This window comes from Phocoena phocoena, chromosome 20, assembly GCF_963924675.1.
Source record: "Phocoena phocoena chromosome 20, mPhoPho1.1, whole genome shotgun sequence".
Lineage (NCBI taxonomy): Eukaryota > Metazoa > Chordata > Mammalia > Artiodactyla > Phocoenidae > Phocoena > Phocoena phocoena.
The window spans coordinates 15,820,710-15,889,331 of NC_089238.1; the positions used below are offsets into that span (position 1 = coordinate 15,820,710).

The 68,622-nt window shown below is 47.9% G+C and overlaps 5 protein-coding genes across 8 annotated transcripts; all 5 read right to left on the minus strand.

Annotated features, from left to right (window-relative positions):
* Positions 1–726: 726 nt before the first annotated feature.
* On the minus strand, positions 727–8,670 carry COX6B1 (cytochrome c oxidase subunit 6B1). The gene is made up of 4 exons (XM_065899465.1): positions 8,605–8,670; positions 6,729–6,845; positions 5,512–5,612; positions 727–918 (listed from the first exon to the last, which is right to left on the minus strand). The coding sequence occupies exons 2-4, from the start codon at positions 6,832–6,834 to the stop codon at positions 865–867; spliced, it is 261 nt and encodes an 86-aa protein (XP_065755537.1). The 5' UTR covers positions 6,835–6,845; positions 8,605–8,670; the 3' UTR covers positions 727–864.
* A 2,070-nt stretch (positions 8,671–10,740) lies between these two features.
* On the minus strand, positions 10,741–13,064 carry ETV2 (ETS variant transcription factor 2). Of its 3 annotated transcripts, none has more exons than XM_065899429.1 (6): positions 12,995–13,064; positions 12,821–12,900; positions 12,457–12,565; positions 11,743–12,201; positions 11,184–11,296; positions 10,741–10,941 (listed from the first exon to the last, which is right to left on the minus strand). In XM_065899429.1, exons 1-6 carry the CDS (start codon positions 13,062–13,064, stop codon positions 10,741–10,743), a joined length of 1,032 nt encoding a protein of 343 aa, XP_065755501.1. The 3 variants fall into 3 exon arrangements, with proteins under 3 accessions (XP_065755501.1, XP_065755502.1, XP_065755503.1); XM_065899430.1 differs by having other exon boundaries at positions 12,457–12,526; positions 12,815–12,900; XM_065899431.1 differs by lacking the exons at positions 11,743–12,201; positions 12,457–12,565 and having other exon boundaries at positions 12,823–12,900.
* Positions 13,065–16,957: 3,893 nt separating this feature from the next.
* On the minus strand, positions 16,958–24,408 carry RBM42 (RNA binding motif protein 42). Of its 2 annotated transcripts, XM_065899418.1 has the most exons (10): positions 24,245–24,375; positions 23,865–24,009; positions 22,497–22,581; positions 22,327–22,401; positions 20,761–20,826; positions 20,508–20,683; positions 19,681–20,013; positions 19,245–19,362; positions 17,293–17,487; positions 17,089–17,201 (listed from the first exon to the last, which is right to left on the minus strand). In XM_065899418.1, exons 1-10 carry the CDS (start codon positions 24,370–24,372, stop codon positions 17,089–17,091), a joined length of 1,434 nt encoding a protein of 477 aa, XP_065755490.1. In that variant the 5' UTR covers positions 24,373–24,375. The 2 variants fall into 2 exon arrangements, with proteins under 2 accessions (XP_065755489.1, XP_065755490.1); XM_065899417.1 differs by lacking the exon at positions 20,761–20,826 and having other exon boundaries at positions 16,958–17,201; positions 20,508–20,662; positions 24,245–24,408.
* Positions 24,409–34,092: 9,684 nt separating this feature from the next.
* HAUS5 (HAUS augmin like complex subunit 5) lies at positions 34,093–42,041 on the minus strand. The gene is made up of 19 exons (XM_065898343.1): positions 41,944–42,041; positions 41,137–41,199; positions 41,012–41,044; positions 40,855–40,879; positions 40,159–40,264; positions 39,920–40,079; positions 38,777–38,846; positions 38,603–38,685; positions 38,044–38,101; positions 37,771–37,895; positions 37,503–37,566; positions 37,271–37,401; positions 36,879–37,041; positions 36,581–36,661; positions 36,334–36,479; positions 35,962–36,073; positions 35,752–35,884; positions 34,379–34,511; positions 34,093–34,210 (listed from the first exon to the last, which is right to left on the minus strand). The coding sequence occupies exons 1-19, from the start codon at positions 42,039–42,041 to the stop codon at positions 34,093–34,095; spliced, it is 1,902 nt and encodes a 633-aa protein (XP_065754415.1).
* Positions 42,042–66,065: 24,024 nt separating this feature from the next.
* PMIS2 (PMIS2 transmembrane protein) lies at positions 66,066–66,577 on the minus strand. Its single transcript, XM_065898344.1, has 2 exons — positions 66,371–66,577; positions 66,066–66,194 (listed from the first exon to the last, which is right to left on the minus strand). Exons 1-2 carry the CDS (start codon positions 66,575–66,577, stop codon positions 66,066–66,068), a joined length of 336 nt encoding a protein of 111 aa, XP_065754416.1.
* Positions 66,578–68,622: the final 2,045 nt, after the last annotated feature.

The window sequence follows — 68,622 nt, forward strand, 5'->3', positions numbered from 1 at the left end:
ATGACTTCCAATTGTCACCATGATCAACATGATTAAGAGGAGGCCTAGAAAATAGGGAGAAATTGCACAGAAGACTGCTTATTAGATATTAAGAATGTATTAACTTTTAGATGTAATTATATGATTATGTTTAAAAGTAAACCTGTATCTTGAAGAGATACATATACTTACTTATTTCTGGATAAAATATGATCTCCAGTATTTGCTTTAAAATTACCTCGAGGGGTAATTCCTTGGTGGTCCAGTGGTTAGGACTCAGCACTTTCACTGCCAAGGGCTCGGGTTCAATCCCTGGTTGGGGAACTAAGATCCCACAAGCCACGTGGTGTGGCCAAATAAATAAATAAGTAAAAATAAAATAAAATAAAATAACCTAGAGGGAGAGGGGTGTTCACTTGTTGATACTTGTTGAAGCTAGGTGATGAGTACATATGAGTTTTTATTATACTATTTTCATGTGGTTCAAAACATAAGTTTTTAAAAATTATACAGATAATAAAGGAGAACATACAGATAAATTTTAGCACATACAGGAACATGAGGCTCTTTTGTATAATCACTCACTCTACTGTCTGGTAAAGAAGAGGTGGTCAAAGTTTATTAAAAGAAAAATTTAAAAAAAGGAAAAAAAAAACTACCCTGAATTCAGTCTCTCTTACTGGTCAAGGTACTAATTCCGCCCCAGCTTCTGGCCCCATCATCCAGCTCTTTTACACATACACAGCCTTACACTCTTCCAACGAGTATTTATTATTAGTTAAGCCATGATTCAGGACCCCAGGGTGGGGATCACTATGTACCCAGGTCCCCCTTCACCACCCTGGGGAGAAGGACGGAGGACAGAGAAGGTGGGGTAGAGCCAGTTCAGATCTTCCCAGGAAACGTGCCTTCTGCCCGGCGGTCGTCCCAGGCTGACACCTGTGGAAAGACAGCCAGTGTTACTCCCTTCCTCCACAGGGAAACCAGATGGGTGAACGTCTTTGTCTTCCCCACTTTGCCTACCTGTTCAGTCAACAAGTAACCCCAGGACCTGCTATGTGCCAGGAGCCGGGGAACCAGTAGTGACCCAGAAGGACAAGAATCACTGTGCTGAACGAGCTAACATGAACTGACCCACTGAGGGGACAAGGGGTGGGGCGAGGGGTGGGGCGGTGGTAGAGGAATAATAACAGGCAGGCTCACTGCAGAGCTGTCTGTGGGGAGATGTGTGTAAAGACCTTCAAAAGTATGACCAGGCCCTGCTTCAGGAACCCCAGAGTCAACCCTCAATGATGTCTGTCAGAACAGAAGAAAGAAGGAATACTGGGCAGCTGTGAATAAAAATGAGGCTATCTATGCTCCAGCAGGAAGGCATCTCTAACGATCAAATGCACAATCGAGTGCAAAAAGGTCCAAACCGGCTACAGAGTGTGATCCTACTGTTGCTCACAGAGGTATGCGTACATATACAAAACGATGGACAGGCCCATATCGAACTGCTAACACTCTCCCGAAGTAACACTCTGCAACTTGTGGACCCTCTTACAGGCAGTCAGAGCACATTTATTTTTATATATACACACACATTCACATTTACATGCTATACATTAGAGGCAATGGATAAACGCACGGATAAGGAAGACAAACTGAATCCCTGCTCCATCGCTTCCTAGCTGTAATTTCCTCATGCAAATTACTCAACCTTTCAGGGCCTCAGTTTCCAATTTTGTAAAATGCGGATACTGATAATAGTACCTATCTTTTTTTTTTTTAAGCACGTTTGCCCTTATATGATATAAAGCACTTACAAAGTAGCCGGCCCATAGCAAGTGCCTATTTTATTTACACACATACACCACACATCACAAATACTCTTTACTTAAATTGGGCCATACTATACAGATTTTTTCCCCCCATACTATACAGATTGTCCTGCAACTTGCTTTTTCCATGAGTCTTAGAGCTCTTTCTGTATTCTGTCACATAGATCAAGATGAATATACCTTCATATATAACTTGTTTCTGAACGTTCCCCATTACAAACAACTCTGCAATGGTTGTCCTTGTACACAAACATTTTTATAGGATGTGTAGATGTGAAACTGCCACATCTAGAGTATGATTTTTTTCATTTTGAAAGATCCTGTCTCAGGATTGACCTTAACAGTGATTGGACCTGGGCTTCCCTGGTGGCGCAGTGGTTAAGAACCCGCCTGCCAATGCAGGGGATACAGGTTCGAGCCCTGGTCCAGGAAGATCCCACATGCCGCAGAGCAGCAAAGCCCGTGCGCCACAACTACTGAGCCTGTGCTCTGGAGTGCGCCAGCCACAACTACTGAGCCCACATGCCACAACTACTGAAGCCCACGCACCTAGAGCCCGTGCTCCACAATAAGAGAAGCCACCACAATGAGAAGCCCACGTGCTGCAACGAAGAGTAGCTCCCGCTTGCCACAACTAGAGAAAGCCCGCGCACAGCAACAAAGACCCAATGCAACCAAAAATAAATAAATTTTTAAAAAAGTGATTGGACCAATCTATAGAACCACCAACACTTAGTACTACCTTCCACTCCCCATCCCTCTTAAGTTAAAGGATCAGGCTGGTCTGATCCTCTGGCAAATTAGTCTTTGTCCAATAATCCCACTTCATGGAAAGGAAACTAAGGAAACCATTCAAATAGAAGGCAAAACATTTCCTGCAGTGGAATTGTACACTGCAGTATCATTTAAAATAGTGAAAAAAGACTGAGTCCAGCTAAAGGGGAAGGGACTATTTTTTAACTATTAAAGACAATGGCTACCCAATAATTGAGCAGGTTGTACTGACATGAAAATAGGCAAACAATGCAAGTAAAAAAGCCAAGGATAAACAGTATCTACAGTATGATCCATATCTATATTTAAAAAGTACATAGGGACTTCCCTGGTGGCGCAGTGGTTAAGAATCCGCCTGCCAATGCAGGGGACATGGGTTTGATCCCTGGTCCGGGAAGATCCCACATGCCGCGGAGCAACTAAGCCCATGCGCCACAACAACTGAGCCTGTGCTCTAGAGCCCGTGAGCCACAACTACTGAGTCCGTGTGCCTAGAGCTCATGCTCCGCAACAAGGGAAACCACCGCAATGAGAAGCCCGTGCACCACAACGAAGAGCAGCCCTGCTCGCTGCAACTAGAGAAAGCCCACCTGCAGCAACGAAGACCCAACGCAGCCAAAGATAAATAAAACAAAATAAATTAAAAAGAAAAAAGTATATAAACATACACCAACACCTACTCACACATTAGAAAAGGAAGTGGAAGATTTATACCAAATTTCTAAGGGAAGTTAACTTTGGACTCAGAAGGGGGTGACTTAGGAGTTTTTCACTTTTTACATTATAATAGTTTCACTTTGAAGGTTTACTGTATTTTTTATGAAGAAACTAAAGATTTTTTAAAATGGGAAAATAAAAGGGAGTTCCTTGGTGGCCTACGGGTTAGGATTCAGAGCTTTCACTGCTGTGGCCTGGGTTCAATCCCTGGTCAGGGAACTGAGATCCTGAGAGCCTCGCGATGTGGGGGGGAAAAAAAAGAAAGAAAAAGAAAAGAAAAAATGATTGGAAAAAATGTTTTAAATGCTCATATAGGATAAGTGCTGGACTCCTAGCCCCACTCCTCCCCAAATACACATACTGGGATTAGAGACTAATTTTTAAAAATACACAGGAAACACCTGGAAGATGTTACAGTATTATCAGCCAGGTCAGGAGGATGAGAAACAATTTTTTGCCCCTTCCTCTATTTCTTAAGTTTCTGTGAAGTGGTTATATTGCTTATAAAAAAACAAAAACGAGCAATAGCAATAACAAAACACTTATTTTTACTTCACCAAATTTCTGGAATAAAGAAGCCAGGGCTGCTGGGTATAAAGGGTGTGTTCACATCCAGCCCTCAGAAGGCAGAGACAGCAGGCACCCGAGGGGAGGAACCACAGACTCTAACGCTCCCCAGGTAAGGGCGGGCCCGGGTCCCAAAGGCTGGGGTGTGAGGCAGCACCGGGACTGGAAGCATGTTTCCTAGCACCCTGTCCAGCACTCACCTAATGCAGGCCCTGAGGCTGGAGGGCGGGTATTATGGGATCATGATGTCATGGTACCCAAGATCACGCAGGGACAAGGAGAAATCCTGGGAGGGGAGAGGGTACTCAGACACTTGAGAGTGTGGCCACAGAGGTGGGAGGCAAACCAAGCAAGCTGAGGAAGAGTGCATTAAGGCAATCTGTACTCAAGAAACAAGCCCCAAAGATGTACATCAAAATTAGAACACAATCTCCATCAAAGGGGACCAGTTAAATAAAAGCATTTGTAAGGTAAGGACCTCCCTGGCGGGCCGGTGGTTGAGACTCCGCGCTTCCACTGCAGGGAGCGCAGGTTCGATCCCTGGTTGGGGAACTAAGATCTCACATGCTGGGCAGCACAGCCAAAAAATTTTAAAAAAGAAAAGAAAAAAACAAAAATGAATGAGGTAGATCTATACGCACTGTCATAAAAAAGGCTCAAGACACACTGATAAGTCACAGAACAGACTATATAGTATGACCCATGCATACCCAGAAAGTTCCACAGGCTTATGTATGATAAATGTATATAGAGAAAGATGAATCGGTTAACAGTAGTTACCTCAGGGGAGGGGGACTGGGGAGCGAAAGTTGACGTCTACTTTTCATTTTACTGTACTGCTCTGTACTGTACTGTTTTATTTTTTAAAATGAGCACTATTAGTTTTGTAATAATATCATATTTTGATTTTAAGACATACGATTGTTTTCATTTTAACATCTCTGAAAATAGCATGCTTGTTACATCCATTTCTGGCATTAAAAAAAAAAGATTTAAACATCTCTCAGTGTTTCTTGTAGTCGATGGGGTCTTGATGCAATAAATCATTTATTTAAAAAAAGAGGGTATGGCAGAATATTAAATAGTAACGACGGGTCTGGTCAGATCAGGCCTAAAAGGACTGCCTTATTGCATCCCTGTTTTTTAGAAATGCATGCGGAAGTAGGTAGGGGTGAAATGACATGTCTGGGATTTGCTTCAAAATACTTCAGCAAAGGAAAGAGGAAAAAGAAAAGGAACTGGAGGAAATGTGGAGAAATCTTGAAACTATTCAGTTTGGGTGATGGGTATATTTGGGGGGGTCACTGAATTATTCTCTCTACTTTTATGTATATTTGGAAATGCTCATATGAAAAAAGGACAGGATTCCAAAAGATGGTGAGCTCCACAGGGACAGGGCATTTACTTACAGAGTGTCTGGGTGAGACAGATCTGGTTGCCTTGGCTGAGAGCCTGGCTGGTTGAGAGAACCGGCAAAAGGAGGAAAGGGAGGTGATTCTAGGAAGAAGAAAAGGCCACATCCATGGCCAGTGTGGTGCCTTGTCCTCCCTTTGCCTCTCACAGATAAGCTCCCATGAAGTCATCACACGCCCCTCTGCTAGGACCCCACCCCCACCCTAGCACCCCAAGGGCCCCAGGAGGAGGCACATACCCAGGATATGGGGCAGAGGGACTTGTACACACGCCGGTACCATTCGCACACGGAGACGTCACCCCCTTTAGCAGTCATTGCCTTCTCACAGCGGTGGAAGTCTGTGAAGAATGGGGATCAGGGTCAGCCCACACCAAGGGCTGGAACACATTTTTGATCAACATTCACAGAAATCGTTTTTACTTCACAACCAGTTACACAAATCCCCCCTACTCCCAAGTTTCACAAAGAAAGCACACCCTTACGAGTGTAGTACTCATAAGGGCTAGACACACCTCGCTAAGCTGATTCTGCAACCCCTAAAGAACGACAGTTCTACTTGAAAACTCTGGGGTCAGGAATGATAAGGCAACCTGAGAGGTGTGTGTGGGGATTATGGAAGTCCAGAACCAGGGCAGGGGAAGGGGACGGTGGTCTCGATGCTAAGATGCTGGCATCCTGGAGAAGAAGACGGGAGGGGGATAATCTGGTTTTTAATAGTAGGAAATTAATTCAAAAATTACTCCAAGTATTACACGCCTGGGCACACTCCCTAGAGAGAAAAGCATTCACGTGGACATCAAATTACATTTATAAGCATGTTTATAGCAGCACCATTCATAAGAGCCCCAAACTGGAAACCATGCAAGTGTCCACGAATAAAATGTGGAAAACTGTACAGCAATAAAAATGAGCAAAACACACGCCACAGCATGGACGAATCTTCAAAACTGTTGAATGAAGACATCCAAACGTAAGACAACACATACAGTATTTATAAAGATCGCAAAGAGGCAAACCTCACAGCGGTGATAAAACCAAAGTGTGACTGCCCTGAGTCTGTGGGGTTACATCTCTCCTGGGGAGAGTAGAGTGTTGTTTTCAAGACAGGGCGTGCAGTAGGCATGGGAGCCCAGACGGCTGGCAGTATCTAGTTTTCTATCCAGATTATAGTTACATGGCGGATGCACTTTAGAATTATTCATTTAGCTGTACATTATGTTTTATGTACTTCCTGTACGTATGTCACAGTCCATAAATACACACACACACATCTCGGGGGGAAAAAAACCACTGTGGGAACCAAAGTTTGTGACCCTGGGCCAGATCTCAAGCACAGGTGGTGATGAGGGGCACAGGCCCTGCGAGGAGCCAAGAGGCAAGCGACTTGAGGTGTGCGACCAGGGGAAGGTCAACACTGCGCCCCCCGCCCCCTGCCCCCTCCATGTCCTGCTCACCCAGGTAGTTCTGCCAGCAGTTCCTCGTCTGGTTCTGGTTGGGGAAGCGGCTGTCAAAAGGAGCAGTCTGGTAGTTCTTGATTTTGGTCTTGATATCCTCTGCCATAGTGCTGACTCCTGGAGGCAGAGAATGGGTGCTGGCACAGGTTCTGGGGCTGGCAAGGGGCTGTCGGTCCACCCAGGCCCGGTGAGCAACAAGCCAACGCCCCTCCCTCTCAGTACACACAGAGGCGAAGGCAGGGCAAGAACACATTAAGGGTGGAAGTCACAGCAGGGTGTCTGGGGGAGTCAACTCCTTGGTAAAATCAGGCTTTATTTGTCCCAACATAACACCAGCTGACATTCACTGAGTGCTTACTATAAGCAAGGAAGCTTTATTCCTACAGTCACTCTAAAAGGCAGAAACTATTACTATCACTGCTTCACAGACAAGAGACAGGGAGTTTAAGGGACTTCCCAAGGTCATTCAGCACACATGTGGTGGAGCGGCACTCCTAACTTAACCTACACTGCAGAGGTTCTTAATGTCTACTGATGCCATGAACTCCTCAGGGGTCTAATGAGCCCTTTCTCAGAATATGTTTAAATGCATTTAAAGGGGACTTCCCTGGTGGTCCAGGGCTTAAGAATCCGCCTTCCAATGCAGGGGACGGGGGTTCGATCCCTGGTCGGGGAACTAAGATCCCACCTGCCCCGGGGGCAACTAAGCCAGCACGCCACAACTAGAGAGAGAAGCCTGCGCACCTCAACGAAGATCCCGTGTGCCGCAACTAAGACCCGACGCAGCCAAAAAGAAAATAAATAAAAACTTAAGAATGCATTTAAAAATTGCATAGGATCACAAAGAAAACCAGTTACTTGTAGCTGAGGATTTATTAACTACCACAATTTCAAAACAATCAGGCCTGAAAATGATATGTTGTGAAATCTGCAACCATAATGGTCTGTAAGATGACCTATGATTTTGATTGCTGACAAAGTCACAGATGATGCCAATACTACTAGGGCTATTGCCTCCATTCTTAACTGAAGGAAATGCTACATTTTAACTAGAAACTAGCAGAAGTACAGATGTAAATTTCCCCCCATTCAAGTACTAGCACCCCTTGAATTCTACAGATTCTGTGGACCCAGGGTTAAAAACCTGTGCTGTAATCTCTCTTATGTGGTGACACACTGTTTTCATCAGGGAATCCGACAGAAACTGCCTATCAGATTATTCGAGGAGTCGTGGGATTACACAGAAGTAAGCAGACCAGTAATAAATTCAAGCGACCCAGGGTAGCGGTAAGGATCTGGGGCACCGGAGGAGAGTCTTTCCGGGAGCGGGGTGATGTGAACACCAGCCGCTGGGACACAGACGCGGTCGGAAGAGTTGTTTTGGAAGCCATCTCCACCCGCTTTCGGGAGGGAGGGTGGACTGCGGATGACGCTGCAGCCCCTCCAACGTCCAAGGGAGAGGAGGGGCCAGACACCAGGAAGCCAGGCCGCGGCCTAGGCAAGCCTGGGGGGTCGGGGGTCGTGGGGGGAGGGACGCCTGCGGCCTGGTGACTAAGAGCACTGCAGTCCTGGTCGCTGGCTAAACTGCATAATATCTGATCCTCAGTTGCCTGCCAGTCAAAAAGGGATAATCGCAGGCCCTATCTCATAGGGCTGGAGGGAGGATTACATGAAGCAATATAAATCGCTTGGAATGTTCCTGGCATCGAAGAACTAAATAATCGTCAGCTACGATTACTAACTGAACAGGACCCCAGGGCTCCTGGAGGTCGGCCGCCGCCGGCCGGAAACCTTATCTCGTTGTCCGGGAAGCAAGGGTCGGGCTCCACAGTTCCCCAGGCTGAGGTTCCAGGGCCCCCGAAGCCCCGACACTCACCGAAAGATGCTCCTGAAGCCACTGGAAGCTCAATGTGACCCTTAGCAATGACGCCAGCGTCGGACCGGAAGCGGAACGAAGACCGGCCGGAAGCGGGACGAGGCAGCGCACCGGGCAGCCTTCCGCACGGCTAGAGCGCCGTCCCTGGAGCGGTTCAGGCCACGCCCATGCGAGCGAAGTCCAACCTTTCTATTGGGCTGAATGCCTGTTCATCCTCAATCCCGGCCCAATCGTAAGCTTGCGTGGCACTTGGAACCGCACGGGGCTATGGCTGTGCAACCTTTGGGCGCAGCATGGTCATCTCTCTGTGTTTACCAGGAGAAAGGAGTCTGGGTCTTGGGGCTGGCTGGAGAGTGGGCATGGGAAAAATATCCTAGCGGAAATGCTCTTATTCGTGCAAGAATTATTTATTGAATGCTTACCCTGACAAAATCCTTGCGAATGACGTACACGGTTTGGCCCCCTTTTATACTCTTATCTCCTTCTCTTAACTGCTGCGGTTCCAGGCACACTGGCCTCCTTAGCAGTTCCATAAACGTGCAGGCTGGCTTCCCCGTAAGGGCCTTGGCACTTGCTGTCCCCTTGGCCTGGAATGCTCTTCTTGCAGTTGGCTCCCTCCATCATGTCCTGCAGGTCTTTGTTAAAATGTCACCTTATCAATGAGTCCTTCTCAGTTCAAGTATTTAAAATTGCTGTCTTGTCAGTTTCTTCCCTACTTTATTTCTCCAAAGCACTTATCTTCTGACATACTGTATCCTTCCTTTTATTGTTTATCTTTTTTTGTCTCCCTCAATATATAATAGAAGCATCATAAAGGAGCAAGTTTTGTCTCATTCACCATTGTTTCTCTAGCACTTAAAACTGTTTCTGGCACATAGTATAGGTACTCTATAAATATTTGTGGAATGAGTGAATTTCTTGTGTGAATAAAGGGGGCTTCCGGGGACTGGAAGAGGAAGCTGTGAAAGAGACCTGCTTTTGCCCCTCCCCTCAGCCTGGCCTCCAGAGCTTCTCACATACTGTGCTGGGTGCAGTGTCCAGGCCTAACTGGGTTGGGGGCCTCTTATGCATTCTGTGTTCATCAGCGTTGTAATTATTTGTGGAACTGCCTGTTTACATGCCTGCATCCACCCCCTTCAATGAGATCTTCCTAAAGCCCAAAGCCCTTCCCTGCTTAACCCCCTCCCTGGCTCCCCTGTGCCCTCAGGACAAAGTCCAGGCCCCTTACCATGGTCCACATAGGCAGTTCCAACTGGAGCTTTGTGAACTGAGCCGTGGTCCCCTCTCCAGCCATGCTGATATTTTAGTTCATTGAACAGTGCTGTGAGATCTACCTCCAGGCCTTCGATTACTCTATTTCTCTGACTGGGACATTCTTTGCCTACCCGACTTTTCAAATCAGCTATTCTCTTCTCCAGGAAATTTTCCCTGACCACCCCCCTGCCCCCACCTCAGGCTAGGGCAGGATCCCTCTTTTTAGTCCCCCTCTACCCCCTAGGGTTTCCCCATCCCAGCCCTGACCACTCTGGGCTGTCCCTGGCTGGTGATGGGTCTGTCTCCCCACTGGACTGTGAGCTTCCTATGGGCAAGGTCCAGGGTTGTCTTGGTCACTGCTGAGTTCCCAGCATGGCCCATAAGGGGACCACTCAGTAGGCTCTCTTTAGAGGCTCAGTAGTTCCTGGAACAGGGTAGGCTCTCCTTGGGGTCTCAGTTCTATGGCCCCCAGCTTGGAGTGGGGAAACAGAGTAGATGGCTTTGGGGCGTAAGCACTAGGTCTAATTCCTTGATGGTTCCTAGCACTGGGAGGTCACACAGTAAGCCCTTTTTGGAGTCTGAGTCCTCTCTTCAAGGTGGGGACAGTAAATAAACTCGAAAGTTAGTGATTGGGTCTGATTCTTGTGCAAGTCCCAGTACAGGACAGGCACACGGGAGGCAGGCCCAGTGGGGACTCTCTGATTCCTCTGCGTGTCCCACGACACAGTGAGCACACGGTAGGTCCCCCGGTGTGTTTCGGGATCACACGGGGCTGTGGAGGCGATGTGGGTGTGCTGGTGCACACAGGCTCCCTAACAGACGTAGTTAGTATCAGTGGGAAGGATGCAAACAGCACGCACAACAATGCTTGACCGTGTATTTTTATTGAGTCGTTGCTCCCTGTCCGCTCTCCACGCAGTCGGGATAGACTAGGCCAGGCACGCGGCCCCCGAAGCGGTACGTGTACTTGCGCCCCCCGCTCTTGCGCACGATGTCGCGGCGGTAGTAGTAGCGCAGACCTCGGCTCAGCTTCTCGTAATTCATGCCGGGCTTCCTCTTGCGCTCGCCCCACAGCCGCGCCACCTAGGGCGGAGGCCGGGCTTAGTCTGAGGGGGCGGGAGAGGTGGGGAGTAGGAGGGGCTTGACAATAGATGGGTGGGGCGGGGTTGGGGTTCTGGTCTGTCAGCGTGGGGGTTAGGCCCGGCGGAGCGGGGCGGAGTTGAGGGCGAGGCTGAGGGCGGGGCCTAGCACTAGGCGAAGTGCTGGTGGGGCTAAACTGAACACAGGGAGACCCAGGCGGGACTGGGTCTGGGAGGCTGCCCCACCTCTTTGGGGTCGCAGAGTTGGAACTCGCGGCTATTGCCCGTCCAGCGGATGCAGCTGCTACGCGCCCCGTCGTGGAGTAGCTCCAGGAGGAACTGCCACAGCTGAATGGGACCTGCGGGGTGGAGGCAAGTGAATACTCAGGTTTCCTGGCCCCAGATCATGTCGCTTCGATGACCCAGGAATCCGGATCCCCTCCTCCTCGGGGACCGAGTCCGGATTCCTCCGTCTAAGGGACCTAAGAGTTGGCCTTGGGGACCCAGGCATGGGGGCCCCCATCTTGGAGATTTAGGAGTTTGGCTGCCCCATCTTGGAGACCCAGGGATCCATATCCTCATCTCTTTCCTCTTGCCTAATGCAGGAGCCTAGGTCCTCCTCCCTTGCTCTCGGGAAGACTACCCGTGTCTTAGTCCTCTCCTCCCTGGGGACCCAACAGGAGGGCCACCGCCCCCTCCTCTCTCGAGCCCCGCCAGTTTCCCGGTCCCGCCCCCTTTGGCGCCTAGGCCCCGCCTCACTAGACTCCGGCTTCGCTCCTTTAGGACAAAGTGTCTCGGACCTCACCTCGGTGGTTAGCTTTGGGGTAACAAGCCAAGGTTGCGCGGTCCGACTGCTGGCTCGGTTCGGAAGAAGTGGTGAGATCTGAAGTCTGGTACTCCTTCGAAGAGGTGGTGCAGTCCGTATGCAGCCCCGAGTCCCAGGAGATGGTATAGTCCGATTCCGCAGGCCCGCCCCACGAAATGGTAGAGTCGGCGGGCGGCTCCCCGCCGAGGTTCTTGCCCCAATAGGTGGCGCCGTCCGGGCCAACAGAATAGTCCCAGCTGGTGGAGCTGGCGGCGACCTGGGCGCCCGACCATGAGTTGGCACTTCCCGCCGAGGTGGCGCAGTTCTGGGCGGCTGCCCCTTCAGAGCCAGCCCAGAGGGCGGGACCCAGGGCCTGGGAGACGGGGCTCCAAGGGACCGAGCCGGTGCACGGCAAGTCTGTCCAGTCTCCCGACCACGGAAGAGCCTGAGGGGCGGGTTCTGTGAGGACGAACGGACCCCAAGTGAGAGGAGCCCAGGTGTCCCGATCCCTGGCCCCCTCGGGGGTTCTAGGGGTCGAAGCTCGCAGCCCTGGCGCCTGGGGCCCCACGCTCCAGGATCTCGGTCATGCCACCTTAAGGGCACAGGCGTCCCCCGTCCTATCCCCGTTCCCCCTCAAAGATCCGGGAGTCTAAACCTAAGTCACAATGGAGGACCCCAGTCCCCTCCTCCCCCCACCTCTCCGCACACACTCACCCGCCCCCCATGGAGCTTCTGGGTACGGTAATGCGGAGCCCCAGTCCGGCTGTGGGAGCCCTGAGAGGGATAGGACGTAGCAGAGTTTAGGGGATGGTGTGCACAATGACTAGAGACTCCCCTCAGCCACTCAACCCAATGGTCTTTATTTGTCAGGGACTGAGAGTTATTACCCCCGGCCCCTACTCACTCAGACCTGGGACTCAGGAGGCTGTCTGGGCCCCTCCTCCTTCAACCTCTGGAGTTCAAGCCCACACCCCTCTCCCCGTTCAACCCCAGGAGTCCAGGCACGCCCCCTTCCTCCCTTAGACTTAGAAGCCAGCGTCTCACCTTCCCCAGCCCTCAGGGGTCCCAGCCCGCAGACACTTTTCCAACCTGTCTCCGCTGTCAGCGCGTCCCCTTGGAGTGCCAGTTCAGGGAAATAGAAGTCAAGTTCAGCTCCTTCTGCAGGCAAGAAGGTTAGAGCCCCGTCAGGGTCAGTGGAGGCGCCCACCTGAGCACCCTCCCCACACACATTGTCTCAGCCCCAGCAGCCTACCCAGACCTGACAGCCTGCTCCCCAGGGGCACTTCCTGTGCTGATGCTCCATCCCAGTTCCACAAATCCATGGCTGCTCGCTGTGAATATTCTGGGTCAGAAAAAAAAAAAGGGCCCAGGGTGAGCTGGTGACACTTAGGGACCCTGGAGTCTGAGCCCCATCCCTTGCTTCGCTCAGACAGAGGAGTCCGGGCCTCTGCTCCCTCCTTCCCCAGGACCCTGGATTGTTGGCCTCCAGTGTCCTTTTCTCTCAGACCAGGAGTTAAGGGCCCCCAGACACCCAGACCCAGGAATCCAGGCCCCCAGACACCCAGACTTCCAGTCCCCAGTTCACAGCTCACCTCTGGCAGGTCCCTCTGCCCTCAGCCGGGGGTCTCAGCCCCATTTCATACCATGCACCCCCTCCCCCCGGGGGCCTGGGCAGGAGGGAATTTTCCAAGACGTCAGAGCTGGGGGTCGCAGCGGGGGTCGAGTTGCAGGGGCTGAGGCGGGGCCGAGCTGTGTCACCCCTGCCCCACTCCCCTCTGCCCCCAGAGATGGCCATCCGCCTTCATGGTAGCTTTGGCTGTCCTGCCGCAGGGGTGGCTTGGACTTGAACAGGAGCTTGGGAAACAGCGGGCTGGGGGAGACCCGGGTGAGGAAAGGTGTTTCCGGGGTGACTGGGGCGGGGGGTGGGGGGGCTTGGGGACTTGATCCTGTGACAGGGGAGGTGGTGGGGGAGGAGAGCCTGGGGTCAGCTGGGCTGCGCCAGGCTTATCTGCAACAGGAAGGGGGATTTCCGGCCAGACCCCTGGTGGGCAGACGTCACAATCCACAGGGGGCCTGCGGGGGTAGGTTGACCTGGGATCCTCCACCAGGCCCACTTCTCCCCTTCTGAGGGCTTTGAGGGGAAGTCCTGGGGCTGCTTCCGAGGACAGTAGCAACAACAGTATGAACAATAACAAGTGATAATAATAGCTAACATTTATTGGGGGCTCATTACATGCCACCGGCTGTGCCTTGGGCCTTTGTTTAATCCGCTTACCAGGTAGGTACTAGTCTTCTCCTGATTTTATGAAACGGGAAATTGAGGAGGAACTCCTTCCACTTTTCTTCATCTCCAGAATCCATGCCCTTCCCTGATAATAACAGTTCAGGACAAATGGGGAAATTTGAATATGAACTGAATATGAGATATAGAATTAGTCATTTTCTTAGATGTGATGATGGTATTATGATATGAAAGCTATCTCTATAAGGAACACTGAGATATTTAGGGGTAAAGTGTTGTGTCTGTAACTTGTTTCCAATGATTCAGCAAAAAAACAAACCATGTATACTTGCGACATGTACATGCACACGTGCAATATTTGGGACACACTTTTACTAAAAAATTATTTGTTGTTTGTCTTAAGTTCAAATTTAACTAGGTGCCCTGTATTTTTATTTCCTAAATCTGGCAACCCTAAACCCTGGTAGCTTGGCTTCAGAGCCTGTGCTTGTACCCATCCTGCAATATTGATAAGTAAATATTTAGCATTAAAAATAACCTCTTTAGGCCTTCCCTGGTGGTGCAGTGGTTGAGAGTCCTCCTGCCGATGCAGGGGACACGGGTTCGTGCCCTGGACCGGGAAGGTCCCGCATGCTGCGGAGCGGCTAGGCCTGTGAGCCATGGCCACTGAGCCTGCACGTCCGGAGCCTGTGCTCCACAACGGGAGAGGCCACAACAGTGAGAGGCCCGCGTACCACAAAAACAAAAACAAAAACAAAAATAACCTCTTTAATATGGGCCATTTCCAATATTCACCCAGTTCAATCACTAACCACTTGCCATTCTGGGGGTGGGAGGAGTGGGGCGTGTGGGCACTGCCCTTCATTGTTACACGAGGGAAACTGGGCCTCAAGGGGAAGAGCAACTTACTAGGTCACACAGTGGGTGGTCCTGGGGCTCCTGGGATTGGACCCAGCGCTGGTTGAACCACAGAGCCCTCGGGCATCACCAGTCCCTCCATCCATCTAACCCAGGGGTCTGAAAGGAGTCTCCACTTGCTGTGCCCCACCAGGCCTGGAGCCTCCTCTCCCTGAAGCTGGCCTCTCTCCTGTCTGTATGTATCTGTCTCTCCATGTCTCTCTGCCCTGGGTTGACGTCCCTGGCCCTGGGTCTCTGTTGTACCAGGCCTGACTGCAGTAACTTTTTTTTTTGGCCACATCTCACAGCTTGTGGGATCTTAGTTCTCTGACCAGGGGTTGAACCTGCGCCCTCAGAGGTGAAAGCAAGGAGTCCTAACCACTGGACCCCAGGGAATTCCCCCAAGTCTCTTCTGATGTCTTAGTCCCTCCCCACCTAAGTGTTTCTATCTCTCTCCCTATCTCCTTATCTGTTTCCATCTCTTTCGCTCCCTGGGTTTTTTCCCCATCTGCCTTCCCATTGTACTGCCTCAGACCCACAATTCTCATCTCTTCCTGTCTCCCTCCCCACCTCTCTGTCTCTGCTCACTACATCCCTTCCATTTCGGTCCCTCTGTCTCTCAACCCCATTGATCTTTTTCTGTCTCCCCTCGGGACTTAAACGCACACATTTAAAATCCGCCTTTCTGGAATCATTCTTCTTTCCATCTCCTCCTTTGCCTGCAGTGAATAGAAGAGGGTCAGGAGTAGGGAGGGCTAGTGATGTGGGGATGGGGTTTGAGGGTTCTGGAGCTGGGTGGTCCAGCCCAGGTGGCAGGGGGCTGAAGGGTACTTCCTGCCATTGATGGGAGGCCCTCACCCCTCTAACCAGACTGGAAAATGTGACGTCAGAGGGGGCAGTAAGGGAGGAAGACAGGAACTGAGGAAATTTGACACCTTTCCTGGGTAACTGGCTTCCCTGAGAAGCCTTGGCATTGTTTCTCCCCTCCCTCCCAAGCCCTCTCCCAATCAGGGGTTCTGATGGCTATGTCCCAGGGAGGCCCTCATCCCCTCCCCATGCCATCTCCCTCCTTCGCCTGGTCACTGCTCCAGCCTCCTTCCAGAACCCCAGATTTTTCTGAAGTGCAAATCTGTGATGCTAGTCCCCTGCTTGAACTTTGTCTCAGCTTCTCAAGGCTGGCTGCTTTCAGGGTAAAGTCTAAGCTCCCAGTTTGGCATTCAAGTTCCTGCATGGACACTTCTTCAGACAGGCAGAGACAAGCGTGGAGCTGGGAAACAGGAGTTGGGGAGAGACTTACAGGTGCAGAGAGAGAAGAGAGACTCAGAGAGATATAGACACTTAGAAAGAGACAAGAAACAGAGGGGCACTCATAGAGAAACAGAGAAGGAGGCACAGAGAAACACTCAAAGAGATAGAGCAGAAGTTGGCTGGCTTTTGGCAGAGTGAAGAAACTGGAAAACAGTCTCAGAGACCTAGAGGGTGACAACTGCAGAGACTAGGAGAGAGAAAAACAGGAAGAGAATGAGAGTCTCAGAAGTGGCCAGTGCCTTGAGGAAGCCCCTTCCTGACTCCCAGGATGGCTCCCATCCCAACCCTGATCACTCTGGGCTGTGACTGTCTGGCTACAGCCCTATCTTCTGCCACTGGACCATGAACTTGGAGGGAACAGGGCCTGTGGCTGCTTAAGTCACCATTGTGTCCCCAGCACTGTCCAGGCCCTTGATGAGAGTCTGCTGAATGGATGAAAGCCTGGAAGGCTGTGAGCTCCAGAAGGGCAGGGCCCAGAAGACCCCCTTATCTTGGTGCTGAGAACACAGGGTGGAGTCAGAAGACCACAGGTTTGAGCCTCTGCTTGGCTTCGGCCTTGCCCTAAGCCTCTACTTCCTCCTCTGTGGAATAGGCTGCACTGGACGTGCACTTAAGAGGTTTCAAGAAGATGTAAGGGGCATGCAGCAGGGACCAAAAAATGCCCATCTGCATGTTTGTCTGAGTAAACTTTCAAGGCTCCCCACTATTCCCATAGTGGGGGATGCTAAGCCCTGCCCCCCAAAGAGTGCTTCCAAGCCTAGCCAAGGATGGAAATGAACGTAAATTTATTGAAACTGGTTTTGGGGAGGATGGGTGGGTGGATAGTTGAGGATTTCCCAAAGAACTGTGGGGAGGAGCCAGCGCCCGGCCGGGTGGGAGCGGGTGCCCAGCCACAGACCCTATCTCAGGCCCAATTTCTTCTTCTCCTTTTGCTTCTTGCGCACCACGTCCAGGTTCCGGTCCTTCCACATGCTCTTGCGCAGCTTGATGGGGCGTGAGCCCACATACTTCCCTGCGGGAGGGAGGGCTCATGGTCAGGCTTGGGGTCAGGCTCAGGCCAGATGCCTGCCATGCCCACTGACCCTAGGGAAGGCTGCACCCACCATTCATCTCACGCATGGCGCGCACATAGTCGCTGGGGTCCTTAAAGCTGACGAAGCCATAGCCCTTGGTTTTGCCCGTGCGCTTGTCGCGGATCACCTTAGCCTTAAGGAAGGATGGGAAGCGGCTGAAGGCTCGTGCCAAGATGTCATCATTCACCTCATTGCCCAGATCCCCACAGAAGATTCGGAAGTCATCTGGGGTTGGGAGAGAGGAGGTCAGAGGATACAGATGTCTGGCTCAGTCTTATTTAAATGACCCCACCTTCTCTGGAAACATCACCAAGCCCTCTTCCTCTGTATGCCCAGCAGTCTCTGCCTGGGGCCCTCTTGGTCATAACAGCCAATGCCTGTATAGTATTTACCCTGTGCTAGGCTCTCTGCTAAGCACCCATGAGGTTTTAGCACATCTGGCACTCTCAACAACCCTTTACACCAAGGCACAGAGAGGTCAAGTCACCCGCCCCAAGTTAATCAGGAAGCGGCAGAGCTGGGACAAGAACTCAGGCATCTGGCTCCAGAGTCCTCACTTTTAACTAACTGCCCTGCCCTGCCCCACCCCAGGGCCAGCTCTCCCATTCCCTCGATGAAGCCCCTACCTTCGTCATCCCAGCCCTGGCCTGTCCCCCAAGCCCACAGCATCCTTTGGTCTCCTGAACACCTCCCCATGGACATTCCCTGGGCCCCTGACACCCACTGGCTCCCATAATGGCACCCCGGTACCACAGAATTCATCGTTCCTCAGCTCTGCTTCCTCTGCAAAGCCCACTCGAATCCCCCTTGAGTCCCTTAAACCTGAACATACTGCCTGATTCTTCTCCAAGGCCAACTTCAGCTGCCATTCCTGGACATATCCCCTGGGCTGGGCCTGAGCCTCGACCAAATGTGCTCAAGCCCAAAGAATCCCTTCCCCCATGAGCATATACTATTACCATCCCCTTGCTGGAGATGAGGAAAATGAAGCTTGAAGGGCTAAGTGACTTGCCCAAGGTCACAGAACTAGGGCCTACAGCCTGCACTGGCCACATCTGGGCCGGCGCTGCCATGGCTCTGGCCTGGGGTGGGTAGACGGTCCCAGGGAAAGAGGCAGAAGTCAAACACTAGGATGGGAGGCAGGCCCCTCTCCTTGGCTACCGCTGTGGCTGCCCCATAGCTCTGGTGGTGACTGAGGACACTCTCTGAGAACAAGTTAGTTTACCCCAGGCAGAAATAATCTGACAAAGGGTAGGACCTTCTACAAACCAACCAGTCTGAACACATCAAAAAACTATTATACATAAGACAAAGCAGTGGGAGGGAGACAATTCTCATTAAAAAATAATCTAGTGACACAAAACCGCATGTATTCTCATTCGGGGGAAAAACAGCTATAATATAGTTTGGGGACAACTGGGAAAATATGAATATAAACAGAATATGAGATGCCACAGAATTATTGTTAATTTTCTTAGATGTGTTAATCGTGTAATGATATGAAAGAAAATATCACTTTTCTTAGGAGATGAATACTGAGGTATTTAGTAGTGAAGTGATAACTTCATTTATAATTTACTTCAAATGACTGAGCAAAAACCAAAAAAAGATACAAACACGTGGAGAGTTAAAGTGAACACAGCAAAGTGTTAATCTCTGAATCTAGGTGGTAGATATATAGTTGTTAACTGTGCACTTCAGTATTTAAAATGTTTCATAAAAAGTTAGGAGACAAAAGAATGCTCTTTCACTTTTAGCAAGCCAGGCCCCTCATGAATGAAACAGAGGCCAGAGGTCCTAGGTGCCAATCCCCTCCACCAAGTTCTGTTCAGTGGCCGGGCAAGGGCCTGCCCCCCCAGTGTCCTAGTCTGGCTCTCCCCGGGGTGGGCTAACAACAATGCTGCCCTTCAGAGAGGTGTGCAGTTACCTGGGTCGCCTTCCCTTGGTGGAGCAGCACAGATCCTGCACTCGAGCCCACTTACCTGCATCCCACTCCAGCAGGCTGGGGTCCTCCCAGCTGCTCCCAGCTGCTGTGCGAATGCAGCGTTTCAATTTCTCTGGCTTTCCTTTCTTCTTGTCCTCACCTAGAGGCTCTGGGACCTGCAGAGGAAAGGGATGGGGTGCAAAGGGCTTGATGCTGGAGTCTGCTGGACCCGTATGCCCTCTTCATGTTCCCCCACTTTCCTCTGCCCACCCAGTCCTCCCGCCTCCATAGCTGGGGCACTGGATGTGCTGCTGGCTGTCAGGTGTGTGTGTCTGCCTCCCTCTTCCCCATGTCCTCCCAACCCCTCCAATTTCCTGGGTCCCTCCTACCTCCACAGATAGAAGATGCCATGTGTTTCTGCGTGAAGAAGCCCCTGGGCTCCTGTCTGCCCAATCAGCCCTTTCTGTGCCCCCACTGCTCTGCTCCCTGCCTACCTCAAGAGCCATGAGGCCAGGGGGTGGTTCAGGCCGAGGGGGCCGGGGTCTCGGACGCAGGGACAGGAGCTCAGGAATGCGCAGCGGGGGCAGTAGGCCTCGCACAACTTCCAGCGGCAGGGGCAGGGGCTCAGGCTCGGGCAGAGGCATGGCCAGGGCCAGTGGCAGGCTGGGCCCAATGACTGCAGGGCCAGCTGGGGTGCCCCCTGCCCCCACAGCCACCGCTGCGCCAGCCTCCTCCAGCCCGGCCGCTGCTGCCACCACAGCCTCCTCCTTCTCTTTCAGGCCCAACCCCAGGCCGAGGCCCAGCTCTCGGGGTGCTGCTGGCTCTTCCTGTAGGAAAAAGGAGGGCATGAGGGGGGCCAGATCACAGGCTCAGACCTCACTACCACCTCCATCCTGTACAACAGAGCAAGGGCCTGGGCACCAGAGAGCAGGCAAGAGACACCTAGACAGGGAAAGGAGTCTCTAGTTAGAGACAAACACAGGGATAGAGAAACACAGGCAGAGAGACAGACAGACATAGGGACAAAAAAAGACATGAAGACAGAAATACAGAGACAATCAAAGGAAAAATAGAGATACAGAGAGAGAAGTACACCTGTAACTTGTGTTTTCTCTCTATACTTTCCTTATAAAAAGAAAAAAACAGAAAAATATGGCCACAGAAGGAAAGAGGGAAAGACAGAGACAAAATCAGAGAGTGAGAAGGCAGAGACATGAAAAGCCACAGGAAAGGCGGACTTGGAGGACACAGCCCACCGGGCCAAGATGAGGGCCTCCCAGCCCACTGCACCTCTGACCCTCAGTTCCCTGTCCACACTCACCAGAGGAGGCCTCAGAGCAGTCATGGAGCCAAGAGGGGGCCCTGGGGCCCGAGCCATCGGTGGCAGCATCATAGGTGGTCCAGGGGGGCCAGGCAGAGGGGGGCCCACGAGGGCCTGGTGAGGGGGCCGCAGAGCCATAGGGCGGGGGCCACCTGCTGTGGAAGAAAGAGCAGAATCTGTCAGGGTGTTAGTGGGGAAATCGGAGGGCTTGGGGAGGAGTTACGTGGCAGGATGATGACCCTGGCCCCCTCACCTGCTCTCTGTAGCACGTGAGGGATGAAGGCTGGATGCAGAATAGGGGCCCTCTGGGGGGCCGCAGCTGTGGGAGAGATGGGGGTGTGTGTCAAGGGGGACTGGGGCACTTGGGGCAAGGTGTGTGCTTGTGGGTACTCTCAGAACCAAGAAATCTGGAGAAGAGCATGGGGAGCCTTCTGGGAGATGCAGGGTTCTTTTCATTTGTTCATTCAGCAAAAACTTACCACTGATGATTTCCTCTGGGCCTGGCCCTGTCCTGTGCAATGCTAGGGACACACCAAAGACCAAGGGCTCTAAGGGAGCTCCTGGTCCAGAGCAGGAGAGAGCAGACCTATCACCAGAGTGACAGCCAGAGAGATCAGGGCTGGGATGGGGGAAAGCCCAGGCAGAGTGATGGAGGCTGGGAGTGGGGAGCCCAGGAAGCAGTGGGAGCTCAGAAGACCTATGCCGGGGGGACTAGAGAAGGCTTCCTGGAGAAAGGGACCTGTGAGCTGAGACCCAAAGGATAATGAAGAGTTGGTCAGGCAAAGGGTGAGTTTGGAAATATTACTAGCAAGGAGAACATTTATAAACAAAAATTTTTCCCTTTTCAGTTTAGTGTAATCGTAATAGAGGATGTTAGAGTTGGACAGCATCATAGGAGAATGGTCAAGAGGTCAGTAGGCATCCAAGCAGTCTTGTTGGCTGAACTGTGTACGTCCTCTGGAGGGCACTGGGGAGCCACAGCAGGGTTGGAAGCTGGGCAGGGGACTATGTCAGATATGCACTTTGATCAAAACCATACTGAAGGGTAGGAGGTGTTAAACCTCCTCAGATATCAGATAAAAAAGTGTAACAGGATTTAAGTAGCACAATTAACAAGTACAATCTAACAGAGATCACACCAGAACTTTACAGAACACATAAGGAAATACGAATGTCACAAAAATTGTGTGTATAAAGGTCATCTCAACAACACAAAGTAGGAGTGAGTGACCTGTGGAGAGGAGAGATTTTAGTTGATTTGGGTTATAGCTGGATTTGGGTTTAGTTGATAGGTTTTGGAAGAATAAAGTTGGGCAACAATGAGCAGGGGAGAGAAGGGACCTCAGCAAGAGCCCTGCTGGTATATCCCAGCAATGTGTGGGGCTCCTGAGGAGGAAATGCGGCTCTCTCTCTGCAAGGGGCTGGGTGATGTAGGGTCTTGACTGGCAGGTGAGGAGCACAGGTGCTTGTTTGATGGTTTGTTCATCCCATCAACAGAGAGCACGTAATACTTACTAGCTGGCATGGACCTTATTTTTAGAGAAAGCAAAAGATGATAACCATAATAAATAAGTTGTACAACTGTTCTAAAGCATGAAGTGCTATGAAGAAACATAGCAAAGCGTAAGGATTAGGAGTGACAGTAAGGGGGTTGGTCTGCAGTGATCAAGTGAAGCCTTACTAATGCCAAACTGACAAAGTACACGATCAGGTTTATGCTTTAGAAAGACAATGACATCATGGGGATGAAATGGAGAGGGCGAAGTAGTTGAAACAAGAGTGCTTGGTGAAATGTGGGATTTCCTGGCCCCACACCTACCTGCTCGCCGCAGGAACATGGCTTCTCGAGCCTCTGGACTGTCCAGGTGACTCCGATCACCAGGACCAAAGCCAACTGTTGGGAGGGGAGAAATGAGGATGGTTGGAGGAAAGTCCCAGGCATCCCTTTTTCACCACCTTGCCTCCCTCACTCCACCACTCCTTACTTACCTGGGCCCACAAAAGGTGGGCCACCCACCATGGGAGACACCACTGTGGCTGCAGCGGCTGCTCGGGCCTCCAGAGTCTGTTGGACCTGTTGGAGAGGAAGCTTGGGTGAGAGGCCTGATTCAGTGTCCCCAAGCTGCCCTGGCAGGCTCACCTGGGAGGCCAAGGGTTTCATTCTTTGCACTCTGTGGCTATCTATCAAACTTTAGGTCTCGGCTAAAACATCACTTTTCAGAGAGGCATTTGGGACCACACTAGCCGAAGGTGTCCTTAGCCCCTCCCAGTTGCAACTTCTCTCATCATCCTGCTTCATCTTCCCCAAAGCACTTAGCAGTACCTGAAATTATGTCTAGCGTGTCCTCCTTCTCTCTCGTGCCATCACCCTGGTCCAAGCCACCATTATCTCTTGCCTAGAGTATTATGGTAGCCTCTTCCTCAGACTCCTTGACTCTGCCCTGGCCCCCTATAGTCTGTCCTCCAAACACAGCCAGAGCGACCCTGGTGACATCACCTCACTGCTCAAAACCCTTCAACTGCTTCCCATCTCAGTAAAAACCAAGGTCCTTGTGATGACCAACAAGGTCCTACTAGATCTGTCTCTACCACCTCTCTGTGCTGTTCTCCTCCCACCCTCTCCCTTGCTCACTGCATTCCAGCCACACTATTCTCCCTGCTGGTCCTTGAACATGTCAGGTATACACCTACCTCATGGCCTTTGCATTGGCAGTTCTCTCTGCTGGGAATACTCTTCCCCCAGATATCTGCCCGGTTCCCTCAATCATGCCCTTTATATCTGCGTAAATGTCACCTCCTCAGAAAGGCCTTCCCTGATCGCGCTGATAAACGTCTGCCCTTCTTACGCTACTTTGACCTGTCTCTCAGTAGTAAAATGTAAACTCCAAAAAAGGTAGTGATTGTTTTTCTGTTTTGTTCTCTGCTATATGCCTAGTGTCTAGAATAGTACCTAGTGCAGAAAAGGCACTGGAAAATTATGTTGAGAGAATGAACAAGTTTCATTTACTTGTTCTCTTTTTAGTAGTCTCTCTCTTCACTACTCATATATGCTTAGCTATAAAACACTTGAATGTGACTAATGATACTGAGGAACTATTTAATTTTAGTATGAATTTTAAATAAATACAGAACATTTCCATCATTGTAGAAAGTTCTACTGGCCAACATGATCTAGAATAAAAGCTCCCAAAGGGCAGAAATATTGTTTGTCTTAGTCACTACTGTGTCCTCAATGCCCAGCACCTGAAATATTTGTCACGCTAATTAATCAACAAGCCAACATGTTAATAGCTCTCTGTATACAAACACTGTGTTCAGAGGCAACGTGCTCTATTATATGCGTTAGTTCAGCCGTACCTGCTGGTATGTGTTGGTGGCGATAATTGGGCGGATCACAGGAGCTGCTGGGACTTGCATTGCTTCTACCGTGGGGACGGTAGGCACCGCAGGCACAGCAGTTGGGATTCCTGTAACCGGAGCCCCCAGAACTTCCTGCTCAAACCTGGGGGGGGGGCAGGACAGACACCACAGCTCAGGACCTTGCACCAATTCTGGAACGCTGGGTATATCGCGACAGCGCCTTCACCCCTGCCAAGCTCTCCTTCTTACTCCCGCCCCCACAATCCCGAAAGTCCCATTTCCCCAAGATAGAGCCATCTGTCGGGCCTATCGTGGCCTGGAGGGTCCAGGGCTCTGGCTGTGGGACGGCTCTTATCGCGCCCTGTCGCGGGCCTTACAGGGCCATCTCCGCCTCCATCTCCTTCAAGCGTTCCTCGCCGCTCTTGCCCGGGATGCCAGCACCAGGGCCCGGGACCACAGGTCCTCCTGCACCCGGGAGTCCCGGGGCTGGCCCCGCCCCGGCCATCGCTGCTGCCGTCGCTGTCGCCACTACTACCGCCTCAACTCAGTCGCCTCCGCCGGTTCCGCTGTGTACTCCCTGGATTCGTCAGGGTTGGCGCCAGCGGATGACGTCTCAGCGAGAGTGACGGGCGCCGGTACATGACATCATGCGCCAACGGGGCTCGTCAACGGGGATCTAAGGCCAATGAGAACCCGGCCACACCCGAAGGGCCCGCCCCAAGGAGGAGTATAGGCCAATCAGAGTGCCGGAAAAACGAGTTTTACGGAAGAATCTGAGTCTATGAGAGTGCAGCCGAGCGAGACCGCCACGCCTACATGGAGGAATAGGGGCTAACGAAAGTACTGTAAAGTCAGTTGTCCCCGTTCCTGAAGTGGAAACTTGATCTTTAAGGACTCAGGAAAGTTCGGAGGTCCCGCCTTTGCCACCGCGAGGCCCGTTCCGGAAGTTTTAAAACACACTGAAATCCGAATGATCCCAGGGCAGGACGAGGCTGGATATAGCTGGGGGCCGTGGTCGCCCGCTCTGGGGTAGACGGACACGCTACCAGACAGTGAGTCCCAGAAAAAACAGGGACATGATGTGGGAAGCTCAGATGAGGTGCCTGACTCAGGCTTCCTGGAGGAGGTGACGTCTGAAAACTTCTGCTGGATGAAAATGAGAGATTCTGGGTAGGAGGAATACAGTTCATGCAAAGGCCGAGAGACAGTAGTCAAATGCGTCACCTCATAAGGTCACGTGTATACTTTCGGTGTCTGTGCTTTCTAGGGATACAGCTGACCCCTCCTTTTTTTTTTAGTCCTCAAAATGTTTTATGAATATTTTCAAAAATACACAACAGTAGGGAGAATGAACATCCACGTACCTCTCAACAATTACTAATATTCTACCCTTCTTGTTTCGTCTATACTTCATTTTTTTGCTTTACATTATAGCAAATTCCAGACGTCTATCAATTCACCCATAATTGCTTCTGATGTTTCTCTAACATAAGGAGTATTTAAAAGGAAACAAAACAAAACAAAACCAGCATCTTCACACCCAAGAAAATGGGTATCTTAGGATCATCTAACACCCAGACTGAGTTCAATTTTCTCTGCCTCAAAATGTTTTTATACAGGGGACTTCCCTGGTGGCTCAGTGGTTAAGAATCCGCCTGCCAATGCAGGGGACACGGGTTTGAGCCCTGGTCTGGGACGATCCCACATACCATGGAGCAACAAAGCCCGTGAGCCACAACTACTGAGCCTGCGCTCTAGAGCCCACGAGCCACAACTACTGAAGACTGTACACCACAACTACTGAAGCCCTCTCGCCTAGAGCCTGTGCTCTGCAGCAAGAGGAGCCACTGCAATGAGAAGCCCGCGCACCGCAACAAGGAGCAGCCCCCGCTTGCCGCAACTAGAGAAAGCCCGCGCGCAGCGATGAAGACCCAACGCAGCCAAAATAAATAAATAATAAAAACAAAAACAAAACTTAATGTTACTGCTTGCCTTGGTTTCTTGAAGCTCCAGTTTGAATCAGCATAAATGAATGCTTTGTTAAAATACTTTGTTTGCTTCTGTGTTAGAGATGTTATAAGAATAGGATGCCTTAAAAAATTATTATTAACTAGAGTCCACACTTTATTCAATTTTCCTAGTGTTTACCTAATCTCTTTTCTCTTTAAGCATCCCATCCAGGATAACACATAACATTTAGTTGCCTTGTTTCGTTAGGCTCTTCTTGCCAGTGACAATTTCCTACTCTTTCTTTTTCATGACTTTGATAGTTTTGAGTACTGGTCACGTATTTTGTAGAATGTTCCTCATTTGGTATCTGTCTGATGTTTTTCTCATTATTAGGCTGGGGTTATGTTTTTTTTGGGCGGGGGAGGGGGACCACAGAGGTAAAGTGCAATTTTCATCATATCATACCAAGGCTACATACTATCAACATGAATTATTATTGTTAACTTTGATCTCCTGAAGTAGCACTTGTCAGATTTCTTTACTATAAAATTACTTTTTAAAAACTCCCTGGGGGCTTCCCTGGTGGCGCAGTGGTTAAGAATCCACCTGACAATGCAGGGGACACGGGTTCGAGCCCTGGTCCAGGAAGATCCCACATGCCGCGGAGCAACGAATCCCATGAGCCACAACTACTGAGCTCACGTGTTGCATCTACTGAAGCCCGCGCGCTCTACAGCCCGTGCTCCGCAACGAGAGAAGCCACCGCAATGAGCAGCCCACGTACTGCAACGAAGAGTAGCCCCCGCTCGCGGCAACTAGAGAAAGCCGCGCGCAGCTATGAAGACCCAACATAGCCAAAAATAATAAATAAATAAAATTTTAAAAATAAAATAAAATAAAAACTCCCTGGGCTTCCCTGGTGGTGCAGTTGTTAAGAATCTGCCTGCCAGCTCATGCAGCTCAATATCAAAAAAACAAACAACCCAATCCAAAAATGGCCAGAAGACCTAAATAGACATTTCTCCAAAGAAGATATAGAGATTGCCAACAAACACATGAAAAGAGGCTCAACATCACTAATCATTATAGAGAAATGCAAATCAAAACTACAATGAGGTATCACCTCACACCGGTCAGAATGGCCATCATCAAAAAATCTACAAACAATAAATGCTGGAGAGGGTGTGGAGAAAAGGCAACCCTCTTGCACTATTGGTGGGCATGTAAACTGATAAAACCACTATGGAGAACAGTATGGAGGTTCCTTAAATAACTAAAAATAGAACTACCATATGACCTAACAATCCGCTACTGGGCATATACCCTGAGAAAACCATAATTCAAAAAGAGTCATGTCCACAATGTTCATTGCAGCACTATTTACAATAGCCAGGACATGGAAACAACCTAAGTGTCCATCGACAGATGAATGGGTAAAGAAGATGTGGCACACGCATACAATGGAATATTATTTAGCCATAAAAAGAAACGAAATTGAGTTATTTGTAGTGAGGTGGATGGACCTAGAGTCTGTCATACAGAGTGAAGTAAGTCAGAAAGAGAAAAACAAATACCATATGCTAACACATATATATGGAATCTTAAAAAAAAAAAAAGGTTCTGATGAACCTAGGGGCAGGACAGGAATAAAGACGCAGATGTAGGGAATGGACTTGAGGGACACAGGGAAGGAGAAGGTTAAGCTGGGGCGAAGTGAAAGAGTAGCATTGACATATACACACTACCAAATGTAAAATAGTTAGCTAGTGGGAAGCAGCCGCTTAGCACATGGAGATCAGCTCGGTGCTTTGCGACCATCTAGAGGGTTGGGTTAGGGAGGGTGGGAGGGAGATGCAAGAGGGAGGGAATATGGGGATATATATATGCATATAGCTGATTCACTTTGTTATACAGCAGAAACTAACACAACATTGTAAACCAAGTATACTTCAATAAAGATGTTAAAAAAAAAAAAAAAAAAAAAGAATCCGCCTGCCAGTGCAGGGTACACGGGTTTGAGCCCTGGTCCAGGAAGATCCCACATGCCGCGGAGCATCTAAGCCCGTGCGCCAAAACTACTGAGTCTGCGCTCTAGAAACCGCGAGCCACAACTACTGAGCCCGCATGCTTAGAGCCCGTGCTCCTCAACAAGAGAAGCCACCGCAAATGAGAAGCCCGCGCACTGCAATAAAGAGTAGCCCCCGCTCGCCGTAACTAGAGAAAAGCCCGCGCACAGCAACGAAGACCCAACCCAGCCAAAAATAAACAAACAAACAAATAAATAAGTAAATAAATTTATAAAAAATAAATTAAAAACTCTCTTTTTATGCTCTTTGGAAGGAATTTACTATGCACAGCCCATACTTAAGGGGTGGAGTAGTTAAGCTCCACCTCCGTGAGAGTGAGATATCTGCATAAATTATTTGGAATTCTTTTGCACAAGGGATGTCTATTGTACCCCCTTTATTTCGTTATTAAATCACTTGTATCAGTATGGACTCATGGATATTCTATACTTTCGGTTATTATACAATTACACTTTAGTTATTTTGTTGCTCAAATTGTTCCAGCTTTTAAAATCCTATTAAAGTCTTTTTTTAACCTGAAAATTTCCCATCTCCTGCCTTTTTCTTCCTCCCTCTTTTCTTTCTCTTTCTCCCCCCACCCTCTCTTTTTTTTGTCTTCTATTTGTTGCAGAAACTGATCAATTGTCCTATAGGACGTCTCACATTTTGGATTTAACTAATTATGTTTGTTCACTTGTCCCTCGCTGCCTCCTCTCCCTTGCTTATTTATTGCAGTAACAGAAGCTTGATTAGATTTAGGTTTAATTTGGTAAAAGAATACTTAAGAGGTAATCCTGCTGTATCTCATCAGGAGCACATGGTATCTGGTTGTACTCCTTTGGTGATGCCAAGATTGATCAGCAGTGTCATCCTGTTCCATCCATTTTAAAAAGCTCAATCAATCTTTCCATTAATAGTTTTAGCAGCACTTGATCATCATTACCTGTATCTATTACTTATTAACATATGGAAGATAGTGGTTTTCGAATTTTATCATTCTCTCTGAAATTATTAGTGACTTTTATAAACGTCCTCCTTATCAGGAATTGGGTTACTTGTTCACATACAGGAAAGAAGACAGAAAATGCTTGATTCTTTCTCTATTTTATGTTGGCGGGGGGAAAGAAATGAGTTGGTTACTAACACCCTTCAAAGGTGACCAGTGAGGAATGTGTGTGTGAATATCAATATGAACTGACATTTTCAAACATATTTATGTGCTTCAAGTCATTGCAGTCATTCTTTTTATTAAATATTTATTTATTTATTAATATTTAATTTATTTTTTTGGCTGCATCGGGTCTTAGTTGTGGCATGTGGGATCTTCACTGAGGCATGCGGGATCTTTTGTTGCGGCGTGCGGGCTCTTCCTTGTGGTGTGCGGGCTTCTCTCTAGTTGTGGCATGCGGGTTTTCTCTCTCTAGTTGGGGCACACGGGCTCCAGGGCACGTGGGCTCTGTAGTTGTGGCGCGTGGGTTCCAGAGCGCGTGGGCTCTGTAGTTTGTGGCACACGGGCTCTAGTTGAGGCGCGTGGGCTCTATAGTTGTGACACGTGGGCTTAGTTGCCCTGCGGCACGTGGGATCTTTGTTCAAACCCGCGTCCCCCGCATTGCAAGGTGGATTCTTTACCACTGGACCACCAGGGAAGTCCCCATTGAAGTCATTCTAATTGCTGCTCAAAATGTCCCATCTTTAGCCAGTGGCAACGCCTTCATACAGACTCCTGAGTCCTTTTGACTCAATCCCAGTAGTTTTGGAGGACGTCCTTGCTCTCTGGTACAAAATGCTTCATACTCATTTTGCACATTTCCTGCCCCAGACCTAGAATCAGCTATTTCCCCAAGGATCCCTGGTTCCTTTGAGTCAGAAATGGTATTTAGAGGCCACAGCCTGGGCACTAGGGTTGCTCATTGTTACTGCGTTGTCATATGTAGAGCTTTTCCGTGGACTTAGCTAGGGAAATATATATATAATACATATTTATATATATTTATTATACGTATTATATATATAGTTTAGAAAAAGAAAACCCCATGAGTTCATTCTAATATTTCCAATTCAAATGAAAGATTACAGGGTATTCTTGGATTTTATATTTGTATCTCTTTTCTTAAAAAAATATTTATTTATTTATTTGGCTGTGCCGGGTCTTAGTTGCGGCAGGTGGGGTCTTCACCGCCACATGCGGGATCCTCAGCTGCGGCATGTGGGATCTTTTAGCTGCAGCATGAGGGATTTTTAGTTGCGGCATGCGAACTCCGAGCTGCCGCATGTGGGATCTAGTTCCCCGACCAGGGAGCGAACCTAGGCCCCCTGTACTAGGAGCCCAGAGTCCTAGCCACTGGACCACCAGGGAAGTCTCGTGTATCTCTTTTCATTTGCATTAAAAACTTAGTCCCCAGTAACATTAGCATAGCTACATATTTGCTTTAGTCTAATATATAATTTCAAAATATATGATGTTGGGTCTCAAAATTTTAAACTGTATTTTACCAAAATAAAAAAAATCAGTATTATTATGAACAATAAGACTATTTGAAAGTAGGTTGCAGACATCATCCTTAATACTTCAACACACATTCTCTAAGAACATTCTCCCACTTAACCAAGATACCATTATCACACCAAAGAAATTTTATAAAGATACAGTATTATCCAATATACCAATCTCTCATTTCTCATATTCAAATTTCCCCAGTTGACTCAAAAATCTACTTTCGCGGGACTTCTCTGGTGGCGCAGTCGTTAAGAATCCGCCTGCCAATGCAGGGGACACGGGTTTGAGCCCTGGTTTGGGAAGATCCCACAAGCCGCGGAGCAACTAAGCCCGTGCGCCACAACTACTGAGCCTGCACTCTGGAGCCCCCAAGCCACAACTACTGAAGCCCACACGCCTAGAGCCCGTGCTCCGCAACAAGAGAAGCCACTGCAATGAAGAGTAGCCCCTGCTCGCGGCAACCAGAGAAAGCCCGCCTGCAGCAATGAAGACCCAACGCACCCAAAAATAAATAAAGTAAATTAAAAAAAATTTTTAAAATGTACTTTCGGGACTTCCCAGGTGGTCCAGTGGCTGACTCTCACTCCCAATGCGGGGGGACCCAGGTTTAATCCCTGGTCAGGGAACTAGATCCCACATGCCACAACTAAGACCTGGGGCAGCCAAATAAATATTAAAAAACAACCCCAAAGCCCACAAAAAACAACCCTCCAAACCAAAAAATAACCCCAAAATGTACTTTCAAACGCAAATGCTTATAAAAACTTAAAACACCCCACCCTGATTCAATCAAGATTTTGCATTGCATTTGGTTGTCATGTCTCTTTTAATGTAAAACAATCCCTACTGTACCCCCACTGACTTTCTGAAGAATATGATCTAGTTGTTTTGTACAAGGTCGCACAACCTTTATTTCACCCAGAATGTCTTTGGGATAGATTCCTATAAGTAGCATTGTCTGGGCAAAGAGTAAATGCTTATATCGTTTTCTTTTAATTAAAAAAATTATTATTATTACTTTTTGGGTTTTATTAATTAATTTATTTTGGCTGTGTTGGGTCTTCGTGGCTGCGCGCGGGCTTTCTCTAGTTGCAGCGAGCGGGGACTACTCTTCGTTGCGGTGTGTGGGCTTCTCATCGCGGTGGCTTCTCTTGTTGCAGAGAACGGGCTCTAAGCGCGCGGGCTTCAGTAGTTGCAGCACGCGGGCTTCAGTAGTTACAGCACGCGGGCTCAGTAGTTGTGTCTCACAGGCTCTAGAGTGCAGGCTCAGTAGTTGTGGCGCACGGGCTTAGTTGCTCCGCGGCATGTGGAATCTTCCTGGACCAGGGCTCGGACCCATGTCCCCCACATTGGCAGGCGGATTCTTAACCACTGCACCACCAGGGAAGTCCAATAAATGCTTATAGAGTTTTTCTGGAGATGATCTCACAGATATTCCATATTGCACATCCACTGATGTATCAGAGTGCTGTTTCCCATAGCCTTACCAACAGAGGGAGCTGCCAAAATTACAGGTTTCCTTTTCCCCAGTCTGGTAGGTGAGAAATGTATCAAAGTGGGGTTTTAATTTGCTTTTCTCTTACAGAGTTTGAGCATATTTTCTGAGAACTGTCCATTCATATATTTTGCCCATTTTTCCATGGACTTGGAATTTTTCTTTTCCACTTTGACACTACACACACACACACACACACTTTTATGTTATAAACTACAAACATTTCCCCCCGATTTGTCATTTCTTCTTACTTTTTTTTTTTTTCCCGGTACGCGGGCCTCTCACTGTTGTGGCCTCTCCCGTTGCGGAGAACAGGCTCCGGACGCGCAGGCTCAGCGGCCATGGCTCACGGGCCCAGCCGCTCCGCGGCATGTGGGATCTTCCCGACCGGGGCACGAACCTGTGTCCCCTGCATCGGCAGGCGGACTCTCAACCACTGCGCCACCAGGGAAGCCCTGTTTTTTTTTTTTTAAACCATGTAAAAGTTTTATTTTTTTTTTGTCAGTACTTCCCCTTATTGCAACTGGATTTCAAATCATATTTAGGAAAGTTTGTCCAACTTCTAGTTTATAGAGGAATTCACCTACATGGAGCTCACATTTTGCTTGAGGACAATAAAATATAAAGTAAAACAGTGTATGTTAGAAGATGTGCTATGGAGAAATATTGAGCAAGGATGGGGGTAAGGACCCTCAGGTTCAGTAGCGGGGTGGCTCGGAGCTGAGATGAAAAGGAGGGGGGACACTAAGGTGGCACATAGGAAGGCAAACGTGTAAAGACTGGGGAAGAGTAACCAGGGATAGGAGGAGAACTGGGAGAGTGAGGGTGCTCTGGAGGCCAAGAGAGGAGTTATGGGAAGGGAGGTGGAAAATCAGGTTTAAAATCTCAAAGATGTCAAATATCCCTTATTTTTAAACTAACTGCAACCCCAATAAAACCCCCATCTATGTTTGTATTTCTTCTGGAACCAGGCAAATTGGGTATAAAGTTCACTTCATTTGAGAGAAAAACCTAGCAAGAGACAGGGACACATTGAAAAATAAGAGCAAGACGGCAATCAGCCATTTCAGGTACTAAGACGTATTACACAGCCTTTATAATTAAAACACCGTGGGGATGGCACACAAGAGTCAGACACAGTGGACTTGGAGAGAACACAGATGCAGCCAAATTAACCATGGAAACTTAGTGTATGAAAAGGTGGCATCTCAAGTCACCTAAAACTACTTTATAAAGTTTAGGTATGTAAAGTTTTACTTTATAAGTTGAAGATAATTCACAGCGAAATGCTGCGATCTAATCAGTACAGCTAGATTAGTTCTGAAAAATCTATACACCTGTGTAACCCCACCATCTTCAATGTACAACATATTCCCAACTCGAGAAAGTTTGTCTCCTCCTTGGTTGATCCCTGCCACCCAGCCCTCCTTCAGAGGCAATCACTGCTCTCAATGAGAATTTTAATAAGTGATAGTGAGATATATTTAAAATAAGATAAAATTGAATCCATTTAGATAAATTCCAAATGGCTCAGAGATTTAAAATTTACATTTACAAAAGAAATTGTATAAAACTAGAAGGAATGTCATCTCTTAAACCTTCCCCTCTTCCAGCAGATGCACTGCCTCCTCAGCCCTCACACCAACACATCTGAACGCAGGGCCTTTGCATGTGCTGTAGTCTTCCCCTCTGCAAGCCTTCCTCAGATACCCGTGTGCTTCCTTCTCTCTCTACCTTTACAGAGTGTCACCTTTGCTGTGTAGTCCTCTATTTAAAAATCACACCACTACAACCGCTTTTTCTCCACAGCAGTTCTTCCACATACTAAATATTTTGCTTACTTATTTTGTCAGTGGTCTGTTCTCCTGTCCTAGAATGACAACTCCCTGAAGGCTGGGACTTCTGTCCATTTTTTTTAGTGCTGGATCCTCAGTATTTAGAGCAGGTGCTTGATTACTTTTTGTTGAGGGTAAAAGTGACGAGGAGAGTTTCAGGTAGGGTGGGGCACACATTCTCTTGGCTTTAGTGGGATGATAGGACAGTGGCAAGGCGACTGAGAGGAAAAACAGAACAGCCTGTGAAGGGGGACGGCAGGTGTGGGTAGAGACAATGGGCTGATGCATCCAGGCAATGCTTTCTTCCAAAAGTCTTATTAAGGGAAGTGAAGTGTTGGGGTGAACAAATGCAAGGCTCTGGACTTCTTTTTGAGCCACCTCTTCATCTGCACAGCTGCTGCAGGGCGCCTTGGGCCTGGATCCAGCGCAGCTGCCACTGGGGCAGGGACAGGCCTTGGCACAGCTCCCCGGAGAGGGCGGCTTGTCCTGGCTGCTCCCACCTGGAGAAGGGGATGGCCTAAGAGGGAAGGCCTGGACCTCCAGACCTTCACTGGCCTCCGCCCAGCACCATGCTCTGCTTGTCATCAGCCCCCCACCCCCACCCCCGCCCGGTCTAAGTTCTGCCTGTTCCACCAGTCAGCCCCCACCTCATCGTGCCCCCGTCTCACCAGTCCCCCACAGCTCCCTGCAGCTCGGGGATTCGCTTCAGTGCTTGTTTCAGCAGGTTCTCCAGGCGCTTCAGAGCCTGCCCCAGGTTCTCTTTCTGCTCCTTTTCCTGGGATGCCCAGATCTGCAGCAGCTCTGCAGGTTAGAAACCCGGGGGGCAGCAATGAATCCTCTGGCTCCCTGGTGCCTTGCAGCCATTGGGTCACCAAGTCTCCAATCATCTAGCCTTCACCTGAGCATCTCTCCTAATCCTCTTTCTCCTCCCAGGTCCTCTTACCACGTGCAAGCCCACCATACCTGAGGCGTCATTCTGAATGCCTTCCTCCCTCCCCCTGATGGCCCCTCGATCTCCACGGCCCAACCCTCAGTGTCCTCCCTGCTTCCCTACTTGGGCCCAAACCTCAGCCTCTTACCGGTCCATCCTTCACATGGCAGCCAGAGTGATCTCACAGCCTAAACCTGATCCTTTCCCTCTCCTGCTTGGAACCCTGCAAGGCTCCCCAGAGCCCCAAGACAGAGCCCAGGCTCTCAGCCCAGTACTTGAGGGGTGCATCATGTGACCTCTGCTTACTACTCCTGAGCGAAACCTCACCTGACTCCCAGGGCCCACTGGAGACACCATCTTTCCTCCTGGACAGCTCTCACCTCTTTCCCCATTGAGCTCTCAGGGCCAGCACATGGCACACACCCAGCGAGTGCTTGCTAAGTGAATCCAGGAATAAATGACTTTTCTGAGTTTCAGCTTCCTCTCTGTAAACTGGGGTCTTATACTCCCTTCCCTTACGGTAAGGACTGGAAGACACTGTGCGTGTGCAGATAGCAGTGACTAGAATCACACCAGAGACACAGAGTGCCTGCTGCAGCCAGGCATGGCTCAACACCCTGTCTGGGTCACCTGACTGAGCCTTTCCAACAACTCTGTAAGGTATCAAGATCATGCTTATTCCACTGAGGGGGAAGCTGAGGCACAGGGAGATCCCGCAGCAAGGAGGAGGTGGGGCTGAGGAGAGAATCCAGGTAGTTTAACTACACAGCCCAGTTTCTCACTACTCAAGTATACTACTATTTGATGATGGAGGAGTATTTGGCAATTCAATGAGCAGTGCTGCCTCATGGTTAGGAGCACAGACCCATGTTAGACGGCCTGGACTCAAATCCCAGCTTGGCTGTCTGGGCAGCTACCAAGCCTTCTGCTTCTCAGTTCTCTCCTCTGTAAAGCGGAGAGAACCCCTGGGCTGCTGTGCAGATGAAACCAGTGAGCATGCTCAAAGCACTCAGCACACTGTACAAGCAGTGGGTGCTTCTGATTTCTCCTGGACGCTGATGGTCCTGGGAAGGGGCTGGGATGCTGGATAAGGAAGCAGGGCAGGCCTACCCCGGGTGGATGGTCCTGGCGGCAGGCTGGTCTTCATGTGGAGCAGATACCAGCATCGGAGACTTCGCTGGTCCTGGAGGAACAGAAGGTCCTGGCGAAGAGAGGCAGCCTTTGGGAGGAGCAGCTCCGGAGCCTGGAGGAAGGGGGAAGGACAGTCACCTGGGGTGGGGGTAGAGGTGGGAAGACGGGTCCTAAGGGACAGGCACTCACCTTCCCTGCGGGCAGCCCCAGTGTGTGGCTCAATACTATGAGGCTGGAGCCTCTTGGGGATGCAGGATGCAGCTGGTGGATGGATGGCAGGACCGTAGGGAGGGGCTGCAACCTGTGGGGGAAAATCCAGGTTGGGTGGGGCACTGAGAGGGAGGCTTGGGTTCCAGAGGCTCTGGGGGCTGGGAGCTGGACTCAGGAGGCCCAGGAACTTGGAGGTGGGTCTGAGGACTAGGATTCCAGAATGGGGCTGAGGACCTGAAGGTGAGGCCTGGCAGCTCGGGAACACTGGGAGGACTGGAATTGATTTTGTGGAGTGGGCCCAAGGAGCAACAGTCATCCATGGCAGGGGACATGGCGATGGCCCCGTCTCACCCTCCAGGGCTGTGCCGCAGCAGGGTGCCCATCGGAAGATGGGGCAGATGCTGGGCTCCCTCCTCTAGACACCGAAGCAGCTCCTGGCTCTGCGGTGCCACCATCTCAGATGTGGGGACCACTTTTTGCCGAACCAAAGCTAGCACCTGTGGGGAAGGAAAGGGATGGGAAGGGCAGTGTGAGGCCGCTTAGCCCCCTCCCTAGGAGACCCAGCCCTACCCAGAATTTGCCCCAACTCCCATCTCACCTCCCCAGGGCTCCGGCACAGGCTCGTCTTGCTGGCTGAGTTGCCCTTGATGAGCAGGCGGACCTGTTCCTGTGTCTCCTCCTAGGCAACAGAGAGGTCACGGAGATGGGCTGCTTTTCCTTGTCACCTTCCAGCCTCTGCCCTTGCTCACCCCTTTGCACAGGTCCTGATTCCTCTTGGGAGTCTCACCCTGGCCCCCTCCCCTCACCAGGAGGCCCAGTTCTGGATCTTAAGGGTCCCAGCCTCACCCCGGCCCTCCACCAGGCCCTGCCACTTCTCCCGGAGTCCCGCCTCTCACCACCAGTTGGCGCCAGTGCAAGATCCTCTGCTGTTTGGCCTGTAGCTCCTGGAGCAGAAGCTGCCGCTGCCCAGCAGCCTCCTCCAGCTCCTGGCTCATGGCATGCAGGGCCTTGAGTTCTGCCCACAGGGCAGAGCTCCGGAGCCCCAGCACCAATGCCTGCCTGGGGCACGAGTAGAAAAGAGCAAAGGAGAAGGAAGGTGACTAGGACTCACCACAGAGGAGGGAGATCAGATCTGCAAGGATGCACAGGGAGCCATAGCACAGGGAGACAAACCAGAAGAGCAAGCAGAGATGCAGAAACAGGAGCCACAGGTGCAGAAAAAGTCCAATAACCTGAAACCTCTGGGAGAGAGATGGCCTAGAGGCCTCTGCCCATGGAGACCCCTCACCTCTCGCTGGATCCCACGGTACATCTCTCCATCTGCTCCATCAGGCCTTGGAGGTGCCGGGTCAGGATTTGATGGTCCTTCAGGAGGGGGCCCCGCTGGGTGACCAGCGCAGCCACAGACTGCCAGCCCTCCTGGAGCGAGGCACAGAGTCAGGGTGGGCATGGTCCCTGGGGTTGGGGGCTGGGGGAGGGGATCGAGTGGGTTGGGAAGGAGATGGAGTCCTGGGGGTCACCTGGATGAGATGCACCATGGACGGCAGGGCCTGGCTAGAGTTGGGCTGGTCTGGGGCCTGGGAGCTGAGAGTAGGGGCCGAGCTGCAGAGAGAGGAGACCTGTCCCCTTGCCTGGGCCCTTGGGGGTAACCAATGTCAGCCCACCTGCCAGAATGGTTACTGGGTTTCAGTTCCACCCCCATCAGCAGGTCACCCTGCCTGGTCCTGACCTGTCCTAATTTACTCAGCCCACTGCCCTGCTCTGACTGTGGGAGCATCCACGCCACACCTGGCTATCTCTGTATCTTGGAGCTCATCCACAGTGCACAGGGACTGGATCTCTGCCTCCCGCTCTGCAGCCAGATGCTCCAAGGCAGCCAGGATGTGGCCCGGAGGGTGGTTTGTCAGCAGTGTCTGGTGAGGAGAGGAGTGAAGTCAGGGCAGGATGGAGGAGGGCTACGAGCTGGGACTCCATGGAGAAGGGGAAAGATCAAGAGTTAGGTCCTGGCACCCTGAGGTTTACATGGGGCAGAGGGTGTGTCCTTTTTGAGAGCCCCCTCACCTCCACTGAGCTAAGCCACTGCTGGTAGGAAGTTCCAAAGAGATCATCTCGAGGGGTTCTGTGGAGTTGGGGAAGGGGACAGAGAATGTTACAGAACACATCAACTCACCCTCTAATGATCACCACCACCCTATAGGGTAGGGGTTGTCATTGTCCCCATTTTAAGGATTGGAAACCAGGCTCTTTCTCTACACCTGTCAGACTTGAGTTCCCCACTTAATATCAACTCGCTGGTCTTGGGCCCCTTCACGTGTGCTGTTTACCTGGAACACCCTCTCAACCTTTTACCCTCCTCACCAGAGAACCCGTCCTGTCTCCTTAGCTGGGTGAGGCATTTCATTTGGGTTCCCTGCACCTCTCAGGCGTCCCCACCCTCTGACAGCCCTAACTACCTGGGTTGTCACTGTCTATGATGGTCTGTTTCCCTCTTTTCCCAGCCTGGGAGCCCTGTCAGGGCAGGGCCTGGGCTAACAGAGCCCAGAGGCCCAATGTCTGTAACAAGTGACTACCCCCAAAGCCCAGGTTCTTTGCAGGGTCTCGGGGGTTGAGGGATACTCACGGAATGCTGCCTCCCTTGGCCCGAGGCATCAGGAGCTTCTGCAGGAACTGGGTCCGGAGGCTGCAGGCTGTTCGGACATCACCCTGTGAAGAAGGGAGTGTAGCATGAGGAGGGCCCAAAGGTCCACCGAACCCCAGGCTCCCCACCTTTTCCCCCATGGCCCAGGACTCTTACCAGGACCACAGGCTCCAGGCTCAGGGCTGCTGATGTCAAGGGTCCAAAGTTTATATCCACTTTGGCCTTCCTGGAGAGAGGAGTGCAGTTGGGGCTGAGGTTCCTGGGAGGAGGGAGCTGGCAGCACAGATGTCTGACTACCCCCAAAGCTAGCCTGGATCTCAGAGGCCAACCCCAAATTAGACCACTGTCATCTCCTGGCTAGATGACTGCATTAACCTCCTCATCGGTCTCCCTGCTCTTGCCCACTGCAGTCTGCTCTCTACCCAGTAGTCAATGATCCTATTAAAACCTCATACAGATCATGTCACTGTTTTGCTCCAAACCCTTGAAAACAATGTGATGTGGCCCCATTACACTCAGAAAAGCAACAATGGGTATTAGAACTCTTCTAAGCACTCCACGTGATTTGACTCACTCAATTATCATACCTACCCTATAGAGTAGGTATTAATATTATCCCCATTCTATGGAACTTAGAAACTGAGGCACAAAGAAGTTAAATACTTTGCCCAAAGTCACACAGCTGTAAGTGGCTGAGCCAGGCCATGAATCCAGCCTGAGAATAAAATTCCAATGCCTCCATGGCGCTCTGTCCACCTCTCCAACCTACCACCTCACGCTCTCCCTCTTGCCTACGAAACTTAAGCCGAACTGGCCTCTTGGCTGTTCTTCCCACATGCCAAGCTCAGGGCTCTGCTTCTGCTGTTCCTCTCCATGGAAATCCCTCCCCCAACTCAAATGTTATGTCCTCAGAGAGGCCTTCTCTGACCATCATACCTAGGGCAGGATGTCCCTCTCCCTTTCTATCATGTCACCTTTTCTTCATAGCGCTCATCTCTACCTATGATTACAGGGTCTGTCTCCTAGTTTACCACCTGTCTCCTCTGCATCACAGTGTGAGGTCCATGAGGGCAGGGCTGTCCCATTTACCGTTTTTTTTCCCCCGCACCGGTGTTCTAGATATACAGCTGGCACTATTCTAGGCACTGGAAATACAGGTGGCTGAGATGACAAAACTTCCTGGCCTCATGGATGTTAAATCTTAAGGAGTGGAGCTCAGAATTCTGGAACCCAAGGAGCGTCCGGGCAGAGCACTGGGTCTTTAAGAATGTGGCTGCTCCCCGGACACCTGGGGCTTACCTCTCTATGTCCTGCAGATGCTTGAGCTGATTCTGCAGCTGCTGGATGGGACCTTGGAGCCCACGCTGCTGTCTTTGCATGGCCCCAGCTTGGGCCCGGAGGAGGAGAGCACGACGCTGGGTGTCTTGCATGCTCTGTAGGGCCTGCTCCATGGCCATGTCTGTGAGAGGAACAGGGGTGGCCATCAGTACTTTCCTTAACCTTGTTCTGCTGCCCATCTGTCCAGCCCCATGGGTCACCCTGAGCCTCAGTCTCTCGCTCCAACAGCTCCAGGCTCTGGTCTAACTCCAGGATCTCTGCCCGCAGGTGGGCAACAGCGGCTTCCAGCTTCAACTTCCGATGGGCCTGGTGGAATCAGGTACAGGGTCAGATGCATGGCCTGGCTGGGGCTCGGCCTGGCCTGACTGCCCTGTGTGGAGCAGCAGTCTCTTACCTGCCCAGTTAGGTGGCAGAGGGTTTTCCCTAGGCAGTTTCGGTGCCTGAACTTCTAGGACCAGAAGAGCACTATGGTACTATCCTGTCCCCCTCCTTCCTCCTGGGATTGCCTCATCTAGCCTCCCACCCTGTTTCTTGTCTCCGTCCCAGTCCTCATCTCCCCACTGAGCCCCACACCTGGAAGTCCTGAGGTCTCCCGGAAGCCTCCCCCACCCCAGATGTCACCTGGGCACCATGCACACATTGGGTCCCATATTGGTCTCAGTACCTCTCCCAAACCAGTCTCTTCTCCCAACCTCACCAGCTTTGATGCCCCATATCCATGTCCCCCCAACCACAGCTCATACCTTCTCCCCCTAGACTGTAAGCCCTGTGAGTGCAGGGGTCAGGGCTGTTTTGTGACAGTGACCCTAGCATCACCCAGCACAAGGCTGGGGCTAGAGCAGGTCTACAAGTCCTCTTTTTGGATGAAAGAAAATCTTGCAGCACGTGCTTCTCACCTCTGGACTGTCCTGGTGGCCATACCTGAGGAAATGAGGCCAGAGTTAGGGGATGACAGGGACTTCCAGGGGGAGATGGGAGGCTGAGGCTGTGGGTGGGGACATGGCTTGAGGGGGCTGGGGAAGACAGGAGGGGACAGCTTTGAGGACCAGTTACCAGAGCAGGTTTCCCCGGATCTTCTTGACATTCCTATAGTGGAGAGGTAGGAGGAAGGGGAGTTACTGTAGGACTCGCCTAGGTCCCCTCCCCTGCCACAGCTTCCCTCACGCAGCCGGGCTCACCTCTGGCTGTGCACATGCCGCAAGACGTAGGCCCAGATATCGGCCCCCTGGCCCAGACACAGCCTGTGGGAACAGTATGTAAGGGGATGCCTGGGACGTCACACAGGGTGGAGGATCTTCATTCGCAGGGTGGTGGGGGTTAAGGTCTTTACTAGGGAATTCTCACCTCTTGGGGGAGGGAGGGTCCATACTTTTGGGGGTAAGGTATTCCCTCCTGGGGAGTTCTCAGTCACTGAGAGGGTGGGCTTCTCACTGGGTGTAGGGGTATTCTCATTCCATGGTGGAGTGCTCCCTTTCTCCTGGAGAGGGTTATCTCCAGTCACTTCCAGAGGTGGGGGTGAGGGCTATACTGCCTGGAGGGGCTCTCTCATTATCAGCTGTGGGTCATCACTCCTATACATTCAATCTTCAATGGGGTGGTCCTTGCTGACTCCAGAGGGTCCTCACTGGCTGGGCTAGGGTGTGTGGTGGGTGATGAAGTGCTGCAGGGACAGCCTTACTCTGGAGATCCAATTTCCCCACCGGGAGGGGGCATTCATTACTAACCCACTGGTGCAAGGGACCTCACTCTGGGCGGCCTCACAGGATGGGCGCGGGAGTGTTGGAGTCACCGCCAGGACGTCCTCACACAGTTCAGGATCCTCTGCCGGGATTTACTACTCGGGGGGCGGGGGCGCCCTCAAGGGTTATTCTCACTCGGGCAGAGGGGGGTGGGGAGGGCGGCGCGTCTTAGATGACGATGTGGTTCTCACTCCCCGGGACTCTATCTCCAGGGTGGGGAGTCGTCACTCCTAGAGAGGTCCTCACCTGCGCAGCGTCGACTCCGGGGCCCGGGCGGCCACGGGCGCCTCCATCTCTTCCGCCGCCCAGCAGCCCAGTTCCCGCGCTTGCTGCGCTAACTCCATGACAGCGCCTCAGCCGCCGCCTCCCGCCCCTTCTTCAAGTGTGGCTTCCGCCTCTGACGTCACGAGTGCGCCGGAAGTGACGCCATCGATCGCCAGACAGGCAGGGGCTTTCCGGCTCTGCAAGATGTCAGAGCCTATCTACGTCTCTCATGCTTGAGGGTCCGGTCCCTTTGAGTGGAGATGAAAGGGGCGTGGAGAAACGGTGGGGCCCGCTAGCCTTCTGCGTCCTCCTTCCTACTACCACATGTTCCCTAAGAGACCAAAGGTCCCCAATGCCTCCCTTCATTTTCTTGACAAAATGGGACTTTCATCCCAGGAGGATGAGAATCAGGCGAGGAGATGCCAAATTTACTGCTTTTTGGTTTCAGAAACAGGGTGTCAGGTCTGAGTGAGAGATAGAGGGCAGATGGCATGACCCTAATATCTCTCCGGCATGCTTTCTTCTAGGTATTCGTTCGTCCTTACCATTCTGTAACATTCGTGAGCTGACCCTGTGCTGGGGACACCCCGGTGGCTGAGACAGCCCCAGTCCCAGCTACTCGAGCCCCAGCTACTGGAGCTACCAGTTCAGTGAGGGACACAGACGCATCACCAGGTAGGGATGGTAGAACGTAAGCAGCAGGGGTGGGTCAATTTGGGACACAAGAAATATGAGAGGTCTATGGAGTGCCCCAGAAAGCACTGGATACTAGGGCTGGAGTTCTGGAAAGCCCACTCAGTCTCAGACATGACCCTGAGAAATGGCAACATTCAGGGACTTTTCATTCAATATGATTCATCACTGTCCTCAGTGTCCAGTACAGAGCCTGACGCTCTAAATAGTTGTTGAAGAAACAAATGGCAGGAAAGGTGGTGGGGGTGAGACTAAAGCTGGGAACGCTGGGAGGAGGATGGAGCAGGATGAAGGGAGGAAGGGGTTGAGGACAGTGCTGGACCACTGTAGGGCTGTGGAGAAGAAAGGAGACTGAGTAGATGGGTCATGTGAGGTTGACTGGCTGTTGAGGGTTGAGATCCAGGGCTCTAGGCTGATTAGGTGGAACAGACCTTGAAATGGGGAGGTGAGAGAAGGGGCAGCTTTGGGGGAGATGCTGATAACAATGTGAGACTCTGTGGGTGTGAGGAGTCAAGGGGACATCCAAGGGTCAGCCGAGTCTCTAGTCCAGGGAAAAGGGGACCATGAGGTCACCACTAAATAGCAGATTTCGGGGAGAAGCTGAGTTCAGCTTCAAATTCTTCATAAGGGCTGAGATGCAGAAGAGGGTGCCAGGGGCTGATGTAATCCAGATGGGCTTCCTGGAAGAAAGACTAGCAGCTGCTACTCCACCATCCTGATTTCTCAAGTTTCCATTTCTTTCAAACATCTCCACCCTTCCAACCTTTGTGTGTTGTTTTGCTGTTAAAAAAAAAGAAAATCAATTAGACAGCATGTTTGCCAAGGGCCTCTGAGCCTTTCAAGGGACTTTAGAAAGTATTGGCTGTTAAAGGAATGAAAAGACAAGTCACAGACTGGGAGAAAATATTTGCAAAACACATATCTGATTATTGATGAGTATCCAAAATATGCAAAGAACTCTTAAAACTCAACCATAAGAAAACAAATAATCCAATTTAAAAATGGACAAAATTATGAACTGATGTCTCACCAAAGATGATATACAGATAAATGCAAATAAGCATGTGAAAAGTTGTTCAACATTATAGGTCATCAGCGAGCTGCACATTAAAACAATAACGCGTTACCTCTACATACCTATTAGAATGTCTAAAATCCAAGACAATGACAACACCAAATGCTGCTGAGGATGTGGAGCAATAGGAGCTCTCATTCATTGCTGGTGGGAATGCAAAATGATAAAGCCGCTTTGGAAGACAATCTGAAAAGGCCATATGCTGTATGATTGCAACTATGTGGCATTGTGGAAAAGGCAAAACTATAGAGATCAGTAAAAAGATGGTAGTGGCCAGTGGGTGGGGGGTAAGGATGAAAAGGTGAAACACAAAGGGTGATTTTTTTAGGAGGGTGAAACTATTTTGTATGATACTGTAATGATGGATATGTCATATTATGCATTTGTAAAAAGCCATAGAACTGTACAACACAGAGTGAGCCCTAACATAAGGTATGGATTCTGGTTAGGAATAATGTTTCACTCTTGATCATCAATAGTAACAAAGGTACCATCCTCCTGCAAGATGGTAATAATAGGGGAAAATGTGTGTGGAGGGAGGGGACGTAGATGGGAACTTTATTTTTTGTGTGGTTTTTCTCTAAGCATAAGACTGCTCACAAAAAAATAAAGTCTATTAAACAAAAGAATTGGCCAAAAAGCTGGAATTTTGTTTAATGAATATCTATAACCATAAACGAATGGCAGTTAATCAGATGCACCTTGACTCAAGCTATATAATTATATATAAATATAAAAGGATTCTTTATCTGTTTTGGATAAAAAATTAAAGGCAAATAAGGAATAATAGCCAGCAGTTTCCCCTCCAGCTCTAAAAAAAGCCAATAGGGATTATTAGGCACATCCTCTCAAGACACCTAAGAGAGAGCAGAGCTGGTCATGTGACCATCTCCCCAGCAACCACTAAACATCTTCTCCCCACTCTCCTCCAGTCTCTGTGTGGTGGCTTTGTAATGTGTCCACTTGACTAGGTTGAACGAACTATTTCCTAGAATCACCTTCTGTGTCCAATTATGATGGGACGGAAGAGGTTCTTGGGCAAGATTTGGAGGGGAGAAGTGAAGCAGCTGCCCTTTTGTAGATCACACAGGTTGTCACTGGCTGGCTGCTGGCTCATCATGTTTGCATAGGGCAGCAGCCAGGCCAGCAATTGTTTCACCTTCTCCTGGCTCTTCCTTCAACTTCTCCAACTCCTGGGCCATATGTGTGTTGAGCTCCAACTTCTTCTGTGGCTGCTCATACCAACAAGGTCAGAGGCAAGCTTGCTTCCCCCCATTTTACATCTGTCTTCCCTTCCTAACAACAGCCTGCCCTGTGCACTTCGAGTGCCAGCATCTGACACTAAGACAACAATATTAAGGATTGCCTAATGACTCCACCAATTGTATAATATCAAATCCCTGTTTATCTATCGATTGATCTATCTATCTGATATATCTCCCCTAGTGGTTCAGCCTCTCTGATTGAACCCCGATACAAGGAGGATACTGAGGCCAGGGCATGGAACCAGGGCAGGGGATGATAGGACTGAAGCACTGCAGGGGGCTGGTGGAAGTAATGATCAGGCTGAATGGAGGGAACTTATCCTTAGGTTAAGACCTTTCCAGAGAGGAAAGCAGTGTTCTCATTGGGACAGTACCTGTCAAGACTCCCTCCCTCTCACATCTGAGCTTTTATTCCTGTTGTGCCCCCCCACAACTCAATTACCCTTCTTTCTTATCTTCAAAGGCTACCTCCTCCTCATCCTTTAGATCTTCCCCCCTTTATTTATTTATTTATTAAAATTTGAATTGTAGGGAATTCCCTGGCTGTCCCGCGGTTAGGACTCCATGCTCTCACTGCCAAGGGCCTGGGTTCAGTCCCTGGTTGGGGAACTGAAATCCCACAAACTGCACAGCACGGCAAGAAAAAAACAAATTGAATTATAATTAACATGCACTATTGTGTTAGTTTCAGGTATAATGATTTGATATTATTATACATTATGAAATGATCATTACAATAAGTCCAGTTACTATCTTTCACCATACAAAGTTGTTACGATATTATTGGCTAGATTCCATATGTTGTACATTACACCCCCATGACTTATTTATTTTATAGCAGGAAGTTTGTATCTCTTAATCCCTTTCACTTATTTCATCTGTTCCCCCACCAGGTCCCACTGGGGACCACCATTTTGTTCTCTGAATCTGTTTTTCTTTTGTTTTGTTTGTTCATGTGTTTTGTTTGTAAAAATTCCACATAAAAGTGAAATCATAGTGTTTGTTTTTCTCTGTCTGATTTATTTCACTTATCATAATACCCTGCAGGTTAATGCATGTTGCTGCAAATGGTAGGAATTCATTTTTTAAAAAAATTTATTTTTGGCTGTGTTGGGTCTTCGTTGCTGTGCATGGGCTATCTCTAGTTGCAGTGAGCAGGGGCTACTCTTTGTTGCAGTACGTGTGCTTCTCATTGTGGTGGCTTCTCTTGTTGCGGGGCACAGGCTGTAGGTGCACGGGCTTCAAAAGTTGTGGCACGCGGGCTCAGTAGTTGTGGCTCGCGGGCTCTAGAGCAGAGGCTCAGTAGTTGTGGCACGTGGGCTTCGTTGCCTTGTGGCATGTGGCATCTTCCCAGACCAGGGCTTGAACCCATGTCCCCTGCATTGACAGGCGGATTCTTAACCACTGTGCCACCAGGGGAGTCCCTGACCCAATTTTTAAATTGGGTTGTTTGCTTTTTTGATATTGAATTGTATGAGTTCTTTGTATATTTTGGATATCAACCCCATGTTGGTTATATTGTTTTGCAAATATCTTCTTTCATTCAGTAGTTTGCCTTTTTGTTTTTATGGTGGATTCCTTTGTTGTGCAAAGCTTTTTAGTTTGATGTAGTCCCATTTGTTTATTTTTGCTTTTGTTTCCCTTGCCTCAGGAGACATCAAAAATAATATTGCTGACTGATGTCAAGAGTGTACTGTCTATGTTTTCTTCTAGGTGTTTTATGATTTCAGGTCTTACATTTAAGTCTTTAATCCATTTTGAGTTTATTTTTATATATGGTATAAGAAAGTGGTCATTTTCATTACTTTGCATGTAGCTGTACACTTTTTCCATCATTTATCGAAGAGACTGTGTTTTCCCCATTGTATTTTCTTGCCTCCTTTGTTGTAGATTAATTGACCATATGAGGGTGGGTTTATTTCTGTGCTCTCTGTTTTGTTCCATTGATATGTGTCTGTTTTTCTACCAGCACCATACTGTTTTTTTTTTTTTGTTGTTGTTGTTTTGCGGTACGCAGGCCTCTCACTGTTGTGGCCTCTCCTGTTGCGGAGCACAGGCTCCGGACACGCAGGCTCAGCGGCCATGGCTTACGGGCCCAGCCGCTCCGCATCATGTGGGATCCTCCCGGACTGGGGCACGAACCCGTGTCCCCTGCATTGGCAGGCGGACTCTCAACCACTGCGCCACCAGGGAAGCCTGTATACTGTTTTGATTAATAACTTTGTAGTATAGTTTCAAGTCTAGGAGCATGAAACCTTCAACTTTGTTCTTTCTCAAGTTTGTCTATTTGGGGTCTTTGATGGTTTTATACAAATTTTAGGATTATTTGTTCTAATTCTGTGAAAAATGCCATTGACATTTGATAGAGATTGCATTGAACATGTAGTTTGCTTTGGGTAGTAAGAACATTTTAATGATGTTGATTCTTCTGATCCATGATCATGGTATATCTTTCCTTTTATTTGTGTCATCTTCAATTTCTTTCCTCAGTGTCTTACAGTTTTTAGAATACAGTTATTTTTACCTCCTTGGTTAAATTTATTCCTAGGTATTTTATACTTTCTGATGCCTTTGTAAATAGGATTTTTTTCTTCATTTCTCTTTTTGATAGTTCATTATTAGTATATAGAAATGCAACAGATTTCTGGATCATATAGTAGTTCTATTTTTAGTTTTTTAAGGAGCTTCCATGCTGTTCTCCATAGTGGCTGCACTAATTTACATTTCCACCAACAGTGTATGAGGGTTCCCTTTTCTCCATATCCTCTCCAGCATTTGTTATTTGTAGACTTTCTGATGATAGCCATTCATACAGATGTGAGGTGATACCTCACTATGGTTTCGATTTGCATTTCTCTAATAATTAGTGATGCTGAGCGTGTTTTCATGTGCCTGTTAGCCATCTGTATGTCTTCTTTGGAAAAATGTCTGTTTAGGTCTTCTGCCTACTCTTTGGTTGGATTGTTTGTGTTTTGTGTTTTTTTGTTTGTTTTTTTGATATTGAGTTGTATGAGCTGTTTGTATATTTTGGATATTAACACCTTGTCAGTTTATCATTTCCAAATATTTTCTCCCATTCCATAGGTTGTCTTTTTGTTTTGTTGATGGTTTCCTTTGCTGTGCAAAAGTTTTTAGGTTTAATTAGGTCCATTTGTTTATTTTTGCTTTTATTTCTTTTGCATTAGGAGATTGATCCAAGAAAATATTGTTATGATTTATGTCAAAGGGTGTTCCACCTATGTTCTCTTCTAGGAGTTTTATGGTTTCAGGTCTTACATTTAGGTCTTTAAACCATTTTGAGTTTATTTTTGTATCTGTTGTGAGTGAATGTTCTAATCTCATTGTTTTACATGTGGCCATCCAGCTTTCCTAGGACTGCTTGTTGAAGAGACTGTCTTTTTTCCATTGTATATTCTATTAATTGACCATAGGTGTGTGGGTTTATTTCTGGGCTCTCTCTTCTGTTCCACTGATCTATGTGTCTATTTTTTTATGCCAATACTATGCTGTTTTGATTACTGTAGCTTTGTAATATAGTCTGAAGTCTGGGAGGGTTACACTGCCAGCTCTGTTCTTTTTTCTTGGGATTGCTTTGGCAACTTGGGGTCTTTTGTGGTTGCATATAAAGTTTAAGATTATTTCTGTGAAAGACATCATAGGTTTTTTGATACAGATTGCATTAAATCTGTAGATTGCTTTGGGTAGTATGGCTATTTTAATATTAATTCTTCCAGTCCAAGAGCATGGGATATCTTTCTGTTTCTTTGAATCATCTTCAGTTTCATCAGTGTTTTATAGTTTTCAGAGTATGGGTCTTTCACCGCCTTGGTTAAGTTTATTCTTAGGTATTTTATTTTATTTTTTGATGTGATTTTAAATGGGATTTTTTTTTTTACTTTGAGTCTCTCTTTAACTTTTGCCATTTTAATTATAATATGTCTTGGTGCGGATCTCTTTGGGTTCATCTTGTTTGGGACTATGATTCCTGGACTTGGATGTCTGTTTTCTTCTGCAGGTTAAGATCAATTTTGGCTCTTATTTCTTCAAATTAGTTTTCCATCCCTTTCTCTCTCTCTCATCCTTCTGGAATCCCCATAATGTGAATGTTAATAAGCTTGATATTGTCCCAGAGGTCCTGTAAAACCTCCTCATTAAAACATTTTTTTTCTTTTTGCTATATGATTGGGTGATTTCCACTATTCTGTCTTCCAGATCACTTATCTGTTCTGTATCATCTGATCTGCTGCTGATTCCCTCTAGTGTATTTTTTTTTTTTTTTTTTTTTTTTGCGGTACGCGGGCCTCTCACTGCTGTGGCCTCTCTCGTTGCGGAGCACAGGCTCCGGACGCGCAGGCCCAGCGGCCATGGCTCACGGGCCTAGCCGCTCCGCGGCATGTGGGATCTTCCCGGACCGGGGCACGAACCCGCGTCCCCTGCATTGGCAGGCGGACTCCCAACCACTGCGCCACCAGGGAAGCCCCCAGCCTCTAGTGTATTTTTTATTTCAGTTATTGTATCTTGCAGCTCTGATTGGTTCTTTCTTATATTTTCTAACTCTTGTTGAAGTTCACACTGAGTTCATCCATTCTTCTCCTGAGTTCAGTAAGCATTGTTATGACCATTGCTTTTAAGTCTTTATTGGATAAATTATTTATCTCCATTTAATTAGGTTTATTTCCCCTGGGGTTTTATCTTGTTCTTTTTTGGAGAACATATTCCTCTCTCTCCTCATTTTGTTTGACTTTCTATGTTTGTTTCTATGAGTTAGATGAACCAGCTACCTCTCTCAGTCTGGAAGGAATGGCATTGTGAGGGAGCATCCCCCATGTAGACTGCCTGTTCCAGGCGGCTTTGGCAGGCTTGCTGGAGGAGAAGTGGGCATGGGCTGGGGTTAGTCTCAGGGCACTCTGTGCTGGTGTCCTTGGCAGCTAGCTGGAGGCTAGCATGGGCCAGAGGAAACAGTGGAGCATGTTGTGCCAGGGCCTCCTTGGTGGGCAGCTGGAGCTGGAGCACATGTGGGCTGGGCAGTCTTGGGGTGCGCCATGCTGTAGGAGCCTTGGCAGGACAGCTGGAGCTGGAACAGGCACAGGCTGGGGGATCAAACAATGGCACTTGCTGGCACCTTCAATCCTGGAGAGAGTTCCAGCAGTTCCCTACCCATTTGGCAGGTACTCTAAGGTTAGTAGTTGGATTTCTTTCCTGCATAGTCTAAGTGCCCTTTAAACTGCTGGGTTTTTTTTTTTCCTGTGTCCCAGTATGGGTGAGTCTGCACTCAGGCCCTTCAGTTATATCCCTCCCTACTGCAGGTTACCATGTCGGGGGTGGGGTTCCCATGGGTTCCCAGAGAACCCATGGGGTTCTCTGTCTTTGCTATCCATTTCTATGTGGTCCCTCTATGTGCAGAAGCTATTCAATTAGCCCTCAGGTCTTCTTTAGGAGGAATTTCTCTATATGTAGGTGTAGATTCGGTGTGTCCAAGGGAGGAGGTGGGTTCAGAGTCTTCCTATGCTGCCATCTTGGACCCCTCCCCTTCGTCCTTAGGTTTTAACTTAGATGTGCCCTCCCATGCTAGCCTTCTCTAAGCCCGGCCCCCTGGCTGGTTGGATACCCTCCTCCGGACTGTCACATGTAAGCCTCTTTTTGATGACAAATGTCTGAAAACTCAAAGGAGTAGTGCCCCCAAACAAGAAATATCTTGGTTCACATGATTTTAAAGTGTGTATTGGTTCATACTGATTTAGGTGAGGTGTGATCCAGCGGCTCAAACACTGGAAGGCAGTTATTATAAGCAAAGGCTCTGCAGTGTGACTGACTGGGTTTGAATCCTGACTCCACCACCTACAGACTGGGTGATCTTGGGCAAGTCTCTCAATCTTCCTGGCCTCAGTTCCCTCATTTATGAATTTGGTACAATAATAATACCTACTTTTCAGTGTTGTCATGGGCTTTAAATAAGATAATATGCATAACCTCCCTGAACCGTGATTGACACAGTTGACTGCCCAGTGGATGTGATGACGATGATGACCCTGATGTGGAGGATCCAGTTTCCTGCTCCTCCACTTCCTAGTACTTGCTTCTTCCTTGGCTCCTCCTTCATCCTGGCAGCCCCAGGCTCTTTCATGTGGTTGTAGAATGGTTTCCCCTGCCCTTGTGAGGTGAGACAGAAAGATGTAGTTTTAGAGACTAACATGGAAGAGATAGCCTGCTTCCATAAGCTCCGTAAACCATTTATTTAAGTCTTAGTGGCTCAGGCAGGGTCACATGCCCACTGCTGAACCAATCTCTGAGCCAGAATATGATTCCCCAAACTTATAATGGCTGCTACCTCCCAGACTGTACCTCCCAGACTTGTTTCTCACCTCCTTCTCCAGCTCAGACAAGGGCAGCTCTGTCCTTCCAGCTCCTGAGGTCCAAAATCCCTCTTTTCCTCTTCTGCGCATATTATGCTTCAGTAATTCCTGTTTACTGTACCTTTAAAATTCATCAAGACTTTTCCTTTTCCACTTCCCCTACTCTGGCCTGATATTCCATCACCTTCCATCTGGACTTTCACAGTAGTCTCCCTGCTGTAACTTTTGTCCTACAGTCTGCTCCCCTCCGGAGTCATAGAGAGCCAGTAACACCTGAGTCAGCTCATGTCACTCATCTGTTCAAAGTCTGTTCATGTCACTCGGGGCAAAGTAAGCTCTCTTCTGTCTTACTTTCCATTATCACCCTGATTTCATCTCCAGCCATTCCCTGCCTTGCTCACTGCACTTCAGCTACAGTGTCCTTACTATATCTCAGAAATATCAGACATGCTCCTCCCTCCAGGCCTTTGAACTAGCAGTTCCATCTGCCTGGGACACTTCACCTAGATATCTGTGCCTAGTTTCCTCACTTAAGTCCTACAAGACTTAGATCAAAAGTCAGCATTACCTGCCTCCTTATTTAAAACTAAAGCCCCTCGCTCATCTCCAATACTTCCAGTCATCCTTACTCTGCTTTATTTCTTCCCACAGGACTCTCAATATTTTACTACTTACTATGTTTATTACCTTTCACACCCCACCAGTATGTGAGATCCATGAGGTTGGATTTTTTGGTTTGCTTTGTTCAGTAATATGTCCCCTGTGCCTGGCACAGCAATAGATGCACAATAAAAACTTGCTGAATGAAAGAATAAATAAAAGAACAACTCACAGGCCTGTCTGGTGGTGAGTTGGCCTTTCCCACTGGACTGTGGATTTCCGGGGGGCAGGGATGGGGTCTGTCTTGGTCACTGCTGTGTGTCCAGCATCACCCAACACAGAACCAGGCATGGAGGGGATTGGGAGGTCCTACAGGTGGGCAGCTGTATGTCTGTAAAATATTCCGTGAGTCGATTTGTGAGAACCAGTGTTGAGTTTCCTCTTCAGGAGAGGTGGAAATGGGGGACATCTCTGAGACTTTCATAAGCACCTACGAGGATTCTTACCAGGAGAAAGAGAGAACCCCACCTATTTTGGAGAGTGGGAGCTGGGTGACATTACTTACTGTCACGTTGGCCTCCTTTTTGTTCCTTGAATTGCCAAGGTCATTCCAGCTTATGGACCTTTGCACTTGCTAGTCCCACTCTGTGGGAACTCTGTTCTCACAGTTCTTGGAACAGCTCTCACACTTGGGCTTCTGTGTCTCAGCTCAAGGAGGATCTTAGAAAGGTGTCCATTGGCTGCCCAGTCTAGGACTACATTTCCCAGAGGCCCCTGTGTTCAGTCGAGGCCATAAGATTAGTTCTGTCCAGTGGACTGAGAGCAAACCTGATAGTTGGTAGTTCAGGGCCAAAACTTGATTAAAAAAATTTTTTTTTTACCATGCTTTATTGAGGTACAATTGACAAAAAATTGTAATGTATTTTAAAGTGTACAACGTGGTGATTTGATATATGTATCATTGTGAAAATATTACCACAGTCAAGTTAAATAACATCACCTCACCTTTGTTTTTGTCTTTGTTTTTGGTGAGAATGCTTAAGATCAACTCTCAGCAAATTTTAAGTGTACAATACAGTATCATTAATATAGTCACTATGTTATACACTAGATCCTCAGATCTTATTCATCTTATAACTGAAGGTTTTTACCCTTTTACCAGCCTGTCCCTATTTCCCCCACCCCCAGTTCCTGGCAACCACCATTCTACTTTCTGTTCTTATGAGTTTGGCTGTTTTAGATTCTACATATAAGTGATATCATACAGTATTTGTTTTTCTCAGCCTTATTTCACTTAGCATAATGCCATCGAGTTTCATTCATATTGTTGCAAATGGCAGGATTTCATATTTCTCATGGCTTAATAATATTCCTTTGTACATAGATACCAAATCCTCTGTATCCCTTAATCTGTTGATGGGCACTTAGGATGTTTCCATATCTTGGCTGTTATGAATAATGCTGCATTGAATGTGGGAGTCCAGATACCTCTTTTAGACAGTAATTTTATTTCCTTTGGATATACACCCAGAAGTGAGATTGCTGATTCCTGTGGTAGTTCTATTTTTAAATTTTTGAGGAGCTTCCATCCTGTTTTCCATAGTGGCTCTACAAATTTACATTCCACCAACAGCGCACAAGGGTTCGCTTTCTTTTTTTATTTTTTGGGCTGTATTGGGTCTTAGTTGTGGCTCAGGTCTTAGTTGTGGCACACGGGGCCTTCGTTGAGGTGCGCGGGCTTCTCTCTAGTTGTGGTGCATGGGCTCCAGGGCACATGGGGTCCAGGGCACGTAGGCTCTGTAGTTTGCGGCACGTGGGCTCTCTCACTGAGGCACGCGAGCTCAGTAGTTGTGGCCTGCAGGTTTAGTTGCCCTGAGGCATGTAGGATATTAGTTCCCCAGCCCGGGATTGAACCTGCGTCCCTTGCACTGGAAGGCAGATTCTTTACCACTGGACAACCAGGGAAGTCCCAAGGGTTCACTTTCAAGTCAAGGCTGTTAAGAAACATGTGGAGGTTTTCCATTCTCATCTTCTGCCTGGACTCAAAGAATCCTGAGTCCTTAAGAGATGGTGGAATCACCACGTGGAAGGAGCCTGGATCCCTTGCCCCTTGGCAGGTTCTATGAGTGAGAAAACTTCTATTTTATGAACTACTAAATGGTAGGGTTTATTTGTTACAGCCGCTAGCATGACCCTAAACAATATACCTTCTAGACTTTTGCTGTCTAGCCCAGTGCATCTCAAACTATTTGTGGTTGTGTAGTAGGACCTGTTTTTTGATATACCCTGTTCAACAAGACAAGTCTATTTCAAATACTTGAATGTCATAACAATGTCAAACTGCTGTAAGTTTTAAAGCACCTACTGGCAATTTCTGCCCTTATCTTGTTGCAGACTATTGTTAGCGGTAGACCAGTACTGGCACTGCTGTAGCTTATTACCCTGCTTTAGTTTTCTTCATAACATTCACCATTCCCTGTTATTACTTATTTACATAATAGAGGTCTATTTGTTTATGGTTTTCTTCCCCACTACAATGTGGGGAAGCTTACAAGATGTAAACTCTATGAGAAAGGGATCTTATTTATGTTGCTCTGTTGCGATTCTAGTTCCTAGTACACTGCCTGGTACATCATAAGTGCTCAGAAAATATTTCTTGAATGATGAATAAATCTAGAACTTGGTGGGTAGAGGGGAGAGGAGGCAATCCGTATCTATTATAGAAGCTCTCTACAATCAAAATTCCAAATTCCAACTAGTTCACTGACGGTTGCTGGCTCCCTAGTTTTCTGGTAGACCATAATACCCCAGATTGGGTCTGGCCTCTTACAACCTACCTCCCTAGGTTTCCCCCATTAGAGATCAGACCACTCTATTCTGTCATCGCCTGGTGATATGTCTGTCTTTCACCCTGGTTTATAAGTTTGCAGGGGGTAGGAGTGGTACTTAAGTGGTGACTGCTATGTCCCCTGAGTCAGGCAGCACATTCAAGGCCCTTGGTCAACATAAATAGATTTATGGCGTGAATACATGAATGTGGGCAGAGGGGAGGCTGCCCTGGGGAATCATTGCCCTACCCTGTCTCCCATGGTCAGCATCTTGACAGGGTCTCAGGGTTGGTCTTGAGCTCTGGTCCATGGCTTTCCTGAGCTACCACTTCCTTCCCCCATCAACCACCTCAGGGTGCTGGCTCGGGCTGGCAACACTTGGCACACCAGACATTGAGGGACAGGTGTCTCATTTGGCCCAAATGGATACTTAGAGCCAAGGTAAGTAACAGTTTTGGATATATTTGGTGTTTTACATGAGCTGGAGAGGAGGTTACCGAGAAAATAAGTCCGTCATGCAGAAAAGCAAGAAGATGAGTTTGATGGTGCTTCCCATAACAATCCCCAGGACTGCAATGTAGAAGACTTGGTGGGAGGTCTCGGCTGCCATGGCTCGGTCATTCCATTTGTTGCTGTGTCTTGTCTGATTTGAGGGGAGAGGCAGAACAGGAATAGATGGGCTTAAAAAGGTTATTGTACAGGGTGGGGTGGTGGTGAGCCGCAGGACTGTACGAACACAGGGTGGGGACCTAAACCCATAGGCGGGAAACAAGGAAGAATTTGAGTCAGCATTAGGGGCAGGATGGAGAGTGAGGGTAGGTAAGTATTGGCATGACTCAGACCCCCACCTGGATAGAGAAGATCAGTGCTTACAATGCCTATGGGAAAACACAGGATGAAGGCCAAAATGGACAGGTACATATGGTCTTTGGGGGCTTGGCACGCAAAATTTCAAACTCCTGGGAGTAGGAAGTGGGTTATGGCTCAGTATGGCTTCTGGATTCTAACATCCCCTCTGACCTCTTCCCTTTCACCTTCCTTGTCTCCTGTAAAATCTTCACTGACACCTTTAAAAGTCTCACAGACTCCCACCACGTTCCCTCTAACCTCTCCCTATTCCCTTTAATACCTCTCTGTCCTCTAGAACTCCCGGCCCCCACTCTGCCACTAGTCCTATAATCCCTCTCAGTTCTTTGCAACCCTTTCCCCATCTCCTGTAAACTCCTCCCCGTCTTCTATAACTGCCTTTCAGATCCCTAAGCACATCTCACTTGGCCCCTTCCACTGTCCCCACAGAATCGTTTACTGACTCTGATGACTCTCACTTGGCCTCCCTGAAAACTCAGCTGATCCACTATCGCACTTTGTTCCTATAAAACCCTCATCGTCCCCCGAGCAACCTTCTCTTTGTCCCTATTAACCACGCTACTAAGAAGTCCCTCACTCAACACTTTAACACGCTAACTTTTCATGTGTAAAACCTTCATTGTGCCTGTGTAAAATTCTCAACTTATAAAAATTTCTAATGACCTTAGTGGCTCTCTTCTTGTCCCATTTATAATATTCCTCACTTTGTCCCTATGAATCTTTCATGGTTCTGCTATGACCCTTATTGTTCACCCATAAACTCCTCCCCACCCCCATAATCTCTCACTTGTCTCCTCTAAGACCTTCTTTGAGCAACTATGAACTCCAAGTCCTCTCCTTGTCCACTCATAGCCTCTTCTCTGTCCCCTAATAAAGACCCCCCCGTTCCTCCTAACACCTTCTCTCTACCCCTGAAATCAGCTCCATGACCCTGCGAACTCCCTGTACACGTATGACAGCAGCCTTCCTGTTCTCCTAGACCCGTGCTCCCTTTAAATACTTAACACCCTGTCATCCCCTTATGAAACACTCTTTGTCCCCTCATTCCCCTCAACCCATGCTAGCTCTCTTCCTCCCACCCTGTCCCCCCGTAAATTTCCTCACTGCCCCCTCAAACACCCCCATTAGGGCATCTGGATCTGGCTACATGGAGCCTCTCCTTCACTCCAAACCGCCAGGGATTGCCATGGTGACCACGCAGGCCCCGCCTCTTATCCTGTGTCTTCTCCTATTGGCTGATTGGAAGTTGCATGTTGGGGTGGGGAAGCCAATACGAGCCTGGCGGCTGTTTGGTCTAATGCAGTGAGGGTCTTTCCTAATCTCTCAGGTGATTGATCAATTCTGGGAGTTATTTTTACTGCAGTTTAGTTTTGAGGGTTATTTTTGTGTATCCGATACAAGCCCTTAGTCAGATATGTAATTTGCAATTGTTATGTTTGGGTCTTTAATTTATCTTTTTATTTTCTGTCATTGGCAGAGCAAAAGTTTTTAATATTGTTAGAGTATTATTTTTTTTCTTTTAGGGACGTGCTTTTGGTATTATGTTTAAGAACTCTTTGCCAAACCCGGTGTCAGAAATATTTTCTCCTGTTTTCTTCTAAATGTTTGATAGATTTACATTATATATTTGATTGTTAATTTGTGACATGTCTTATTTTCTAATATAAGCATCTGAGGTGGTATGTTTCCTTCTAAGCAGTGCTTTAGCTGCATCCACATTTTTTTTTTTTTTGGCGGTACGCGGGCCTCTCACTGTTGTGGCCTCTCCTGTTGCGGAGCACAGGCTCCGGACGCGCAGGCTCAGCGGCCATGGCTCAGGGGCCTAGCTGCTCTGCGGCATGTGGGATCTTCTCGGACCGGGGCACGAACCTGTGTCCCCTGCATCGGCAGGCAGACTCTCAGCCACTGCGCCACGAGGGAAGCCCTGCAGCATAGAACATATTTTGATATGTTCTATGCTTCATTTTTGATCAGTTAAAAACATTTTCTAATTTCCCTGGTTTCATGAATTATTTTGACTTGCATGATTTATTTACCAAATGTTTGGAGATTTTCCTGTTATCTTTTTGTTATTTATTTCTAGATTACTTTTATTATGGTCAGCACATTAGTTTTCTATTTCTGTGTGACAAATACACATATACTTAGTGGCTTAAAACAACAGCCATATATTGGTTCACAGTTCCGAGGGTGAGAAATCCAGGAACAGTGTGCCCGAGTTCCCTGCACAGGTTCTCACAAGGCTGAAATCAATGTGTTTGCTGAAATGTGTTCTCATCTGGAGCTCTGGATACTCTTCCAAGCTCACGTGGCAGAATTCAATTCCATGTGGTTTGGGGACTGAGGCCATTCTCCTTTCCTTGCTGGCTAGCTGCCAGGATCTATTCTCAGTTTCTAGAGTACACCTGCATTCCTTGCCCTGTGGTCCTGTGCATCTTCAAAGCCGTGGACAGAGAATCTCCCTCAAAATCACTCCCATACTTTGTGTCTGACTTCCTCTGTCTCTGACCTCTAGACCTTGTTTATTTTTTTTTAATATTTATTTATTTATTTTTGGTTGCACCGGGTCTTAGTTGCAGTACACAGGATCTTTGTTGCAGCATGTGGAATCTTTTAGTTACGGCATGTGAACTCTTAGTTGTGGCATGGATGTGGGATCTAGTTCCCCAACCAGGGATCAAACCCGGGCCCCTGCATTGGGAGCGCAGAGTCTTCCCCACTGGACCACCAGGGAAGTCCCTAGACCCACGTTTAAATGCCTCATCATGTGTTTAGTTTAAGCCCACCCAGATAATCTTCCTTTCTTAAGGTCAGCTGCACCATATAATCACAGGAGTGATATCCCATCATATTCATAATCTTAGAGATTATATAGGATTGTACACCAGGGGCAGGATTTTTTTTGTGGTTGGGTGGTGGGCACATTAGAGTTCTGCCTACCAGAGTCAGATAATATGATTCGCTTTATATGATTTAAATTCTTTGAATTTGTTAAAGTTAGTTTTATGATCAAGGTTATGGTCTGTCTTTCTAAAAATTTAAAATAGATTTTAAAACAATTTTAAAGGCTACTTTCCATTTACAGTTATTACAAAATATTGGGTATATTCCCTGTGTTGTACAATACATCCTTGAGCCTATCTTACACCCAATAGTTTGTACCTGCCCTCATGACCTAAGCACTTCTCAAAGGCTCTACATCTAAGTACCATTACATCGGGGATTATGCTTCAAACATGTGAATTTTGGAAAGACACAAACATTCAATCCATAGCAAACCATCTCAAATTAATGATGTCAGCTTCCACTTTGAGTATCTGGAAAAAGAAGAGCAAATTACAATAAAACTAAGCAGAAGAGTCTTTTCAACAAATGGTGCTGGGAAAACTGGATATCCACATGCAGAAGAATAAAGTTGGATTCTTATCTTACACCATACACCAGAATTAACTCATACTGGATCAAAGCCCTAAAAATAAGATCTAAAACCATAAAATTCTTAGAGGGAAACATCGGGAAAAGCTTCATGGCATTGGATTTGGCAACGATTTTTTGGATATGACAACAAAAACATAGGCAACAAAAGTAAAAATACATAAAATGGACTACATCAAAATTAAAAACTTCTGTGCATCATAGGACATAACAGTGAAAAGGCAACCTACGATGGAATGGGAGAAAATGGTTGCCAATCATATATCTGATAAGGGGCTCTTATCCAGAATATATAAAAACTCTACTACTCATAAAAACAAAATAATCTGATTAAAAAATGGGCAAAGGACTAGATATTTCTTCAAAGAAGATATGCAAAAGGCCAATAAGCATATGAAAATGTGCTCAACATCATCATATCATTCCCTAATGCAAAATCAAAACCACAATGAGATATCACCTCACACCCATCAGGATGACTAGTATCAAAAGCCCCCAGAAAATAACAAGTGAAGACAAGGTAGTGCAGAAATTGGACCCCTTGCGCACTGTTGGTAGGGAATGCAAAATGGTGCAGTTGCTATGGAAAACAGTATGGCAGTTCCTCAAAAATAAAAAGTTGAAAACTGAATTACCATATGATCCAACAGTTTCACTTCTGGTTATATATCCAAAAGAATTGAAAACACCCATGGTTTTTTTTTTTGACTCTCATTTTTTATTTTTTAAAAAAGACAGATTTAGGAATTTGTAAGAAATTACTAAGTTAGGTTTTTAAAAAAAATCTGTCAAGTACTACAGTAATGAAATAAATAAGATTTTAAAAATTATTTTATCTTATTTATTTTTGGCTGCATTGGGTCTTTGTTGCTGCACATGGGCTCTTCTCTAGTTGTGGCGAGTGGGTGTTACTCTTCGTTGTGGTGCGCGGGCTTATTGCTGTGGCTTCTCTTCTTGTGGAGAATGTGCTCTAGGCACACGGGCTTAAGTAGCTGTGGCATGCAGGCTCAGTAGTTGTGGCTCGCGGGCTCTAGAGCTCAGGCTTAGTAGTTGTGGCGCAGGGGCTTAGTTGCTCTGTGGCATGTGGGATCTTCCCAGACCAGGGCTCGAACCTGTGTCTCCTGCATTGGCAGGCGGATTCTTAACCACTGTGCCATCAGGGAAGCCCCCTCACAGTGGTTTTAACTTGCATTTCCCTAATGTCAAATGAGGTTGAATATCGTTTCCCGTGTTCCTATGCCTTCCTCATATTCTCTTTGGTGAAGTGTGTGTTCAAGTTTTTTTGCCCATTTTCCCCCAGCTTTATTGAGATATAATTGACATATAACACTGTGTAAGTTTAAAGTGTACAACCTGTTGATTTGATCACTTATATATTGCAAAATGATTACCACTGGAGCATCAGCAAACACCTCCATCATGCTGCATAATTACCATTTCTTTTTTGTGCTGAGAACATTTAGATCTAATTTCAGAGCAATTTTCAGGTATATAACATATATATATATATAAAACATATTATATTATAATAAAATAATAACATGTAATATAAATATAATATGTAATCTCCAGAGCTCATTCACCCTGTACCTGGAAGTCTATACCCTTTGAAGGCTCAGCTCGTCAGTAAATCTGCTGACGGAGGAGGGAGGAGGTGTGAAGCCTGGTGGTGCTAGCTGCCTCATTAGGTTTCACTGCTGTGGTTGGGGGTGGAGCACAACTTGCTGCTAGACCCAGTTGACCCTCCTCTGGTTGGAGCACCTCCTGCTTCCACCGGACAGGGATGAAGGATCAGCTCTGCCAACACGACCCTGGTGGGAGGAGAATCAGAGCATTGCCTGGTTCTCCTGGGTTGGGGGTACAATAGCATCTCCCTGCTTGGTCCCACTGATGCGACCCTCCTGGGGGAAAAAATGTGTGTCCTAGTCAGCTCGGGCCACCATAACTAAATACCATAGACTGGGTGGCTTAAATGACAGAAATTTATTTTCTCACAGATCTGGAGACGGGAAGTCTGTCTTCATACTGCCAGCACAGTTGGGTTCTGGTGGGAGCTCTCTTCTTGGCTTGCAGATGGCCGCCTTCTCTCTCTGTCCTCATGTGGTAGAGAGAAAGGGAGCAAGCTCTCACTGTCTCTTCTTATAAGAGCACTAATCCCACCAGGATTACCCCACCCTCATGACCTCATCTAATCCTAATTACCTCCTAAAAGTCCTATCTCCAAATATAATCATACTAGGGGTTAGGGTTTCAACCTATCAATTTTGTGGGGACACAATTCAGTCCATAGCAATGCTCAAACTCCCTACTCATCAGACAAATGCAAATTAAAGCAATAAGGAGCTACTGTATAATTTCTCACCCATCAAATTGGCAAAAATTCATAGGATTGATGATATTGCATGCTGACAAGAAGACAAAGAATGATCCTTTCAAACCCTGGGATTGGAAGTGCGACTTGGTGAGGCCTTTGCAGAAGTCATCATGGTATGATGACCACAAAGTCCTAATACTGCAACCCTGCAATCTTACTTCTTGGACTCTATTCTAGAGTGGTACTTGCTTACTTGCACAGAGAAGCACGTTCGTGGATGTTCTTGGCAGCATTGTTTGCGGCAGCCAAAAGATAGAAATCATCTTAATAACCAACTGGAGGGTCCTAGTAGTAAATTTTGTAATCCCTGACATGACCCACGAGGCAGTTATTAAAAAGAGGCAGTGAAAATCAGGGTATAGGTTATCTTTCGTGGAGAAGTAACTGGAAGGGGCACGGGGGTCTTCTGGTCTGGGCCTTGTTTCAGGTGCAGGTTACAGGAGAATGCTGTTTGTGAAAGTTCATTGGTCTACACGTATGATTGGGGCACTCTTATGCACTTCCATAAAAATATTTTTAAAATAGGAGGCTCAGTGTTCTCTTGGTTTAAATGAGACTCAGATTCTCAAACTCTTCATTGAAATAAGAAATCTAGGTCTATCGTGGGTCCTTAGGGGGTATTTCTTGGGTGGGAGGAGTACTGGTTTTCTCTTTTCAATTCACATATCCGTGAGAAAAGAGGAGCCATGCCTACAGTTTCCTTCTGACTCAAAGAAAATTCAAAAGCAGATCTCTTGTCCAGGAAATAAGGATGTCAGTTAAAGTATTGCTAAATCACTTGAAATAAGTATTATTAAGATACTTGAAATAAGTTCGATGTCTCATCGAAACTGTAGACTGTATGAAGTTAAAAATCTTAATCACAGGACATGGTAATAATGTTGCAGTCTGAGTGTCTTAAAGCTTGCTAAGTTTTCTGGGGTTAGATGTAAATTTGCAAGGCCAGTTCATGGTGTGGAACAGAACCTGCTTTTCTGCAGCTGCTTATTCTTTTGAGATTGTCCCTCTTACCCTGCTAAGAGTTCTTTCACCAGAGGGAAGAAGGGCCCACAGGTTCATGCCAGTGCTGGAATCCCATGAGCTATCTTTGAGGGAGAAAAGGCAGGTCTGAGAACCTGGCCTTTTATCCTATGGACCAGAAGAGGATTACCGACAAGTAGAATACAGGGCATTTGGTGTTGAAAATCTTCAGTTTTAACACGAAAGTATTTTCAAGACCTACAGGTAAGCAGAAAAGACGTGTGGTACCAATGTGTTTGTATATGTATGCACATGGAAATGCATATAAAGGTAACTGGAAAGAGTTACAATAAAGTGTTATCAGCCATTACCTTTGAGAGGGGGAAATTAATACCAGGACCAGCCATAAAAGTGAACTTCTCTTCTCCTTCAGACTCTTTTTATTACTTGATTTTTTGTGAGAATATATTTGTGTGAAAGTTGTGCAAAAAAAAAAAAAAATCCCATGGTACTTCCTTGGCAGGCCAGAGGTTAACACTCCGCGCTCTCAATGCAGGGGAGGAGGGTGCAGGTTCCATCCCTGGTCAGGGAACTAAGATCCCGCACGTCAAGGCACTGCCGGGTGACACAGCCAAAAAACAAAAACAAAAACCAAAACACCACTAGGAAATAAACAGGTTTAACAGTCCAAGGTAAAAAGAGAATAAAAAATCACCTGGCCTATTTGATCATGGTGAATTCTGTTGAGAGCAGTTACAGAGTTCTTCTGGAGAGAGTTTGGGAACAGTTTGTGACGGGGCACGTAGATAACTGAGCAGATAGAACAGAGGACGGAGGAGGAGGAAGATGAGGAGAAGCAGGAAGAGGAGGGAGAGGAGGGGCCAAAACTGGAGGAGAAGGAGGAGGAAGAAAAAAAGGAAGAGAAAAATCGGAAGGAGTACAGGGAGATGTGTTGCTCGGCTTTTGAGCTCAAAAATTAGTTCAGAGTATGTAATCACCATAAACCACCAGGCCCAGTAATGGAGCATACTTACACAGGCATAATGAAGTGTAAGCCCTATACGCTGAATTAAAAATTGTAGTCTCATTCTATGGGAAGTAGGGGAGACAGAGAAGAATGGGTGGGTGTTAAATCTGCATGTTACATTATAGTAATTCAACTGATGACATCTCAAGATATAAGCATATAAGTTTTTGGGTTGTTTCATATTTACATGGTGGTAAGTACCAGATGAATGCCTGGGAGTGGAATACAGGTTCGGGGAAGTCAGGGAGCTGAGGCAGAGAAGACTGGCTGGCTTTCTAAATCTCGGAGCACAATGCGACCGTTTTGAATTTGGCTGTTCATGCTGATGTGGGCCTTCCTGACTTGACATGGCTTTGCAGCCGAATGTGACAGGCCCAGCTTGGGCCGGTCTGGGGAGCAACAGGGTTGGCTGACCCTCCAGACCCACTAACTCGGCAGACAAGCAGATATAATCCCCTTTCCAGGCACACCCATAACACGGAGCATTATCCCACGAACAAGTGTAATCTCTGCAGATACCCAGGGCCATGGAGGTAATAGAAACAGCTTTGTAACAGCTAAGTTTAAGGTTAATCATAGACTAGCACTTTCGTTCTTTCCTTTCACTCATTACTTTCTGTAAACCTTCCAAGATGGGTCTCTTGTTGGGTATGCATTTAAAGCTGTAGCCCCAGACGTCTAAGAAACGTGACTCTATTTTCCTGCATCTGCACTGGCTGGGGTGGATTAAGTTGTAGAAATAGGCCGTACATGACATGGCACAACCTAATAGTTTATTTTCCACTCAATCGTGGGAGGCGGTGGGGGAAAGGGTGACTGCTCCTCAGAATGATTCAGGGACCGAGGCTGATGGGAGCTCTTCCATTCTACAACGTGTGACTTTCAAATCGCCATGGGTATCACTTGCCCAATCAACTAGGGTAGGAGGAAAATGGGGGAACGCCTGTGGGAGGTGGGTTAAGGCCAGGGTTGTTTGTGGCACACATCGCTTGTGATGACATTCCGTGAAGCCAAAGACAGTCTCATGGCCACACAGGAGAACCTAGCAAATGTGGCTGAGTAGTGCTCCCAGGAAGAAAAGGAGATGAACATTGGGAAAGAGTCAGCAGTCTTTCCCACAGCTATTCAACTTAATTTCTACTGACAATTTCCATTCCTCTTGATTGTAGAAACTTAATCCTGCTAAGTCTAAGGTTTCTGGGGCTGAAGTTGGGGTTGTCCGTGAAGCTAGGGCCCCAGAAGGAACCCCTGAGTGTTGTCTATGGGATCAGCCTGTCTCTGTTTTCATTCATTCTGGATGGCTCCTGTGTTATCTCCAGTTCCCCTCTGATAGTCCTTGTCACTCTGGCACTTGGCATTCCTATAGCCTTCACCTCCTTCTCACCAAGCTGGGTCATGAGATATCCTACTTGGCTGTCATGCCATTTCTCCCTAAACCTCCACACCATACAGCATATTTTCTTTGAGATCTTAAAGCCTCTCTAGGGTTTATATGTGAAGTAGGAATACAGGTGTTATCTGGGGTCTTTGACACCCTGCCCCTTCCTGAGATGCAGGCTATTAGGGGCCTTCTGATGGATATACTGGCATCTGGTCTTCCTCTACTTCTCCTATTCCATGAATAGGGGGCCATTTCCCTTTCAGGACTAGGGGAAAGGTGGTCTTGATCAGCTCTTCTGCCAAATCTACTATTCATTTCTTGAGGTCTTTCCTTCTTTCTTTAAGAGTTTGACTTTTTTTTTTTTTTTTTTTGCGGTACGCGGGCCTCTCACTGTTGCGGAGCACAGGCTCCGGACACGCAGGCTCAGCGGCCATGGCTCATGGGCCCAGCCGCTCTGCGGCATGTGGGATCTTCCCGGACCGGGGCACGAACCTGTGTCCCCTGCATCGGCAGGCAGACTCTCAACCCCTGTGCCACCAGGGAAGCCCCAAGAGTTTGACTTTTAATCTCAAAAGCTGGAAGAGGTTTCTGTTTTCCTATCCCTGCTCTGAGACACTAGAAGCCTGGAATTCCAGCTTGAATGAACCTAGAGAACATTAATTCAAATTTCTAAATATCATTCCACATTGGCAATTATTATGTCCATTTTACAAAGGAAGCAGGTTCAAGAAAATTATCTTGTTCAAGGATATACAATTTCTAAGTGTCAGAGGTGGGATGTAAGCCTACATCGGTCTGATTTCTATGTCTCTGTGCTTTACCATTAGGTCATTCGGATTTTCACATGATCTGGGAAACACATAGCCCTAGAGAAACACAGACACTGACTCAGAAACACACACACGCACACACAGGAGAAGCTGGAACATTCCCTTCAATTTTATTGGTTTAAATAAATACTTTTCTGAAAGAGCAGCCCAGTATCAAGGAGCTTAGGGCATCTACAGCATGAAAGTGAGGATCCCCATGGTGGATGATGACAGATTTGGAGGCCAAGAGGATGAAGTAATATGGTGTTCCTGGGCTAGTGGGTTGCTTGGATGTTGAGTTCCTTGGCTGGTAGGTTTCCTGGCTAGGGGATGTCTCAGCTGTTGGTTTCTTGCATGGTGGCTGATTTGGCTGGTTAGTGTCTTGGTGGGTGGGTTCTGTTGGGATGGGTGAACCCATTGGCTACAGGGCCTGGTCTTCACACAAATAGGGCATAGTAATAAATGATGCCTAAACCGATGAGTATAGCAAATACATCCAGCCAGCCAGTTCGGCCTGAGTTGATATAAGCCTCTTCCCAATCGCTGTTCTTGTTGGCCTCCTTGGTCTGTAGGAATGGGAGCTTTAGATTTGGGTTTCTGAGTCCAGCCTTGTGACACCTTTGGGTAATGGCTGGAGACCTTCCGTTACTGAAGGAAAATCTCTACCCACATCCCAGGACAGGAGCAGATGCAAGGGGGCAGGTAGAGGACAGGATGGGCCAAGGTTTAGGCACTGGGTTACCTTGTGACAGAAGAAGCCTGCTGGTAGTCCCAGGGGAGGGAAAAGAAGTATGCCTATGATGGTCATACACAAGTAATCTGGGGCATGAAATGCCAGTTCTTCTGGTGTCTGGACAGGCCCCTGTGGCTTAGCTTCGTCAGGTGGGGCACCTGGAGCCAGTGGGGCCCCTGGAGTGGGTGGGGCGCCTGCAGCGGGTTTCGGAGGCATAACTTTTCCACTCCAAAAGACTCCAAGTATCTTGAAAACAGAGAGCCAAACCCACTACACCTCCCCTTGTTCTATCTGGAATCCCAAGACCCAAACCGTGGAAGTCCAGTACTTCACTGAGGAGAAACCAGCGCAAGTCCTGATTGGTTGCTGGTGTGAGGGGGCGTGGTCCCACTGTACAATGCTCCTCCAGGACTCAGAGGGTGCTCCACCCTCTATCAGGACATTGACTCTGTCCACCCTGATAGGAATTGGTTGCAAGCCATGAGGTTGGATTCTGGCTCCTCCTCCTTCCTGCAGACCCCTATCTGCAGACAGGGCAGGAGCGGGTACCGGGGACCCCTCCCAAGAGCTATGGGAACAAGGAGTTAGACAAGACTAGTAAGAAAACTAGGGGGCCTACAAACAAAAGGGAAGGGAAAGGAAAAATAGTAATAGATTATAAAATATTAAATTAAAAAAGAATTCTAGTCCATACTGACAGAAAGAAAGAAAAATATGAGAGAAACAAAGTGAAAATGGGGAAGGTCTTTCTTAGAGTAGAATGCCATTTAATAAATGTCAATGGAATGATGGAAATGAGAAATCCCCAGTGTGGTAGGCAGAATCTAAGATGGCCCCAAGATTCCTGCTCACTGGTGTACATACACCTGCTCCCAGTTACTCATTCAAGTACTAATCAGTGGGCTGCCATGAAGGGATTTTGCAGATGTAGTTAAGGTCCCCAGTCAGTTAATGTTAAAATAGGGAGAATATCTTCAGAGGGTCTAACCTGATCAGGTGAGTTCCTAAAAGGAACTGGATTTTACTGGCAAAGAAGATTCCAGGCATGAGGCAGATTAGAGGCAAGGGAGATTCTCCATGGCTGGCTCTAAGTAGGAGAGGGCCACATAGCAAGGAATGCAGGCAGCGTCTAGCTGAGAGTGGCTCCCAGCTGAAAGCCAGCAGGGAAATGGGGACTTTAGTTCTACAGCAGTAAGGATCTGAATTCTGCCATAACCATATTCATTTGGAAGAGGGTCCTAGCTCCAAATGAGAATGCAGGCCAACACCTTGATTTTAACCTGTGAGATCGTGAGCAGAGAGCCCAGCCATTCTGACCTACAGAACTCTGAGTTAATAACTAAGTTTGTGGGAATTTGTTATGCATCATTAGAAAACTAACAATCATAGTAATTACTGGCTCAGGTAATTAGCATCAATGGATGCTAATACCACTGGGTTTTAGCTGATACTACCCTTGGCTTGTGGTTTTAGAGGAAAAGAGGGTGTGATTCCAGACTGGCATGAACCTGTGGGCCCTTCTTCCCTCTGGTGAAAGAACTCTTAGCAGGGTAAGAGGGACAATCTCAAAAGAATAAGCAGCTGCAGAAAAGCAGGTTCTGTTCCACACCATGAACTGGCCTTGCAAATTTACATCTAACCCCAGAAAACTTAGCAAGCTTTAAGACACTCAGACTGCAACATTATTACCATGTCCTGTGATTGACATTTTTAACTTCATACAGTCTACAGTTTCGATGAGACATCGAACTTATTTCAAGTATCTTAATAATACTTATTTCAAGTGATTTAGCAATACTTGAACTGACATCCTTATTTCCTGGACAAGAGATCTGCTTTTGAATTTTCTTTGAGTCAGAAGGAAACTGTAGGCATGGCTCCTCTTTTCTCACAGATGTGTGAATTGAAAAGAGAAAACCAGTACTCCTCCCACCCAAGAAATACCCCCTAAGGACCCACGATAGACCTAGATTTCTTATTTCAATGAAGAGTTTGAGAATCTGAGTCTCATTTAAACCAACAGAACACTGAGCCTCCTATTTTAAAAATATTTTTATGGAAGTGCATAAGAGTGCCCCAATCATACGTGTAGACCAATGAACTTTCACAAACAGCATTCTCCTGTAACCTGCACCTGAAACAAGGCCCAGACCAGAAGACCCCCGTGCCCTCTTCCAGTTACTTCTCCACGAAAGATAACCTATACCCTGATTTTCACTGCCTCTTTTTAATAACTGCCTCGTGGGTCATGTCAGGGATTA

What these genes read in the sequence shown, in the direction of transcription:
- COX6B1 (XM_065899465.1), bottom strand. Translation starts at nt 6,834, where the DNA reads ATGGCAGAGGATATCAAGACCAAAATCAAGAACTACCAGACTGCTCCT. An exon ending in CTGCTGGCAGAACTACCTGG is followed by an intron (nt 5,613 to 6,728) that starts GTGAGCAGGACA and finishes CATTCTTCACAG; the next exon opens with ACTTCCACCGCTGTGAGAAG. An exon ending in CCCTCTGCCCCATATCCTGG is followed by an intron (nt 919 to 5,511) that starts GTATGTGCCTCC and finishes GTCTTTCCACAG; the next exon opens with GTGTCAGCCTGGGACGACCG.
- ETV2 (XM_065899429.1), bottom strand. Translation starts at nt 13,064, where the DNA reads ATGGATTTGTGGAACTGGGATGGAGCATCAGCACAGGAAGTGCCCCTG. An exon ending in CGGAGACAGGTTGGAAAAGT is followed by an intron (nt 12,566 to 12,820) that starts GTCTGCGGGCTG and finishes GGGAGTCTCTAG; the next exon opens with TCATTGTGCACACCATCCCC. An exon ending in AACTCTGCGACCCCAAAGAG is followed by an intron (nt 10,942 to 11,183) that starts GTGGGGCAGCCT and finishes CCTCCGCCCTAG; the next exon opens with GTGGCGCGGCTGTGGGGCGA.
- RBM42 (XM_065899418.1), bottom strand. Translation starts at nt 24,372, where the DNA reads ATGGCCGGGGCGGGGCCAGCCCCGGGACTCCCGGGTGCAGGAGGACCT. An exon ending in ATGGAGGCGGAGATGGCCCT is followed by an intron (nt 24,010 to 24,244) that starts GTAAGGCCCGCG and finishes CCCCCCCCCCAG; the next exon opens with GTTTGAGCAGGAAGTTCTGG. An exon ending in CGCCATGCGTGAGATGAATG is followed by an intron (nt 17,202 to 17,292) that starts GTGGGTGCAGCC and finishes TCCCTCCCGCAG; the next exon opens with GGAAGTATGTGGGCTCACGC.
- HAUS5 (XM_065898343.1), bottom strand. Translation starts at nt 42,041, where the DNA reads ATGGAGTTAGCGCAGCAAGCGCGGGAACTGGGCTGCTGGGCGGCGGAA. An exon ending in CATCTGCAGGACATAGAGAG is followed by an intron (nt 38,847 to 39,919) that starts GTAAGCCCCAGG and finishes TCCTCTCTCCAG; the next exon opens with GAAGGCCAAAGTGGATATAA. An exon ending in TGGGGCTGCCCGCAGGGAAG is followed by an intron (nt 35,885 to 35,961) that starts GTGAGTGCCTGT and finishes CCCTTCCTCCAG; the next exon opens with GCTCCGGAGCTGCTCCTCCC.
- PMIS2 (XM_065898344.1), bottom strand. Translation starts at nt 66,577, where the DNA reads ATGCCTCCGAAACCCGCTGCAGGCGCCCCACCCACTCCAGGGGCCCCA. An exon ending in CAGGCTTCTTCTGTCACAAG is followed by an intron (nt 66,195 to 66,370) that starts GTAACCCAGTGC and finishes CCATTCCTACAG; the next exon opens with ACCAAGGAGGCCAACAAGAA.